At 34.4% G+C, this 72,089-nt stretch overlaps 1 protein-coding gene across 3 annotated transcripts; it reads left to right on the top strand.

The window, feature by feature from the left end:
• Window positions 1–28,463: 28,463 nt before the first annotated feature.
• Window positions 28,464–56,119, top strand: LOC110112052 (30S ribosomal protein S17, chloroplastic). 3 transcript variants are annotated; one of them, XM_020844140.2, is made up of 2 exons: window positions 28,464–29,005; window positions 55,791–56,119. In XM_020844140.2, the coding sequence occupies exon 1, from the start codon at window positions 28,502–28,504 to the stop codon at window positions 28,973–28,975; it is 474 nt and encodes a 157-aa protein (XP_020699799.1). In that variant the 5' UTR covers window positions 28,464–28,501; the 3' UTR covers window positions 28,976–29,005; window positions 55,791–56,119. The 3 variants fall into 3 exon arrangements, with proteins under 3 accessions (XP_020699799.1, XP_020699791.1, XP_028556936.1); XM_020844132.2 differs by having other exon boundaries at window positions 55,813–56,119; XM_028701103.1 differs by lacking the exon at window positions 55,791–56,119 and adding an exon at window positions 51,236–51,511.
• The last annotated feature ends 15,970 nt before the right edge of the window (window positions 56,120–72,089 follow it).

Here is a 72,089-nt window from a genome sequence, read left to right on the forward strand (position 1 = left end):
AAGAAAGAAACCTTCAAATAGTCTAATCATATTAATATTATAAATAGGAAATATCATAATATTACAAGTAAAACATAAAAGAGAAATATTATAGGTACATAAATTCTTAAAAAAAGAAATTTAAAGTTGTTTAGGGTAAAAAAGATTGTTTTATGTTTTACCTTTGAGTAGTGGAGTTCTTAGGTATTTTAGAAGCAACACTTTATGTTGAGGGCTTGTAGCAAAAGTTTTAACTTTTATTTTTCCACTTGATATGCTATTAGTTACAATATAATAATTCTCTTGAATATTGATAATTAGGTTACTTCTGATAAGTGATAACACTTCATGCTGAGTGGTAAAGTGGATAGAAGGATGAACTTTATCTATTTTTAGTTATTTATTTATTATTTTAGATAGTTCTATTAAAAAAGCCATCACTTAAGTTAGTAAAGGCAGTTTGTTTTCCCTTCAGTTTAGCAATGTTAGTAATTTTCTTTAATTACTATAAGATTATTCTCTATAAAGGGAGGAAAAACAAAAATGAAAATTTTAAGCAGTTAAAACAAAAAATTCCAATCTTCCTTTTATAATCTTCTTCTTATTTCTCTCATAAAATTATTTGTATCAATGATATCAGAGCAAATCGAAACATGGAGAAATATGGCAAAACAAATGCTAAATTTCATAATGAAGTCACTGGATCTTAGTGTGACATGGTGTTTAATTGAAAAAAGTTGTTATATTTTGAAAAGAATAATTTTCTTTAGGAGAATTTAATTTTTAAAATTTTACTTTTGAAATTAAACACGTCATTACGAATGATATATCACCTCGGGAGGCGAACATATCATTCGCTGGTGGATTTAGATTACAAAATGTGGAGCTTACCAAGATTATCGTAGTTAAATTCAGGAAAGAACCACATATGACCCCAAAAGATCAAAATTATATTCGTTCTAGTATTTGACTATGATGATCTGGGTAAGTGATCATTAATTTTATAATCAAAATTATGATAATAGAGCAATATCTTTCAGAGGAAAGATGATATCGTCTATTACCAATCATTTGAATATGATGATAATGATCATCAAATTTGATTTTTCCTGAGAGAATTAGTTGAATTTTAAAAAATTGATTTTCAATCTGGGTTTCTAAATCTGCTACGAGCGCAATCTCTCTTAGTTAATTATATCGCAGGAAAATCAAAGTCCCCTATGAATACTCTCGATTAAAAAAATGGTAGAAATTTTATTTTAAATGTTTAAAGATTAATATCAAAGGACTGAGGCTTGAATTTTAATTCGGATTGGATTAAAATTGAACACTTATTTTTAGAGGTCAAAGGAAGAAAGATAGGAGATGTTTGAGATTCTAAAACATTTTAGAAACACCTCAAGCTATCCTATGTGTTGGGCTTGAATTTTGGATTAAATAGAATTTTTAATTTGAATTATTAATTTTATTAGAATGTTGGGATTGTATTCCCAGAAGGTTGAGGTCTTATAGTCTGAACCTATCTTAGAACCTAAATCTAAATTGGGTACTAAAAATAGTAACCCGAATTTAGCTAATGTAGTATAAATCTGGAATTACCCTGGCCTAAATTGGGAAGCCAGTTAAACACCTAAGCGCTTAAAATCCATGAATCCTATCTTTTATGAAAGAGTGGTAGGAACGTTGTTTAGTTAAGTTTGAAGAAATGGGGTTGACATATAGTGTAGATCCTAATTGGTCCCTTGATTAATTTTGGGCAATCTGAAGCTTAAAAGTAAAATACAATTAAATTTTAGACTCATTTAAATTAAATTTTAATTCAATGCATGTTAGTTGACTCGATAAATACTGAAATCAAATATGAAACAGTTTAAAAAATGCTTAAAAATAGATTTTATCCTAGAGATTGCACAACTTTTCCTTGATAAGATTGCACCCTAATAGGTTAGGTGGCTTACCGGAACCCTTAGGTCGGGAGGTGCCTAACGAGGAAGATAAAGTATAATATGATGCATGCAAACTCTCAACAATCCAAGCTTACTTCTTAAATTTGATAGAGTTCCTATGTGAGCATAAGTTTTTTAAATTTTATTAAATTAGAAAACATTTTATTATTCCCCACGCCTCCAATCAAGTTCCAGGCTAAATCAAAATACGACTTGTAATCACCAAAAAAAATGAAAAGCAATCAATCCTAATCATAAGTAGAGTAAATAAATAAATCAAATCAAATTAAATTAATTAAATAAATTTGAAAACAATCGAAGATTCACTGAATTCAAGTTCCCATAAAAATAACCCACCCCTAGACCTAGAGAATCAAGAGCAAATGCTTAAAATTCTTTTTCAACCAACTATGGAAACATAGCACCATAAAAAACCAAGTGTCCTAGGAAAGCTGAAAAATAACTTTATAATATTAATAGATGGCGACAGTACACACAAATTCATTGATCAAGCCTTATTTACCAAGTACAGGATATCTGTACTGCAGGACAAAAAAGTTTTTTGTTATGGTAACAAAAAGAGAAAAAAATGTTTGTGTCAGGCAATGTCAAGTGCTCACAATCAACATCCAAGTATATTTGTAATTGCAAACTATTTTATTCTTATTGTTGTTGCATGCCAACTAGTCTTGGATATGTAATGGCTTGAAACTCTTAGACTCATTGAGACAAATTATAAGAAATTAATAATGAATTTCAAGGTAGTAGAAGCTTTTCACACTTTTTAGGGTTTAAAACATATAGGCATTGTAGCTTTAATCGATAAAGAAATCAATAAATTACAAGGAATTAGATTTCTCTTCCAATTAATTCCTCTATTTCTAGCCCCATTCCTAGTTCATATCCAACAGGCTTGGACCACTTGCTTGCCGACTTTCCCTAGTTATTTGAACCTTTTTTATGCTTACCTACAAATTGAATACATGAACATCGCATTCCATTACTTCCAAAAGTAAGATCAAACACCGTTCATCAATACTGGTACCTTACTATCAAAAGACTAAGATATAAAATGGTACATGGGCTTATGTAGCTTGGATTAATATGGCCTAGTCAAGCCTCTTTCCTTCATATGTTCTGTTGGTTAAGAATACATACGGAGATTAACAATTTTGCATAGATTATCAAGCCTTGAATAATATAACAATCAAAGATAAATATCCAATTCCAATCATCAATGAGCTCCTAGATCAGTTCCATGGAACAGAATTCTTCTTCTAATTAAAATTATTGCTGGTTATCATCAGACCCTATTGCTAGAAGAAGACATTTCAACAATATCCTTTCTAACACACAGAGGGTCATTAAAAATTTGTTATGATGCTATTCAACCACACCAATGCACCAGCAAACTTCTAAAGCCTCTTGAATGACATCTTACATCCTTATCTTCAAAAATTTATTATTTATGATATCTTAGTGTACTCAAAATCTTGAGAAACTCACTTGTCACAACTAAGAATAGTTTTAACCTTTTATCAACTAACAATTTGTTTGCAAAAAAAAAAAATCAAAATGCAAGTTTGGTGCTTTACAAGTTGAATATCTTTACTACATTATTTCAGAATAAGGAGTTGCAGTTGACCCTACCAAAATCCAAACTATCTTTGAATGGCCTACACCATCAACCATAAAGTGAGTACGTGGATTCTTTGGGTTAGCGTGCTACTACCAAAAATTCATCCATCTTTTTGAAGGCAAAGCTGCTCCTCTAACTCAAGTATTGGTCAATGATGGATTTCAATGGACTGAAACAGTTGATATAGCATTCAAACAATTAAAATAGACATTAACTCACCTATTGTTTTGTTTCTTCTTAATTTCTCTCAACATTTTGTGATTGAATGTGATGCTAGTGGAATAGGAATTGGTGTAATCCTTTCTCAACACAATCAGCTTGTAGCTTATTATAGTGAAGCTTTAAAGGGGTCTACCTTGACATTATCTACTTATGAGAATGAAATGTTGGCAATCAACAAATCTATCAGAAAATGGCATATGTATTTACTTAACAAACCATTTACAATCAGGATCAATCAAAAGAGTCTCAAATATTAGCATGAGCAATAAATCACTACCCTATAACAAACTCGATGACTTCAAAAGATACTTAATTATGATTATGATATTGAATATAAAAGGGGTCTGAAAATCAAGGTGCATGTTCTTTTTCCCTTTTGTCATTGAATTCCAATTTCTTTCCATCTCATTGTCACGTGTTGATTGGTGGCCAATCCTACAAACAGAGGTTACACAAGATCCCTTTTATGAAAACATAAGCAAGAGTTAATTCATCCACCAACTAACACAATGAGATGGAGTTTGGTTAAAAACAGTTATGCCCGACCTCAAAATTAATTAAACAAATTATTGTTGAGCCATTTCACCCTCTAGAGGGTATTTTGGGTTTCATAAAACTCTTTCTCGCATGAGGCATAGCTTATTTTGGCTCAACACATGTCAAAAAAAATCAAAGAATTTATACAACAATGTAATACATGTCAACATTACAAATCTTATTGCATGAAGCTTGTCATATTACTTCAGCCACTGCCAATACTTGCTCAATGTTGGACTGATGTTTCAATAAATTTTATTGAGGGATTGCTACAATCTAATGAACATTCGATAATCATTGTAATTTTAGATTGATTAACAAAGTATGCCCATTTCATCGCCTTTAAATACCCTTTCAATATTGTCATGGTTGCCAAGGCGTTTGTTGCAAATATGGTTCGCTCCATGGCATTCAAAATACAAGTCTCTAAGCTTTGCATGAGTTCAAGTTACCGTCTAGAATTTGACGGTCAAATTGAGGTAGTAAATCATACATTGGAGAAATATTTACATTGCTTTACAGGTGACGTACCATGAAAATGGCTCGAATGGATTCCATAGGATGAGTTTAGCTACAATACATCCATTCATTCCTCTACAAAAATAACACATGTCAAAGCTATGTACAACATTCCCCTCCTATCATACTAACTTATATTCTAGGCACCTCATGTCATGCTTGTGGTTCGTCTCCACTACTGCATTGCTAGTAGTTTTCTTTAATTACTGTTAAGACTATTCTGATCTATAAAGGGAGGAAGCATGAAAATGAAGAAGTTCAGCAGTTAAAACAAATAATCCAATCTTACTTTTCTATTCTTCTTCCTTCTGTCACAAAAGTAACCTTATCACTTTCCTTTTCAAATAAGAAAGAAACCTTAAAAAATTCTAACTGCAGTAATATTATCATTCGAAAATATGATAATATTACTAGTAAAATATAAAAGATAAATATTAGAAGTACATAAATTCCTAAAAAATGAAACTTAAAGTTGTCTTGAAATAACTGAATCAATTCATGATAACTAGTTGGTAATAATAATTAAAAGAGCAGGCGAAATAAGATCCCTTAGTTTTAAATCTCTAGAATATTTATTGAAATTTTGGGTCATTCCACTAAGATTTTGTTTGAGATATTTTTTAATGCTTTCTAAAATAATTTTGTAGTACATAAATTTTTTGAACTAGAAATTTTTATATTAAAAAACTATTTTAAAAAACAGTAAGAAAGTTATCACAAATAAAGCCTAAGCCATTCTCAATGTTTCTTTTTTTCCCTTTTGCATCAAAGCATAAGACCAAAAATACTATTTTTTTTTCATCTTTGATTGAAAATAATGACACTTTGATTTGAAGGTGATCGGGGTTAACCGTATGTTTTAACCACAAGTGTTATGTGCTACGTACTACAAGATTTAGAAAAGGGAAAGAAGTAATCAATTATAGATGTTTTAGAATAAGGTTAATTAATCATGTTACTTAGTTAACAATAGTTATCTAATCCTGGTTATTTAACAATGTCATTATTTGAATGTTCAAGTAAACTGGAACTTTTTCTATGAAATTCTTGATCGAAAGATGCTACATTATGGAATGGAAAATTGAGGGCAAGGCCCAATTTAATTAACTGTAAGAGTAAATACAAAGGGACAACATCATTACAAAAAAAAGGGAGCTACCAAAGTTATAACAAAACCGCAAAGCTCACCATTGTCTAGAAAATTCAGCTTACAAAGAAAAGGCAAACACCAAAAGTGAGCCAAAATACCATAAAGAAGGATAAGAGAAAAAAAAAAGCCTGAACTCAGAAAGACCAAAAACGCATTAGAGGATTTGATTGAAGCGCGATAAGAAGAAATCTGCTTGTTACCAAAAGAGACCATCAAAAGGAAGAGGTCTGTATCAAGGGACCTCATTATCGTCAAGGAAAGAAGCCAAAAATCTCGACAGACCAAAAATGTACAGCATATCATAATGGTAGTAGGCATCTATGTTGCACCATACAGATACAGTGACACGGATACGAACGATACAGATATGAGACACATGGTGCGAACACAGCATTATAATTTATAAATCATACATAAAAATTAAGAAAGCAATCAAAACATAATAATTGAAATGACAAAAAAATATGAAAGCAATAGTAATACACCTATCTTATTTTTTATTATTTTTTTATTTTTTATTTTTTTTAGTAATACACCTATCTTATAATATCAAAATAAGATAGAAAAAAGAAAAGAGAAGAGAACAGTTCATTAAATAAAACAAAAATATTATTTTCATTTTTCTTCTACTTAGAAATGAGAAGAGTGCAATTCATTAAATATTGTTCCTCTCTGCATTTTCATGTGGAAGTGAACTAATCTTTGGTTTTCAGAAATGAGAGAGAGATACAAGAAAATAATAGAAAAATATCTACAGTAAAATAAAAAAATTAAAAAACTTTTCTACAGGAAGGATGACAAGGAAGATGAAGAAACGAGCCTTCACGTGAAAATGAAAGGGACAGACTCGTTCGGAAGTTTAGCTGCACTCGAAAATGAAGAAACGAAAATCTTCCCGTAGGCTTCCCTGCTTGCATCATCTTTCTAGCTCGCATCGGCTTCACTGCTCACATCGACGAAGGATGTATCCCGTTGGCTTCACTACTCCGTCGGCATCACTTCTCTGTAGGCTTGCTCGTGTGTTGCTCCTTCGATGACAACGAAGAAGATGCACACGATACACGGAAATGGAAAAACCCTAGCTCTAAGTTCTGGTCGTGGTAATGCTTATGCCGCGAAAATGCATAGGAAAATTTAGTGAGTCGCGGAAATGAATAGGATATACGAGCCGCTCAATCTTTTTTTTTTAACTGGGCACACGTATCTGTCCAATTTAAATATTATTTTAATTGGACACGGCAAAGCTGTGTCCAACACGTATTTGTATCGTATTGGAGGTGTATCCGTATCTAACAAGTGTCTGATACAACATGCCTTCATAAATAAGAGTATCGATACAGCATAGGTAGGAATTCATCCTCTAGGGCCAACATATGACCAAAAAAATCTCCTAGGAAACTATGTATAAATATTGAAGCAACCATCTTAATATAGCCAATTCATGAAAAATGTTCCAAAAGTAATTTCAAAGTTTCACATTTTTTTCCATTTGGAACTTTTAAAGTGAATAGCTTTTTTTTATTTTGCATTATATAAAGCTGCATACTCATGACTCGCTAAGTAGGGCCCAAATAGCAAAAAGGTAATCAGTGGACAAGCTATAGGATTTTAGTATGTTACCAATCACATGACTAAGAAAAAATTACTAGAAGTATTGTGGCTCAACCTCCAATCTCCTAGTGAATGAAACTACATCATGTAGCTCTCTACTCTTTCTATGGTCTGAGCCACCACTTGGGCATAAAGGGTGGTACAGGTGATCTCCAGTTTTTATTCAATTTCAACCATTTAAACTCTCTCTTAGATTTGTAGTTATCTACTATTATGTTTAGTCTTTAGCAAAAGAGAGGTCAATGGTTTTTTGTTAAAAATGGACTTGTTGAATTCAAACTTATTTGTGCATGACACCCAACCTTGCTGGCAGGTTTGGCTTAACAAGCAAGTGAGTATGAACTTGGATGAGGATGAAAATTAAGGAAGGGAATTTGAGAGTGGAAGGGAATCTTAAAGGTGCTAAAATAATTATAGCTTCTAAACTGGCAAGGCTTCCATTATTCAAAGAAGGAAAAAGGGTACACCTGATCATTTCGCATGACCCCTTATTTATAAGGTCAAGGGGATTATAAGAAAGATTGCATAATGCAAAAAATAAAAAATATAAAATTCTAAATAGTTCGCGTATACAATGATACACAATGACTTTAACATGGGTCACCCTCTGATTGAAATAGGGATAGTTGGGGTTGAAGATCTCTTCTATTGGGTAAGTGAGGTGGAGTTGAGTGTACACTTAGTAAATACAGAGGTGGGAGAGATGCATAGCATTGGGTGAGTCCATAGACTAGGGCAAGGTAGTATAAGCCTATGGATATGATGTTGACTGGAAGTTAATAGGGATCTGCAATGAGCTAGCTTTGAATCCTTATGAGGAAAGTGGCATGTGAGCTGACATAGTTGAGGGATTAAATTATGGTAAATATTGATAGCGAAAGTTACGAATCCTAGGTAGGTACTTTCCTATAGTTGAGATTGAATAGAGGGATGGTTTCTTTGAGAGTGAGTGAGTGGCTAATCATGGAATTAGGGCACCTAGAAGATGCTGAGTTGCAAAATTGTCAAGGAACCTTTGAGTTGCCTCATGCAGACTAAGTTGTCTGAGACCCAAGCAAGTGACACCAATCAATCTAGCCATATCATCCTTTTTGTGGTCCCCAAATGAGTATCACCCTCTTTTAGACTACTTAAGCAAGTCCCTCCCTCTTTTGGGAACATTGGGAAAGTTCATTCGTTATGACTTTCTGGATCCTATGAAATACTTATGAAGCATATGTGAATATAAACGACTTCTTATTGTTGATATAAAACTTCTTATATAATTGACAATGATCTTGGTGTTAATAGAATAAAAGCTGCTACTGTAGCTTTTAAATATGTTTTATGCTGCTCTACTTGAAGATCATATTTTCACATTACAATTCTAACCTCATATTCAATCTAAACCATTGGTTTATATCTACACCTGCTATTGTAATGATTTGGTATCACTATCATCTTATATATATCTTCTACCATTTTAATGAGAAATTAATGAAGAGAAATGTGTTGGATTATTCTTACCTCTGTTTTCATTTTCTACAATCCACTTTACATTGTAGGTATGAAGGTTGATTCTTACTACACCAAAGTTCTCATGGTATTAAAGATTACATAAGCCTCACAACATTTAGATTTCAAGTCTTTATTTTCTTGTTCTTTGCACCATGACATCGAAAACCTCTATGAGTAGTAACATTGAGGTGGTTCCCCTAGTTAGTTGTTCCCAATTCCCTCATTACTTACTTTTTTAATGTCTAACTTTAAAAATGTTATCACCATTCAACTAACTCATGACAATCATCTTGCTTAGTTGTTTCATGTTCTCAAGATGTTTCGAGCAAATGAATTTGAAGGCCATTTGGATGGCACTATTTCTCATCCTTCTCAAAAAATGACTATACTTGCTGATGAAGTTATTCTCAATCCTAATTATTCCACTTGGATGATAGTTGATCAAAATCTGGTAGCTGCATTATTTTCTAGTATTTTTGCACCTTTGCTACCTTACATTTTGAACCTTGACACATGTGTTGAAGTTTGTGATACCATTAATAAATAATTGCAATCTATGATTCATCCTTGCATAATATAGTTATAAAATGAGTTCCATCATATTTCAATGAATAAACAAACTGTGCAATAGTATCTTTCAAACATTAAACTAATAATGGATACTATAACTATGGCAAGGTTTTACTATATGCTCTCAGTTGCCATCTTTTTTCTTATGTAGCATTCAAAATGGCAATTAGAACAATTTATTCAACCTCTAAATTTTGATGATTTCTACTCTTGTTATGTAGAGAGGAAACAAATTTGGTGAATGAAACTTCTTGTGAACTTTAGGCGGTTCAAATTTTAAAACTGTAAATTAATCTTGATGCATCTTATGGTCGTGGTGCTACTCGTCCACTTTTCGTCTGCTCAAACAGAGAGGACATCTAAATTATTTTTTATTACTTAATCATTTTGGACGACATCCATCATGCACAACTTCGGGAGACTACCCTTTTCAGGCACATGTTGAATGTCAATTTTGTAAAATTAGGACATTCTAGTCTCAAATGTTGGCGCCTCACAAATTTAAGACATAACAATAATTTTTCTCCAACTTTGATTGCAAATATTTTAGATTCTTGCTCTCTAATTGCCGATTAGTATCTAGATTTTGAGCTACTTCCCATTCGACCAATGACTTGAATAAACTTAAAGCTCTTCAACTTTATCATGGTCATCATCAAATTACTATTGGGAATGGACAGCCTCTTCCCATTTCAATATTGTTCTAGGCCTCTTACTTACACAACATCATAAGTTTTCCTTATTTTGACTTCTACATGTTTCAAATATTTTACATACTATTATATTTGTTATTCCAATTCATGTAATTCTACATGTTATAATATCAAGGACCTAAAGACAAATTAAAGGATTCTCTCAGGATCATGTTATGATGAACTTTATCCCATTTGATTACCATATTTTCCTACTCAACCCGCTAGCCCAGCTACACATCTTTCCACCAAAGCTTCCATAAATATCTGGCATTGCCATTTGGGCCATCACCATTCTCCAATTTTATCCATTATAGCCAACCAACCTACTTATATATGTATTCCATCTAACATAGCTCATTTCCATTGTTATCAAATAACTAAGAGCCATACAAATTCTTTTAATTTTTCTACATTAATGAGATGTACTTTATTTTTCAACTTGTTCATTTTGATAAATGGGGACCTTCCCCAATAATTTATTTTAATGGATATTATATCATGTCTTGTTTCTTGATGATTATTCTCATGTTGCAAGGTGTATGTAATGAAACATAAACCTAAAACCATTTCCAAACTTAAGTTATTCCAAATGATTGTTGAATAATGATTTACTAAGCCAATCAAAACTTTTCGATGTGATGGCTGAGGAGAATATTACAGCTCTATCTTTCAAAAAAATTTACTCAAGTTGGAATATTTCATTAATATTATTGCACTCACACTACAAAGTAGAATGATATTGCTGAACATGAACATCACCATTTAATTGAAATTACAAGTACTCCTCTTCTTTAAGCTCATTTACCACAATCTTTTGGGTTGATGTTATTCTTAATGTCACTTATCTTATCAATAGTCTTCCATCCTCTTCTACAAATTTCATTTGACCCTAACATCTTAAAATTTTTCGGTCTCTTGGTTATCCATGGTGCCAACCCTATTCTTCACACAAATTTTCTCCAAAATCAACTTCTTGTATCTTCATTGGGTATAGCTCTTCTCATAATGGATATTGTTATTATCATCTCATCCAAGATAAATTTCTTATATCTAAACATTGTTAACTTCAAGAACATCAATATCCCTTTGGTTCTATTTCATCTAACTCCTCATCAACACCATCTAATTCCTATATTATTATTTTAGCTCTTCTTCCCTATCCTACCTCCACTTCATAGCTAACTACATCTAAAATAATCCATTATCGATTTCCCCACAAATTTTTTACCAACTATTCCATGAATTCCCTTCTTTCTATTTCCCACTCAATCACAATTCTTCAGCCCATCACCACACCTAAGACTTCTTCTCTACAGCTAAGCTCTAGCCCACTTATGATACTCAATATCATAAACACCATCCAATAGTGACTAGGCTTCAAACTAGAACATTAAAACCCAAATATTAAATCTCCACTTTCAACATCTCATTTCTCCTATACCTAATTCGACTTTCTATTCTACTGTTGTCAAAATTTCTCCTTAACGTACTACTATGTAGGAAGAGTTTCAAGCTCTTTATCTCAAGGTACTTGGGCTCTAGTTTCGCCACTTTTGGACCATAATATTTTAGCCTATAAGTGGAGTTTTAAAACCAAACTTAATTCATATGACTCAATTAGATAATAAGAGGCTCGAATGGTTGCTCAATTATACACTTAAGACTATGGTATCAACTATATAAAAAAACTTTAGTCAAGTTACGAAAGTGCCTGCTATCCACATATTTATCACTATTATTATCCACCATTGGTCTATTAATTAACAAGATATTTATAATGCCTTTTTGCATGAATATTTTTTGAAACAATCTATATCCAACGACCACAATGATTCAAAAATCCTTAATACACACACTATGTATGTTGTCTAAACAATGCTATTTATGGGCTGAAATAAGTGCCTTGATAGTGGTTTGCAAAAATCATATCCCTTTTGTAAGTGCTCAGCTTTCATTAAAGCGCTGCAAATCCTTCTTTGCTCATTTACATTCACAACTCTAATCTTACATAGCTTTTGTTGTATGTATACTTTTCACATGAAACAATATATCTGCCATTACAACATTACTTAAAAAGCATAAAGCAACACTTTTAGCTTCACAATGTTGGTACCGTGCCTTAGTTTTTAAGTATAATGCAACTCAACCTCTATTGAATTGCATTTACATCAAACTCCATATGCCAAAGATCTTTTAAGACGTGAAGAAATGGAATTTTGTATGCCCATTTGTCATAATTTAGATTCCATGTTTATGAATCCTAAACTTTATTGGCAACATGTTGGATCCTTACAATATTTAAATATTATGAAATAAAATATTTCCTTTGCCATCAATAAGTTATGTCAATTCATATATATATATATATATATATATATATATATATAAACCATTTCTCAGCCATTTTAACTCTCTCAAACATTTATTCCATCATGTTCAAGGAACCTAAGATTATGTGTAACACCCCAAGTCCAACAGACGGTACACCCCGACAACACGGGATGTGATGGAGGGGGAGAAGAACCTGTTTTGCATTCACAAGGAGAAACATGCATATACTAGAGATACACTATGGATTATATATACAAGGCACCTCATATTATGTGCCACACCCCAAGTCCAAAAATCGGTAGACCCCGAGAATACAGGATGCAATGGAGGGGGAGAAAAATCTGTTTTACATTCACAAGGAGAAACATGCATATACCAGAGATACAACATGGAATATATATACATTAGAGTGAACAACAGAAGTGAAATAAAAACCAACTTAGTAATAGAAGTTCAAATATCCAAAATATCAAAATAACAGGAATTCTGATACAAGCTAACATAAATATAAATATAGAAAAAGTAGGAAAGAAAACTGCCCAACCCTAAAAACACATAAACATAATAAACTACTATAAAAAAATAAATACAAAAAATAATCTAGTTTGGGTAACCCTGCTCTAGAGGTGGCATTCCACCGAACATGCCTACAAGACCTGCTAATAAAGACAACGTGTGAGTTTGATAAATCAAACTCACCAAGTAACTACTATCTATCAAAGTATAAATGAAAAAGGAATGGGACATGTAATATGGACAATCAAAGGGGAAGTAACAACCTAAATTCACCAAACAAAGGTATTAATGATATATGCCATACTTTCTAAAATAGAAATATAATATGATATTGACATTAATGTATGTGGCAAGTTACTATCAATGCAATTATTTTAATGCCTAAAATGCAATCACACTAAGTATTATCTTACCTCAAAATGACAAATCAGTCATTTCTTTCAATTCAAATCAACTTATATTTTATTATATTTAGCTTATATTTTGATTGTCAGTTCCTCATATACCCATAACGGGAAGGTAAAAACCAACCCAATGTAATCAAGTGATTTCTTGTAGAGCCATGACTCTTGGGGCTCGTCGAGTCGACTAGCCAAAAACCAATAGGGTTATACCGACATACACATACTTATATAGTACAAGTGATGTTACAAATAATCAATAGGTGTTATGTAATTTAATACGATAATTACCATTTATATAGTTAACATGATAACATAATTGATATGGTTTGCCAAGAAGATAGTTATTGCATTCAAATAAGAGCTTGCATGAAGATACCAAATTTTATATAAACGACGTTATACAAAACAATAAATTATGAATATTATTTTTATGAAACTTGCTAATTCATTATGAGCAACACTGAAGATTTTATACATAATGATTTCAATGTGAGCCATAAATAAGATCCCTGACATGCATAAAACTAATAGATATTGGAAACAGAACTAGTAACTTAAATAATTATATAAGAGTTTTATTATAGTTATCATATATTACACCCCAAACAAAGAATGATACATTTACACCAAAATAATCAACAGTTACTTACCTTTAAGGGAGTGACACAAAACTCCAAGCCTAAATAATATCCAACCGACAAAAACAACAACTCGAAGGTCCTACAAGTGAAGCTCTAAACATAATTAAAAGAAATTAATTATAATTGAAAATCTAATACAATTAAAATCCATCATAATGCAAGGAGGAAGAAGAATAAGATGAAGAAGGGAGGAGATGGAAATATCACCACACAAGGAGAGGAGTTTGAGAAGAGTTTGCCGAGAGCTTCTATTTCATGGTTGCACGTAAGAAACCAAGAAAGAGGCTTGGTGGCTACTGCGAGGGAGAAATAGAAGTATCCAATGCCCTAGGTTCCTTACTATGTTTGAATGGAAAGAGCGGGGTGATATTGGCAAAAGAAATCAATCCAAAAGGAAAACAATCTCATGATTTATGTGTTTGGACATAGAGATGAGATGCAAAATGGTGGCTGATGTGCGGCTGGTCATGATCCGGGTGAAGGAGCAAGAGGAGGGTTGGTTCAGCTGCTTGCATGTATGGTGAAATCAGACCAGTTCAGGTGTCCGATTTACGTTATAACATACTACCCTCCTTAAAAGAATTGGTCACCAAATTCATACCTTAGTTCTGAAATAGCTATGGGTACTTTGCGATCATCTCTTCTTAAATCTCTCAAGTGGCTTCTCATTCTAAATGGTTCTTCCAAGTATCTGACAAATGGAATTGATCGATGACAAAATGTTGAACTTCATGCTCCAAAATGCGCTCAGTTACCTCTTCATAGCTCAAATCTTCATGAATTAATAAAGGGACAATTTGAATAATGTGAGAACTATCATGAACGTAGCACTAGAGAAGGGAGACATAAAAGACATCATGTACTTCTGCAAGCCTCAGAGGAAAAGCCAATTTATAAGAAACTCTGCTGATTATCTCAAATGAAATGCGGCTGAAGTTATATACCTTTACCAAATTAGGTAACTCCACGCATGGGAGAAATCTTTAGAAATACTTAATCTCCAACCTGCAATTCAACATTCCTTTGCTTATGATCAAAATATCTTTTCTAACACTCCTGAATTGTTTAAACATTTCTCGAATCTAATGAATCTTCTCAGTAGCTTGATCAACCAATTAAGGTCCTAAGAGATTTCTCTCACCGACCTCAAACAAACATAAAGGAGATCTGCACTTTCTACCATAAAGAGGCACTTAAGGTGCTATGCTGATACTAGCTTGAAAGTTGTTATTGTAAGCAAACTCCACCAGTGGAATGTAGTCATCCTAGCTTCCACCAAAATCAAGAATGCAGACTCTCAATAGATCTTTTAATGTCTGAATAGTGCGCTCTTACTGACCATCTATCTGTGGGTGAAAAGCAGCGCTGAAATCCAACCTCATACGCTAAGGTTCTTACACTTCATTTCAAAGGCTTGAAGTAAATCTCCCATCCCTATCAGACACAATGACAAGACGAATCCCATGTAGTCAAACGATTTCATCCATATAGATCCTTGCTAGCTTTTCTACTGAGTAGTTCTACTTGATTGGTAAAAAATGAGCTATCTTGGTGAGTCTATCAACTATGATCCAAACCACATCGATCATGACCTTACTTTGATCTAGACAAGCCAATCACAAAGTCTATAGCAATCTCCTCTCACTTCCACTTTGGAATAGGAAGCGATTGCAATAAACCATTAGGTTCCTAATGTTCTACCTTGACCATCTAACACGTCAAGCTCTTAGCTACAAACTTTACCACATTATTTTTCATACCATGCCACTAGAATAGCTTCTTAAGATATTTATACAATTTTATGCTCCATAGGTGAACTGAATACTGAGTGATGCATGCCTCCCAAAGTATTTCTTGCCATAGTTCAACGTGGTCTAGAACACATAGTCAATCTTTGAATTTTAAGGCACACATCTATTCAATAGTAAAATTCAATTTCAAACCATTTTAAACTTGATCTTTATTGTTCATCAACTCCATGTCTTCCATCAGAGCTTCATAAATCTAATCCATTAACATCGGCTGAATAGTCATGTGATAAATAACAGAGTTTCCTCCTGCCAACACTATCTTGAGATGAAGTTATTCCATTTCATGCCCTGACTATTTCTCCTGTGTGATCATCCAAGCAACATAAGATGAAGACTTCGAGTTTAAAGCATCTTCCATCACATTAGCTTTGCCCATATGGTATTGGATCTATAAATCATAGTCCTTGATCAACTCAAGCCATCGCCTTTGCCTTATGTTCAACTCCTTATATCTAAAGATGCATTTCTAGATTTTATAATCAATGAAGACCTCACAACAAATGCCATAAAGGTAATGCTTATAAATTTTTAGTGTAAAAATGACTGCAGCTAGCTCCAAGTCGTATGTAGGATAGTTCTCCTCATGCACATTAAGCTGACTGGATGCATAAGTTATCACCTTACCGTACTACACTAATAAATAGTCTAAGCCTTAATGTGAAGCATCACTATAGATCTAAAATCCAACGGTGCTAGAAGGAATGGTGAGAAAAGGAGCAGACACCAAATAACTCTTGAGCTTCTGAAAACTCTATTCATTTGCATTAGACCATATCACCTTGATGAACTTCTGGGTCAGCCTAGTCAGTGGAGCTATAATACTTGAGAAGATTTCTATGAAATGCCTATCATAACCAGCTAAGCCAAGAAAACTATGAATCTCGGTGGAGGTGCTTGGCCTCAACCAATCCATTACTACCTTAACCTTCATAGGATCCATAGAAATTCCAGCTTCATTAATAATGTGACTAATAAATGCCACCACTTGAAGCTTATTCTCTTGAAGAATATTCAATGCTATCCAGAGATGTCTAGAGTGCTCCTCATCATTCTTAGAATAGATCAAGATGTCATCAATGAATGCTATCATAAACCAATATAAACACGATCTAAAAACTTTTTTCATCAGATTCATAAATGAAGGTCGTGTTATCCAGAGAGGTATAGCATGTACCTCATCAAGATCGAAAAGCTATCTTTGGCACATCTTCGTTCCTGATATTCAGCTAATAGTATCCTAAATGAAGGTCAATCCTGGAAAACACAGAAGAGTTTTGTAACTAATCAAATAGATCACCTATGCAAGGTAGAGGATACTTGTTTTTCACAGTGACATTATTTAGCTCTTTATAGTCAATGTAAAGTCTCATGCTTCCACCTTTCTTCTTCATGAATATGACCAGTGCTCCCCAAGGTGAAATGATAGGTCGGATGAATCATTTATTAATCAATTCTTGTAGCTACAATTTGAGTTCTTGAAGCTCACTAGTTGCTATGCGATATGATGCTTTTGAAATTGGAGTAGTACTTGAAACCAGATCCATTGAAAACTCGATCTCACAATTAGGAGGCTAGTAAGCCACACAAATTATCAAGGATTACATCTTCAATATATATATAATGCTTGATACTACAATGTGGAACTCCACTTATATAATGCTTTATACTACTATATATTATCGACGGGCCTTTCAACACCTAGAGTTGGATAACTCCAACTATAAATCTTGTCCAACAACTTCAAAATGGGAGAGACTAGAGGCTATTTCAACTTTCTTTACTCCTTTCTACGATATAATGTGGGTTTTATCTAGCACGAAGTACCCAACAACAAATCCTTACTTTCCATGCCTTTATACAACTTATGCAGCATTGAAACATGAATTGTCAAAGGGCCCTAAGTACATAAAGCAATTGGCTTTACGGATGATTTGAAAATTTGAAAAATAATGGTCGGATTTTAGTATCATTCTCGCAATAACAGTTATTCTTTGGTTTGTGCAAAAGATTGGTTGTATGGAGACCAGGGTTCAATTTCACTCAACTTTTACTTTAGTCAATATCTTTTAAGATTACATTCTTTAATATTTAAGAGCTCAACTCCATATTTTTATTTGTTGTAGTTTTACATGACCCTAAACTTAAAGCTATGACTAAAGATATCCTTGATTTAACAATAAATCAACTTCAAGGAGAAGCTGGGGAAAGTTCTATTATAGATAATTGATTGTTATAAATTATAATGATTAATGGCACTACTATGATAACTATTATTTGATGGCTGCATAACATTTGATGAATTGTTGCAATGATGAACTTATTTTATGCTATTACATCACGTATATGATGTTAGTAATTATTACACATGGTTATTAGGTTATATAAAATGCCAATGATTACATATATTGGTTGTTTCTAATACATTATACTTGCCATGGCACATGATTTGCAGTTGTTGCAGTTTATAATACCCGGTTACATGGTGTTAGCTGATCTTATTTACATCATTACATGCAGTATATTACTCTATTATACATGCAGTTGCAGTTTTGTTATATCTGCTATTGTAGTTTTTTTGTTGTTGCAATTTTACATGGTTATTAGGCTTTGGTTCATGTCTGTTTTTAGTGTCTATTTTGTTTTTTGTTTGCTGTTTTCCTGAAGCCTGTTGGTTGCTATTTTTTGTAAGCCTGTTATGGCTGCTGTGGATTGTGGGTTGCTGACTTTGAACTTTTAAGTTTTAATTCTTCAACAGCATATCATATGTTTGATGAATTAAGGTAAAGGGTAAAGGTATGAAAACTCAATCAATGATGGGAACCCTTCTAAACTGACAATGAGAGCTGTCAAAGATAAATAATATTGTAACTATATGGCATTTATGTTAGCTTAGATCAGGATTCATGAGAAGATACTATATAGTATAGTATGTAATAGATATTAAATTAAGCTTAATGCAAATTGCCGCCTTGGATGGTAATAGAGAATTAGAAATATCAAATATTTATTATTTACTCACTTTTCATTTGTTGTTGAATGAGTTGGAGGGTTTACCTGAGTTACTCATTAAATCTTTCTAGTTATACCATCACAATGTCACTATCACATGATTTGGAATTGTCAATTCTATTTATTTAAGAGTTTTACGTTTTTTGTCTCTAACCATCTTCCTTTTGCAGTTAATTCAACTTGAAGAATAGGCGACTGGTTTATGATATCATCTTGAAGCTAAATGAGTTGGATATGTAATTTGATTATTTCAATTCATTTGTAAATTCTAAATTGCCTATTTGTAATGAATTATGTAGTATATAAAAATGTAAAATTGTAATGTATCATTTGTACAATGCTCGTAAGATTTTAATGTAATTTACCTTTCTAAATGTGTGTACTTTTATTAAATTAAATTATGTAATTTGCATCACTCAATTGCTTACGGGTCGGGTCAGGTTGACCCATTCCCAAACTGTCAGGTTCAGGTTGGGAAAAGTGACCCAATTCCCAAACTGGATTTGGTTCGAATCGGGTCAAAATTTGCCTGGTCAAAATCGGGTTGGACCCAAACCCAAACCCAACCCGTGGACACTTTGACCACTTTAACTTACCTTAGTGAATGATATCTAACAGAGAATTCTCTTAGCTGCTTATACCCATCCGAATATGATGGTAATTGATGTACAAACCAATACTTTTATGAGATATATAATGATTTAAAGTCTTATTCTGGATGTTAGAACATGAGAGAGTTGTGCCTTTGTAATTATATGAGCAATAGAAGAAAGTTTTAAATTAGAAAGAGTTGAATTACAATTCGTTTAGGACAGTTTTTTTTATCGTTTTCTAAAGCAGTTTTTATGGTACAAATTTTTTTCTAACTTTCTAGTACATAAATTCTTTAAACTAAAAATTTTTGTATAAAAAAATTACTTTAGAAAACAGCAAAAAAAGCTTTCTCAAACAAAGCCTTAGATTCAGGCTGAAACTATCTGATTGTGCAGCATTGCTCTTCAGCTAAACGCCTTTGTATAAGAAAAACCCGAATTGTTAATGCATAAAGCACTGATTCTGTGAAAATGCTTTCACAAGTAGGAAGAACAACGATGGGGCCAGCAACTTTTTATCAAATTTCGTAAGTGCATTCATTAATTACTTTAACAAGTTTAATCTTGCTAATCTCAAGCATTATTTCCATATGAGATATTTACATTTTGTTCAAGAAATTTTCTTGCTAAGCCTGAGAATGATTTTGACTACATTGCCTTCCCAATCTTTCAGATTAATTTTCTGGATTTGTTTCTTGCTGATTTTCCCAGTACAAAGATTTTTCCATCATTTTTTTTTTGGGAAAGTTCAATTAGTTATAATTAGAGAGAAAATTCAATTACAAAATGGGTATCATAAGATACCTTACAAATGAAACTCTACAGAGAGAACTACCATAAGGTGCAATTGAATAGTAAAGCTTATAGCAAAGAATTGTGACAGTAAGAAAGTATAACTGAAACAAGCAAAATATTGAGAACAGGTCTGAGGAAAAACTTGGGCTAGTCTCAGAGAAATGAATAAGCATTGTCTGATGCCCTCGGAGAAGGAAAATTATTGTGTGTGGCGTCCGGAATCTGGATTCGTCCGGAGGCGAATCCGGACATGCCACGTCACCCGGGGCCCGGTGCATCCAAGTGACGTGGCGCGTCCGAATTCTCCTCCGGATGGTTCAGACGCCTCGCGCAATAATCTCTCCTCAGAGAAAGGGTGAAGAAGCCCATATATCATAGAAACAATGACACTTCTAAAAACTAAGATCAGTAAACCATCAATAGTTATGTCAGGGGTTTACAATAGGTTTATTTTGGCTTAGCAGCTAAATATATGTAATGGATACTTTAATTGTTTTTGGGGGGTTATTTGAATTTAATTGGTAGTTTTGCATCTTGAGAACATATGCATCTCTATAAATAAACCCTTTTCAAGAGTTCTTCCTCCTCCCTTTTCTCTCAATCATGCATCTTCTTGAAGTTTCCAGTGAGCTCAGAATGGTTGTTTATCATTATGATCCACAAGGGTCATAGCAATTGGTGCTTTTGTTAAATTTCTTCTTTGAACTAGATTAAGGCTTCGTTTGGGACGGCTTTCTTACTGCTTTCTAAAGTGATTTTTTAGTAAAAAAATTTTGTACAAAAAAATTGCTTTTGAAAGCATTAAAAAAATTGTCCCAAATGAAATCTAAGTGTTTGATGGAACTGGTGCAAACACCAAGCTATGGGAGGACTATCTAATTCTCCTGGAAAGTCATGACTAACAACTCCATTCAATTGGCACATTTCTGCATAATATGAATGTCAAGCTAGCTAAGTTAGAGGCCAAAAAAGATTCATAGCCACAGGAAAACACCAAGCTGGATTTGTTTCTTGCTGATTTTCCTTCTGCTTTTAAACCTTTATATAATTCACTAAGTTAAGTTGCTTACTTCAAAAAGTTTTGATGGAAATCCAGAAATCTGGATTTGCAAATTAAAGTAGTTTAGAAGTTTTCACTCTCTGATCAAGTGAAGTCACCCTTGATTTCATTTAACATAAATGGTTCTTGTGGAAAGATAACAATGAACGAATTTTTAAGAGGACAGATTTCTTGTGTTCATTGTTCTCGTTTTGGGCCTTCATAATATCATTATTTCTGTGGTGAATTGAACAAACTAATGCATGTTTTTCTATCTAGCATTTTGAATAATTATCCAATCTGGATTTTGATGTCGACAACAAGTTTTTAGCGAAGTTGCTTTGAATATGGCCTCAAATTGGACATCAACAAAGATGTTTGTTTATCCAAATTATATTCGTTAGTTCAAATGGGTTTTTGAGTCTTCATTAAAAGGAAAAAATGAAGAGGAAATCGGTTACAATTTGCCTAATTGAGATCTCTGGAATATTTACTTCTTCTTTTTTTTTTTCATTCAAAAAGGGCCTTCTTCTATGTTCTATTCTAGATCCAAAGACTCATTTCTTACACACACACACAAAAAAAAAAAAAGAATCATAGGTTCGATACCGTATTCTTGTTAGAGTTATAGGCTCTTATTATATAATTCGCGCTTCATAGAAATCTCATATAGAATCGACGAATGAAACAGTTTCATTAACAATTCACATCATGGATACAGAATGAAAACTGACCTATGAGGTTACAACGAATGATCGATTTGGAAAAATTGTGGAAGAGAAGCTTCGTGATGGCCATTTAACTTATTCCAACAACTTTAATACTATTTTAATGCCAAAAGATATCAAACGGTTTATTACAAAAGCTGTATATATTTTGATTCCAAAGGGAAATGGTTCCTTCCTATTCATGAAACTTAAGATGCTTGAGAACATTAAAAAAATGAGAAAAAGGGATTATGCTATAATTGTGACGAAAAATATCATCACAATCTTATTTATAAGGCCAAAATGATTGTGATGATTATACTAAAATATTCAATTTGGCAACCACCAGTAGACTTTGTATTCATTGAAACTTTTATAGAAGCTATGCCAAGTCTTACCATGATGAATCCAATCACATTCCATCAATTGAAGAGCATGTATGAGCTAGGGGATGAATGGCCACCACATTTACTTCCACGAGCATATCATCAAATGATCTTCTTCCTCTACTCATATCGGGGCTGAGGAAGAGGTCGTGGATGCAACTCCTACAACCCAGGCACAGGTCGTGGTACATCTTCTTCTTCACGACAAATGTCTCAGTCATACACCACTCCAAGCATTAACTGGCAAATCTATGGAATACATAGCCATTCAGCTCACCTGTGTCGGCACCTTCTTAATCTTTAGTATCTGACTCCATCCTCTCAGTCCACTGCTCTGGTTGCAGCGACACCTCAACCCATGTCTGACTGGATATTAGATTCTAGAGCATCGTCACATCTCACCAACAACATCGACAATATCTTTCAACCCTCAAATTACCAAGGATCGGACACAGTCACAGTAGGAGATAGCCATCCCCTTCCCATCGCTCATTCCGATGCGGGTCTTCTACTGACTCCCACACGTAAGTTACTACTTCACAAACTTCTTCATCTCCCTCGGCTTTCCTACAACCTTCTCTCTGTATTTAATCTAGCCAAAGATAATAATCTCTCTATCACCTTTGACAATTTTGGTTTTTAAATTAAGGATTGGATGACAAACTCTACCCTCCTCTTTGGACCCTGCAGTGATGATATCTATCACATTACTCCCTCTACCGTAAGCACTCTGTATGTTACAGCACTCTCAGCTACCGTCCAAACTTCCCTTTGCTGGCACCATCGTTTGGGCCACCCACATCCGAACGTCATGGCAATCATCTCCAAATTTAACAACTCTTTAGTTATTCCTAAATCTTGTTCTTTTATTTGCTCCTCATGTAAGACCTCAAAAGGTTATAAACTATCTTTCTCTAGATCTATCAACCACATATGCAAACCATTGGAAATGGTACACAGATGTATGAGGTCCTTCTCCTTTTCCCTCCACACAAGGTTTTAAATATTATATTTCATTCATAGATGATACTTCTCACTTTACATGGGTATATCCGCCAATGCATAAATATGATGTATTCTCCACTTTAGTAAAATTTTATGCTGCCATCGAAACTCAATTTTCCCTTAGCGACGGGGGTATCGAATATCTAAACCATAATATGCAAAACTATCTCTAGACCCATGTCATCTTGCATCAAATCAGTTGTCTCTATACCCCAGAACAGAACAGTCTCGCCGAACGAAAGCATCGTCACATTCTCTAGACCATAAGAACTCTCCTCCACACAACTCACCTTCCCTAGCATCTGTGGTTGGATACCATCCTAACCACAGTTTATCTCATAAACTTGCTACCTTCCAACACCACCTCCAACAAATCTCCTTACCAGCTTCTCTTCAACAAAGCCCCAAAATATGCTCATCTCAAATTTTATGGTTGTGCCTGCTACCCGCTACTACCGCCTCCAGCTAGACATAAACTCTCTCCAAAAGCTCCTCTATGCATCTTCACTGGTTACGCTCCATCCTATAAAGGATACAAGTGCTTAGATCCAAACACAAAAAAACTCCATATTTCTTGGCACGTCACGTTTGATGAATCACAGTTTCTCCTATTCTAATATCATTCCCACCACAGCCACATAAAAATCCAATCTTCCAAAAAATCCACATCTCCTTCTTCCCACATCTCTTTATCGTCCCACCTATAAGCCACCCAACTGCACACAACCATCTCAACCACCTACTACAGCTTCTCCAGAACAGCTAATTTCCTCCTCTGTATCTGAATGCACATCAGTTCGAAACCAACCTTCTCCAGCTCCTCTACCACATACTCACCTGATGACTACCCGGCCTCAAACTAGCTCCCTAAGACCTAGCCAGATTCTTGACCTCCACTCATCTATCTCATTCGATCCTACCACTTATACCAAAGCCTCTAAACATCCACATTGGAGATCCACTATGGCATCCGACTTTCTTGCTCTCCAAAACCAAGGAATGAGGATCCTAGTTCCTCCACCCAAAAACCAACCAATTCTTAGATGTTGTTGGACATTCAAGACCAAGTGAAACACTAATGGATCCATAACATGGTACAAGGCTCGTCTAGTAGCCCAAGGCAATCACAAAGATTATGATCTCAACTACCGAGAAACCTTCAGTCCCGTTGCAAAATTTCCCTCCATCTGTGTGCTTCTCACAATTTAAGTTACCTACCAATGGCCTCTCTACCAACTTGATGTCACAAATGCCTTTCTCCATGGCTCTCTTAATGACACCATCCATATGCATCAACCCCATGGTTTTGAAGACCATAACTATTTTAACCATGTATGCCTACTCCAAAAGTCCCTTTATGGACTAAAACAAGCACCATATATATGGTTCTAAACATTCCTAGCTCATCTTCTATCCCTTGACTTTCAAAACAGCATGTCCGACCCCTCCCTCTTCATACTTCATCAAAATTCTATTCAAGCATATCTTCTGATCTATGTGGATGATATCCTGCTAACAGGCAATAACTCTCCTTTTCTTCTCAACACAAGTTCATCTCTTAGCAGTCATTTCTCTATTAAGAATCTGAGTCCACCCACCACCTTCCTTGGAATACAGGTTATCTCCCACAACAATCATCTTCACCTTTCTCAATCCAATCATGTTCTCACCAACCTACAACATGCTGGACTAGACAAATGCAACCCATTAGTCAATCCATCTACTACCAAACCACCGTCTAATCATCCAACATATCTTCTGCTCTCCGATCATAAAACTTATAGATACCTTACCGGCTCTCTCCAAGACCTCGCCATTACCCACCCCAATATCTCCTTTGTCATCAATACTTTTTGCCAACACATGCAAAATCCCACACCATCTCATTTTCACCTATTGAAACGTCTCCTTCGCTACCTCAAAGGTACCTTATCCTTCGACCTACCCATATCCACCTCCTCTCTCCAATTAACGACCTTGTCTGATGCTGGCTAGGCTACCGATCAAGACACTAGGCACTCCACATCTAGCTACTACTATTTTTTGGGTGATAACCTCATCTCCTGGAGTGCGAGGAAGCAACAAACGGTCACTCGCTTCTCCACAGAAGCAAAGTATAGATCCTTGGAAGCAGCTACAGTTGATATCATATGGATATGTCGCCTTCTATCAGACTTTTAGATTCCACAACAACTACCCACAAATATTCATTGTGAAAATACATCCCTATAGCTTTGGCAAACAATCCGGTGTTCCATGCTCGGACCAAACACATTGATGTTGGTTTTCATTTTATTCACGACCACATTCAGTCCAATGAAATTAAGATAGTACCTATCAGTACACTCGATCAAATTGCTGACATTTTGACTAAACCTCTACCAACACCAAGATACAACCTATTGTGCAACAAACTAACAGTTCAGACCTCACCGCTAGTTTACGGGGGTGTAAAAGCATCAGCCTCCACTATCACGTAGCATGCCCATGTGGAGGAGTTAACGGAGCACTACATTCATAACTACCTCAACAAACCTAGCCAATGATAGCTCAACACCTGTAAAGCCCACGCACACACCTCTCTATGCATATACATAGCTACAGTAAGAGGTATGTATTTTGAGTTAGCAACATTTACTGAAATGAATCAGTGCTTCCCTATTTATCTTCCTATGTCTTGCTCCTATCTTTGCTATCTGCTCTGAGTTTTCTACAAGCATAAATAATAATCTAACCATAAAATAAGTAAATAGTGCAACAAATATAAATTATATAAGCTTTTACAAACAAATATAGCATGCCTTCCTACATAAAGATAATATCCAAAAGTATGCCCAACTAGAACATTTCAAGTAAATATAAAAAAAAAATAATAGAAACCACAGCTTACAATGATTTTTAAGTTCTTGTATAAAGTGTTTGACAGTGTGAAGAAATTAAGCAAAACATCCATCAAACGTTGAGGGACAAACTCAAAATAAGCTTTTCACTTGATTTCATCATTATTCCAATGAGAGAAAACTCTACAAAAAATTTCACAGGGAGATGAGGTAGCGAGTTTCTCAAGAAAATTAGTATTTTTGGAGAGGGAGCTTAAAATTATAAAAATTGTTGATCGAAAATTAGATATATCTATTTAAAAGTCAAATATACGGCTTCATCTTACTTGGAAAATTAATTAAAAATATAATATCCAAATAATAAAATCATTCTAATACTAAAAAACTGAGTGATGTCATCAGGCTCAAATTAATTTGAAACTGTAGTACAAAAATTCTTAAATTTGATATTTATAGAGACTCACAAAATTTTTAGTGGCCCATAAACTGTTTTGCAAAGGCCTGCAAAGGCTTTATGACGATCCACAAATATTATAGGAGGCCCATTAAGTCCGAAAACTATTTTATTTAAAAAATTATTTTTTATTAAGTATATTTAGACTCTTTATATTAAAATCATAATTTGATTTATTAATAATAGGATCTTAAATTTTATTTTAAAAATAATTTAACTCTAAAACATGATGGTGACCTTACTTTACTCGTTTTCCTTGTGTATCTTCAAGATTTAGTTTTAATTTGCTTTTATATAAAGAAAGACTTACTATTTTTTAAACTAATAGGTTTGCTTTTTTGAGCTTGTAAACTAACAGACTTTGATTTTATTTGGGACAAATTTCTTACTGCTTCTTAAAACAGCTTTTTAATATAAAAATTAAAATTTTTGTGCTAAAAAACTACTTTAAGAAACAGTAAGAAAATGATCTCAAACCAAACTTTAATGTTTCCTACAAGCACTAGCTAGGGGAGGAATGGCCGCCATCTCTATTGTCATAAGCATATCATCTAAAAACATGACTAAGCATTTGCCCACCTCATGTGGATCGCTGATGTCACTTGGGCAAAACATCAAACAGTTGGAGGACAAACAGTCTCAAAAAATCAAGATGAACAAAGTCAATTCTATTGGCATATTTCTTCATAATTTGTATGTCAAGATGGCTAAGCGAGCTGCCAGAAAGATCCCCAGCTACACGAAAACACATACCCTGTTAATGGTAATCCTTTTGCATTGAAAGCTTTGAATAATGCTCTTTGCTCAAATCATTTTCACTTGATTAAGTTGGAAATGCCAAAGCTCTTTGGTGCAGAAATCTGGATTCACAAAATATTGTAGTTTTATGATCTTCATGAACTTTCTTACCGATATAAGTTATTATGGATTTTATTTCAATTGAATAGGAGATTATTAACTCAATCCTAATTAAAGTTGGGACTATTTTTTATTACTTTTTAAAACAATTTTTTAGTTCTATAAATTTTTGTACTAGAATGCTGTCTTAGAAAGCAGTAAGAAAGTCGTTCCAAACAAAGCCTAACACTTCATTTGAAATTTTTTTTTACGGATTTATATAGTAATTTTTTAGTATAGATTATTTTGAAAAATGACAAAAAATAATTAACAAAAAATTATAGCAAGGAATGCTCGAAAAGTTGATAAAAAATGGATCAGTAGGAAACCTAATTCTAATTAATGCTTTGTTTGAGGAAATTTTCTTACTGATTTTTACAAAATCTTAAAAAAAATTGAAAAAATAATAAAAAAATTCTAAGAAATTGATAAATAACAACTAATTATTTTTTTTCAGGATATTTAAATCAATTATATATATATATATAAAAGACTTAAATTTAAAATCTGATCATTGATAGTTAAAATTTCGAAAGCAATAAATTCAGGTTCGGCAGAATTGCTCTCTCCTATTTAATAAAAAAATGTCGTGAATTTTTTTTTTTTAGCATAGCATTTTCTATCCATTATTTTTACAACGCAGCGCATAGTACTGATTAGTGATATATCTCCTACACACTCCTTATCTCTATTTCCCTGTCCGCAGCCATGCTGCTCTCCTCCGGCTCATTCCTGAAAGCCCCTTACTCTCTCACAACCAACCCTTCAAATTTCCTCAATGGCTCCACTCCTCTTCTTCGCAAACTCCACATCACCTCTTTCCCCTCTCCTCCTCCAGCTCCCTCCTCTCTCTCCATTCAGGCCATGAAGAAGCTCCAGGGTAGGGTGGTGTGCGCCACCAGTGACAAGACCGTGGCCGTGGAAGTCATTCGCCTTGCGCCTCACCCCAAGTACAAGCGCCGTGTCCGCAAGAAGAAGAAGTATCAGGCTCATGACCCCGATAACAAGTTCAAGGTCGGGGATTTCGTCCAGCTCGAGCAGTCTCGCCCTATCAGCAAGACTAAAACCTTCATCGCCATTCCTGTTCCCTCCCGCAATGCTCCCAAGACCGAAGAGCCTCTCCCCTCTTCGATCCTCAACCTTCCGCTCCAGTCTCAGGGGAAATCGCCAATTCCAGAATGAGGTTGAGCAGGAGGAAGCGGCGGATGCAGAGTAAGAAGGGAAAGAACCTAGATTTTCTTCTTTTGTCTATTATTTTACTTTTCCGTCCTGGAAGTTTGGAATCGTAGAATGCTTTCCATTTGTTTGATGAAATGCGTGAATGGATTTGTGTCTGTTGTTGGCCATATAAGCGTATTTGATTTTGGGGGTTATGATTTGAACTTTTGAGATCAATTTCTTATTTTTTGCCTTTATGAGAATCAAAACGTATGCAGTTCTCATCATTACATGATATAGAAGGGCTGAAAGGGGTAGATATAAGTAATCTTATTCCTGCTTTGCAAATTGGTTGTTTCACTTGTTCAAATCCATGGCTTATGTAATTATGTCCAACAAGTGATTGCATCTAAGTATATAATGCAAGATAAGGAATTAGACATTCAAGTAAAATATTTGTCTTTTCGCTCAAGCATCTTATTTGTAAGGTTTAAAATTGTGCAATGAGGAATTGAGACATTTTCTTCCTTTGAGGCGAGGTGTAAGCCTCAAGGCATTTTTGAGACATAAGCCTCATAATTAAACTATACATTAATAAAAAAATATAAAATAATAAGTAATATACTAATATCAAAGTAAGACAGATACTAAAGTATGATAATAAAATGTCAAAAATAAGACCATTAAAAATCATACAAGATTATAACCTAGGATGCACGAACACGGCGACACGGACACGAGACACGAGACACGACAATTTTTAAAAATATAGGAGACCTGTGCGGCGTGGACACGACATAATAATTTTTTAATATAATATATAGAAATTACGGTGACATTATAGTAAAAATGACAATCAATAATAAATCAATTTCATGATAACTTGTTTAGCTTATAACATAAAGATGTTTAATACAAAATGTCTAATACAACTACAAAAATATAAGCAAAAAATTATGTAATACAACATGAAGGTCCAACTACTTAATAGAGGGAATGATAGAAATAGATTCAGATGTTGGTCTTTGGCCTTCAATATCATCATCATTGAATATCAATGCTTCCAACTCTGATTCATTTAGAGAAAGATTTGCAACTTCCAATAATCCTATATCATCAAGGCACTCGAACCCATCTCCAGCAATATCCCACATCCTGTTATCACCTGTCATATAAAGCGGGGTTTGTCTTGATAGAAGACGAAGATTTGTATGCACATAAACTAAATCCCCGTGTCTTGAGTCTTCATCATGTGACTTTCTTTCATGTCTGTATATAATTTCTTTCACTTTTGCTAATATAGAGTCCCACATCTCATAAATCAAATGTAGGCATGATTTATCTGTGTCAGCCTCTCTCAACATATCATAAATTAGATCAGTGAAAGCTAAAATGTAGTGTACATTATCCCACCACAAATCATCTAAGATATTTTCTTTAACATATATTGCCTTCCCAACATCATATTCTCGATAGCAAGACCACTTCTCGCTAATCATCATAGATTGAAGAGCATTTTTTATTTGTTTGAATATTCTCAACATGATTATTATAGATGCAAAACGAGTTTCAGCAACAGCTAATATTTTCAAGTAGGAGAAATCATTAAACATTGAAAATCTCATCGAATAGTTCATAATAAAATTTCTGATCAGAATAACATCATTTGCAACCACTGTTATTCAATGACATTCAGCATAGATGATTTCATTAGCCTATGTATTCTTTGCTGCATAAATATTTTTTAGAGCAAGATTTGAAGTGTGCACAACACAGGATGTTCAAAATATATGGGGATAAGTTTGCTCCACCAATAATCTTGCAGCTCTATACACCGGTGCATTATCTGTAATAACCTGCACAACATTTGAAGGCCCAATCATAACTATCACCTTTTTAATCAAATTGGCAATAAAATGTTTATCCTTGTATTCTCCTTCACAATTCACTACTTTAATAAATATTTGATAATTCTCTGTAACGACCATGAAATTAATAAGGGATCTTCTTTTAGGATCTATCCAACCATCACACACCAAACTAACACCTTTTTTTCCACACTCCTTTTATTGGTTCAAGCAATGTCTCAATATATGCTCTTTCTCTTTCCAATAATTTCGATCTTAATGCATTGTAGCAGGTGGAACATATCTTGCGAGGTTGTTGTTACATGCAAAAATGAATGCATTTTTATAATGAGGATTCCTTGCAAGGTTGAAAGGAAGTCCCGCTGAAAAAAATTTCCTTACTATTTCACCATCCATATCTTCTCGTTGCTGCAAATTAAAAGCCTTCTCTAGAGGACTACTGGCTACTCATTTTCTTTTCTTTGTTTCATATCATTCACTTCTAAATGATAAAACTTGATCAACTCTCACAGATAAGGAAGAAGTGTGGGATGAGCCATGAGTAGATGGCAAAGATATCTCTTTAGGGAGTGTACTTTGGATCCTAGATTCAGCTTCATCAACTAGTCTGTTCATTTCAATCAACTGCGATGTAGTAATCTTAGGATACATTTTTATTTCATGGCCAGAAATTTTAAGTAGATGTGCCTTCACCCTAGAATAAAATCCTTTGTAGGTGCCACCACAATAATTGTATTTGAATGACACATTCCCTGCTCCTTCAAATGTTTTTCTAACTTTATAACATGAATCCATAACGGCTTATCAGTTTCTACAGATGACTCTTTTGAACCTTGACCTAATCCACTCCAATCAGCAGCACAACTTATTTTGCTAACAAACCAATCATACATATGAATACATTAAATTAAATTGATATGAAGTGAAATCAAAATATCCTAATAATAAGACAACATGAATACAACAATATACCGGTCTGCCGGGGTTCAAGGGGGCGCAGCCCCTGGTAGGTTTCGACCTTCCCGGTCAGGTCGCAGGGTCAAGGGGGAGCGCTGAGCATGTACTGAGCTGTACCGAGCATATATTGCGCAGTACCGAGCATGTACTGAGTGGTACCGAGCATATATTGAGCAGTACCGAGCATGTACTAAGCAGTACCTAGCATGTACTGAGTAGTTCCGAGCATATATTGAGCAGTACCGAGCATGTACTGAGTGGTACCGAGCATGTACCTAGCAGTACTGAGCATGTACTGAGCGGTACCGAGCATGTACATTAGGCTTTTCAACAATGAAGAGAAGAAATGAAGAAATTCACTTATAGGTCTTGGCTCTCTTGCACGTAGAAGGTGCTCTGTTTGGCCTCGATTGCGAACTTTGCCTCGGATGACTGCAAAAATCAAGAATGATGGAATGGGAAAGACGAGCTCTGCTTGGCCTCGACTCAAGCAGAGATGACGAAGGAACGGGAGGTGAAGGCAACGGGCTCCGTTTGGCGTCGGCTCTCCCGGTCCGCCCTAATAGGGCTTCTAGTTCGTGGAAAAGGCTAAATAGAACGAACAATTTTATCATTTAATAACTGAACATGCGTGTCCGATTTTAATTTTAATTTTTTAAATTGCGACACTCCAATGCTGTGTCGGACACGTGTCCATGTCGTGTCCGACCCGTGTCCATGTCTGACACGTGTCCGACACTGCATACCCTCTTTACGAGGCGTGTCGGTGCATCATAGATTATAACCAATGCTAGATAAATAGTCTCTCCCACTCTCTATTCAATATAAAAAAGTAGTTTAATTTCACATTTTATGAATTTAAAATTCTCTTACTATCATTACTTAAATGATTTCCATTAAAATCATTATTGTAGTTAATTGTTTTCTCTTCTTTCTCATACTAAAACTAATAAATGAGTTTCCAATATCAATAAAGGAGGCCTTAGACGGAGACAAAATAGCAATGGCGATATAGTAGAGCTGGGTATGGGTGTAAGGGTTTTGCGGTTTGTGGTTGAGAGTTTGAGGTTTTGTGATTTTTTTAAATTTTGATTTGATTTATGTATAGTGAATATATTTAATTATATAAAAAAGTTTCTAAATTTAAATTTTAAATATACTTAAACCATAATTTTCAAGTCTTACATCTCTTCAAAATTATGTTAGAGTATGCCTTGAGGTGCGCCTCACCTCAACTGAGTTGTAAGCCTCATCTGGTTAGTGTGAGGTGTACGCTTCATTGTCTTTTTTTTTTTCTAATCACATTGAGATGAGCTTTGAGGCGGGTTTCCAATTCGCAATTTATAAACCATGCATATTTGTCTTTAGCCCAGCACACATTTCAGATTAGAAAGCTTGTGGTTGGCTTTTACATGCAATAGTTGAATAACCTTTGTACTAATGCTAAATGCTTTTATAATGCCAATAAAGGTTCCGGGTTATTCAGAAACCATTCATTTGTATCACCTTCTTAACTATTATGGAGTTTAAAGCATATATACTCTAAAGTTGGGATATGAAGCAGTGAGCTTATATAACAACTTAGATTGAGAAATTAATATTAGTTTGTGTGGATGCATCGACATGGCGTAATGACACCTCATATTAAACTAAGCATCATTACATAGTTCCTATATGTATTTGAAATATATATTTTCAATCAACAAGGAGGCAAACAGTGACAAAGTAACAAAAAATACACACATCAGCACGATGACTAGGTGGTTCCATTTAGATAAAAAACTAGTCGAAATTGACTTGATGTGAACTTGTTCAATTCGATACAAATCATTAATTAGCTCATGCAAGGCCATCCCAAACTTAGTCTGAGATTAAGAGGTCACTTTAGGTCCTTTTTAGCCTTGGCAGTACCGCATCCAACCAACCGATAACCATAACAACTGCCACCTCTAGCAAAGCCTATAGCCTTGGCTTATCAAAGCAGAAGCGCAATCATGGGTTGCTTTGGCAATAAAGGAGCATCTTTTTGCCACCCATATGACTACAAGGTAATGCTAATAAGTGGTCATAGCCTCTAACATGCCTACTTGGGATTGTAACTATTTATTGCTTTTACTATGATAGGCACCATTAGGTTTGGATAGTAATAAAATTTCAAGTTAAACACAATTGAAAATGAGAGAAAAAACACAATAGATATGAAAAACATAAGATATTCAAATTAACGTGCTTCAATGAGACCCACATACCTCAGGATTGCATAAATATCAAATAGTTCTACTAAGTTTCAAAATGGTTTCGTCAAGTATTTATTTTCGTACATAAAGCTGATTTATATTTACCACTTTACGAAATGGCGTCAATTTTCTATACTTAAGAAAGAGGGCATCATGCACCTATCTTTGATGCTTAATAGTCAGGGAACACAATCTTCTATTGTAGGAGGCAAAAACTGGAGCATATAAAGAAGAAGACAATGAACAAAGCTATTGAAAACTTCTTTCATCCCACAAAAAAGACACTCTTCAAACACCAATTATTGTGTTGTTGAATGGAAGTCAACGGAGCCTCCATTTCTCTTTTTTGATGAAGCGAACCTGACTTTTTTCTTATCCACTTTTCTTCCCTTCTCAAAGTCTACTTATAGTCGTAACAAGGCATGAGTGTGAAAATATATAATTAATTACAAGATGCATCCAAATTTTACAAGATCTATTAAATACAACAAAATATATCATAGCTCACAATAGAGGTTTAACTATATATTTGCAATTCTCAATCTAATATTTTACAAAAAGTAAGCAATCTTAATCATATATTTTAGAGATTTAATAAGAAAAGTTTTGACACTTTTCTTAGTGGTCAGTTTCTAAATAACACTTTGTACAACACTTTCAAATTATCTTTCACGGAGTTTAACGGAGACTTGCTTTGCAAAACCTCATCATTAATCCGACACCACTTTTGTGAGCATATTGATGGGGTTTTCTAGCTCCATTGATCTCAACGAGCTATAGGTAGCCTCCTTCATGCTAATTAGATATCTAGTGGTACTTAGTTGTATGTATTTTATTTGGAAGTGAATGACTCTTTGATTTTAAAAAGGAGTGTAGCTTCTCATTATGACATGTCTAGTTATTCCCAAAAACTAAACAATCACTCTAAACAATTTGGATCTATATTGAAAATGGCATGGCATCTAGCCGCCTGATGAGATCAAGTCCTCAAGTCTGGGATATGCCTAACTTTGTATGGCTTCCAAGTGTTTTTCATTTATTTTTATGATTATAATGTTTCTTATCTCTCCTATATTAAAGTGATTGTCATTAATAAAGAATTTTTTGCCATAATTCCATGTGTAATAATTTGTAAGCAAATCTTCATCTAGAGAAGAATGCAAAGGCACACTTTTATCCAATATCTCCATGGGATAATCTGCATGAGTATCAGTGCATCATTAATGTTTTCCATGATTACATTCATTGTTCGTTCTTTACTTTAAGCTTTTTTCAGTCTTCTTTATGTATTCTTTCATTATAGGGTTATGCCAATCTTGGGTCTCCTTGTTGAACTTAATGTTCACGAAGTTCAACTATGTCATGGTTGAGTTGAACTTGATAATATGATGGCAAATTGAAGCTATTTTTGAAATCTTGAGATTAAAAATCTTTTTCCATTATATATATCTTATTGATTGTGGAAGGCTTTTCATATATTGGGAGAGTTCCTCTATGGTGCTTTGGTGCTTGTTGAAATAGATATCATATTGTAAGTAGGTTGCCACATGTCTTACAAATCCTATTGACTATTACTTAGGGATGAGTTAAATCCAATATTACAAGTCAATTGTCATGGTCCAAAAGTCCCCCCACATTATGGCTTTGTAATCAAGCCATATTTTTAAAAGTAAATTTTTTGTTACTTGCAACTAAATTACATTTGCAAGTTCCTTGTCTATATAAAGGTGCTTCTCCATATCCATGATGAACTTGATATCATATTCCTCAACATTTTTATTCCGATTGAAATGATCATTACAACTTAATTGTTATTGTTTGAAATTTCATGTCAAAGCTTGCAAATTATTTATGCATAGATCTTTACTTATTCATTTCCCTTTGATCTTATCATTCTTATAATTCATGAACTTCATTTTTTTTGTTAATCTTTTAGTTCAAGTTTCTTATCAAATCCAATTTAAGTACGAGTTTTGGTCCAAATCAAGTTCATAAGTCTCAGGCTGCAAGTTCTTTTTTGTTCAAGTGTTCAAGTCCTTGTTCATCTCATTTTATATTCAAATCAAATGCAAGTCTATGTCCCCTGTTTTCGCAAAAAAATTTGGCAGCCTCCCAGCATCTTTCCTATTTAGGGGAAAAATGAAGTGACATTCTTCCCCTCCACAGTACATGAGCGCTTCAGATAGATGTCGGGTGATATCGTGGCTGCATTTTTTTCAATCCCTGCTACGCTACATGAGTGCTTAAGGGTCTTTGACATCTTTAAAAAAAAAACAATTATTTCCTCATGTACGGGTATTTAGTTTTCATCCCCCTCATGCTACTTAAGTGCTCCGGGAATTACCAATCTCGCCGCAAGTGTCGCACCGGTTCGCAACCCCCCACCGCGTGATATGTGAACGCATAGGAGGTTTACCGGCTCGTCACAAGCATTGAGAGTAGGATTTTTAAGTTAGAAAATTTTTATACCTGCGCGATGGTACATATGCAATCTTATATATAATTGACTCTTATAACAGAGATAACACAAATGACAAATGATATGAACTCAATTAATTATAATGTCAATAGCTAAAGATGTTAACTTAATTAACTACAATGAAAAATAGTTAAAAAAATATTTGCTTATTAGTTACAGTAAGATACTAACTCAATGACAACATCAATAAATAAAAACATAAGAAACTATAGTAATTAATTAAAACAAAGGAATCTTACTATTTCACTTTTTTTTAAAGTATGTAAAGGGATTCACGGATGGCAAGGAAGTTGGTTTGGCTCTTAGATAGTGAATTTCAATTTGATTTGACAAGATGCTTTTGAGAGAAAGGACATAAAAGAGCTGCTATAGTTTTAAAAGCTATTATGCTTTCCTTTTTCTTTTTTTCTTTTTACACAAAGCCCTATAGATCTCTACGTAAAGCAAGAGGGAAAAGTCAAACAGAAGAAATTGCTGTGGAGTCAGAGGTGTGTTCAATTATTGCCTTTAAATAAAGTCTATAAGCTCAGTTTAGCAGGGAAACAAAGGTGTAAATCAGAAGGAAAGATGCTTAAGGTGGGAACAGACAAAGGAGCAAGTTGACTGGGTCAGGTGTGGGGTTATAATGCTTGCATCTTCGGAATTTTGAGGAGATCAGCAGTGAGGGTGTAAGCGAAAGAGTTGTGATCTTCACAAGAGGGAGGAAGAAGCTACTGGTGGGTTTGATTGGAGCTTTTGGTGAAGAAGGTTTGACGGGATATGTGGAATAGAGTAGAATGACAGATCAGAGAAGGCTGGATCGTGGCTTACTTTTGAGCTCAAGGAAGGTCAGATCTTGCATGAAGATGACATGGGGCTTGCATATATAGAGCAGAGGGATTGAGAGAGGATTTTGCGGATAGGGAATTGAGAGGTGGATGTCTGGGTGTTGGAGGTTTGCTAACTCAGTGAAGATCGGATGGCACCGTCGATGGGATGAAGAATTTTTTTTTCCTTTGAGAATTTGAATGTAAAGGTCGACTGCAACAAGGGTTTGAGGGGAGGGTGGTTTTGAGAGAGAGATTTGTTGACGTTTGGACGGGTCTTAAAGAGGTGGATCACACGTCTGGTTATTGGAGTTCGACAAGATTGAAGGATAGGAGATACGAACGGAACTCTTGGGTGCTCGAAGGTTTTCGTAAACGACTGAAGGAAGTTGGGTTGAGTTTTATGGAGTGAGGCTTTTGAACGAGACAATCAAAGCTAAAAATCCAGCAGCTCACTCTGCTTCTCATTTCAACGAGGAGTGAAAGAGTTCAGTTGAGGCTATCTGTTATCAGCGGGATTTATGGTCCTTGATAGGATTCGTCGCAAGATTTTGAAAGTTGATACGAGGTAAGCATTAATTTGATTGAAATTTTTTGTTTGACTTTGTCTGAGTAATTTTTTTTTAATTCTGCTAGCATAATAATAATAATAACAAAGTTTTGTTATTATTATCCATTAAATTAAAGTGATGACAGTACTTCAATCGAATAGAATTACTTATTAATTTGTGTGTCGATTTTGCCAAATAATTTACTTTGGAAGAATTGATAATGCATTTTAGGCATTGTTGATATTCCGATTGCAACGGCGTAGTGTGATTTGCGATCAGACCTCATTTGGGCATTGTTGAGGTCAATTTTTCTCGGAATGCGTGTTATTACATCTGAACCACCTCGATTTATGTACGTAACTCCAATTGAATAAATATATAATAAATTTAGAGTATTAGCAGCATTCTGGACGCATTGGTGAAGTTCGTTCATTAATTGCACATCATTTGGGTGCCGTCGAGCATTATTTTTCTTGAAATTTATGCTTTATCTCGGGATTTATATCGACCTCTGAACGCAATGGCGAAGTCTGTTTGCCAATCGGACTTTGTTTGGTCCATGTTGAGGCATCTTTTTCTCGATATGCATGTTGTTGTCTTAGGATTCGTGCCACCACCCTGACAAATCCCAATTAACCAAATAAGTGTTTATTTTGAGTGTCAATGACATTCCGGACGCAACGACGAAGTCCGTTCTGCGATCGGATGTAATTTGGGTGACGTTAAGGTCCCTTTTCCTCGATATACATATTATCACTTCGGCCTCAGCTTGCTGTGCGGTGCTCCATTTTTAGAGGAGATCGCCGAGCCTTCTTTTATTGTCGGTCACACTTCTCCAGCGCTACCGAGTGTTTGTGAGGACTTGCTTTTGGCAAGGTTTTTGGCCACCTGGCTTTATACCTTTATACTTTCACTCAGAGCAGGGTTTGTTCGTTACATAGTTCTTTTAGTTACGATTCAGTTGTCGTAGGGGCAACGTCTTTCTCTGGCATCAGCAGTACTTGTCAGGATCTATAAATCTCTACACACCGCTTTTGAGGCCACTTCGCATAAGCTGCGGGACTTGAACTTGCCATAGCATTACCATAGATGGATTCACCTACACATACTTGGAGCATTTTCTTGTTTGGAGTGCCCATCGTATTTTGCAGAGATAAGATACATCACTGTACTTCAGTTATCTCAGACTTTGCTACTTTAGAGTCAGAGATGATTCGTCTCTTTTTTTTCCCCACACCTGGTTGTTGACAGATTTTTCTTGGTCTTCTAGCTAGATGCAATCTGTTTACCACCTCATATGAGAGGAATAATTGTTGTAGATGGGGTCGACCACAAAGGAAAGTGTACATTGTTACAGAGGAGACATAGTTTGTCAGTTGCCGAGTACTTTATCAGCATGCACTCAGGTTGGTTGTGTCACCATTCATGTAGTACGGTGACTTTGGTGGGCTACCATCTCAACAAGATAGCCAGACAGTTCAGGTTCTCCTAGGCCACAACCTACGATGGACGACTACTTGTCCCTGGAGTTATAAATACATATCGCATGGACATCGTTCCGCTAGAGACCCGCCTCTATGCTGTAGCTTTGATTCGGTTACACTTGTTGAGGCTCGGGATAGGTTTCAATTTTTTTCTTGCTTCACTGTCCACTCACACGGGAGTTAATTACACATAGATGTTCTGCGTATGACTGTCTTTCAGATCTGTTTTGGAGCACATCGCAAGGAGGCACGAGCACCGGGTATAGGAGCTTGAGGCTTCGAGGGGACATAGGTCCCGCTGGGTCCTTTCAAAGGCTACTGGTGACAGAGGTACTTCTCTTTCCCTTCTTTAGTACTCGGATCTATGAATGGCGGCGCCACCGAATCTATCGTATTCGATTCTCATAGCTCCTCTCGCTATACTTCAAAGTAGGTCCAAAAGACAACCGTACCCAGGATAGCTGTGTGTAACTAACTCCTGTGTGAGTGGACAGTGGAACAAGAAGAAAACTGGAACCTTTCTCTAGTCTTAGCAAGTGTAACAAAGTCAAAGCTACAACATAGAGGCGGGTTTCTAATGGAACGATGTCCATGCGATGTATATCTATAATTCCAGGGACGAGTGGCCGTCCGTCGTAGGCTATAACCTGGGAGAACCCAAACTGTCTGGACACCCTGTATGTCTGGTCGCCCTCCAAAGTCACCATACTACTTGAACAGTGACACAACCAACCTAGACACATGCTGATAAAGTACTTATCAACTGACAAACTCTGTCTCCTTTGTAATAAAGTACGACTCTCTTTGTGGTCGACCCCATCTACAATCATTCACCTCAGATTGGGTGGTAAACTGGCTGCATCTGGTTGGTAGACCATGGAAAATCTATCATCGACCAGTTGTGGGGCGAAGAAAAAAGAAACAGATCCTCTCTGACTCTAAAATAGTAGAAGCTGCGACAACTGAAGTACAGTGGGATACCCTCTCTCTATGAAGTATGATGGGCACTCAAACAAGAAAAGACTCCAAGTATGTGTAGGTAAATCAATCGATACAGGTAGTGCCATGGCAAGGTCAAGTCCCGTAGTTCAATCGAAGTGTCCTCAAAAGCGGTGCATAGAGATTATACATCCTAGCGAGCACTAATGATGCCAAAGAAAGATGCTGCCCCTGTAACAACTGACTTGCAGCTAAAAGAACACTATAATGAATAAACCTTGCTCTAAGCGAAGGTACAAATGTATAGAGCCAGGTGACCAGTAATCATACCAAAAAAAGTTCTCATTAACACCTGGTAGCGCTGGAGAAGTGTGATTAGCAACAAAAGAAAGCTCGATGGTCTCCTCTGAAAATGGAGCACCGCACTGTAAGTCGAGGTCGAACGGGTCATAAAGTGAATTTCCAACAGTAGTCAAGTAATTGTGTTGAAGAAAACTATGGATCTAGACGTCCACAAGCATGCTGACTCGAGCACATGCTGACAACTCAAAGGCTCTATACACTCGATGGTAGTGCTGAAGAAGTATTGGGTAAACATCTAATAACATCCATCTGCCCCGCCTTTCATCTTCTGCTGAGGGAATCCGACAAAACAACAGCTCGTCTGGAGGAACACACTCCTCAAAAAAATATCCAAAAATTGGTAGCCCAGAGACTATCTACAAGTTTGAAAGTGTAAGTGTGAGCTCCTCTGCTCCGACCCAACAAATGCTATGACCAACATCCCAGAACTCAACTAAATCACGAGCTCAAGAAGTAGGGAGACGTTTGTAGTAAAACAAAGAGGCATAGACAACTTCATAAATTCTTGCCTTCTGAAACGTGTCTTTGTGCATCTAAAGGATGTGATAGGCCCAATAAACATAGCCGCTGACCCGGCTATGAATCCGTCCAACTATAGAACCTCGTAGCCACTCTAAAGATGACGGCCGCAACTAATGGTGGCTAAGTATGCTCCCCTGCCCAACCAGTTCAAGCACATATGTTGCTGGCACTAGAACGTCACAGGTACCCCAGCCAACCTATACCATATAACTCTCCAACATGTGGTACTCCCCGTACTGCAATCAAAGATAAGTAGCCCACTTGTTAGGATTGTTGAACTCTATTAAGCCTACAGTGCACTCTGGAAGCATAGGGGAATGAGTAAAGAATCTGTGGAAGGTATCTCGCCTCTGTAACATATCCTAGTGCTACTCTAATCTATCTCAAACGCTAGCACTGCCCTGAGGGTGTTGTCTGTCAATGGTCTCCCAAATGACGTCCTTGTTAGGCTCGCTCAAAGGCAAATTATCTGGCCACTCCCAACGGAATATTTTCCTTCATATGGGAAAAAGGAAAGTGTTTTTAGTAATCATTTAATAAATCAAATGCACGAAGAATAAAGCTTCTAAAAAGACTGTCAACAAATATGATACACTCTAGTCGCGTACCACATTTGTTGGTGGGCATTTGTTGACCCATATATGATGAAACACGTGCAAGGGGAGCAAAACAAATAAATTTAGCGGCGCGTAATTGGACGAAAAATATTACTTATATGGTTTAATGACCTCCAATTGTCAAACAGACTACACAGTTACGATCAGGACATTGAATTCTTTTAGGTTGAGGCCACTCGCAGTCAAATCAGATAAGATCAATCTAAAGGAATGACCGACACCCAAAATTGATAACGACTGATACCCAAATGACATCCGATCACAAAATAGATCACGCCGTTGTGTTCGGAACGTCGTCAACACTCAAGAATTATATTTTCAACGTTTAATTGTGATCATTTGAATCGGTGGCCCATATCTCAAAGTGATGATACATATATCGAGGTAAAGTGACCTCGACGTCACCCAAACGATGTTCGATCACAGAGCGGACTTTGTCGTTGCATCCTAAATGTCATTGAAACTCAAAATATACATCTTATTTGGTCAATTGGGATCGGCCGGGGTGCTGACGCGAATCACGAGGCAATAGTATGCATATTGAGAAAAAGATGCCTCGACGTGGATCAAACAAAGTTCGATTGGCAAATGGACTTTGTTATTGCATTCAAAACATCCTAAATACCTATGGATGATAACCAATTTGTTCAAATTAAATTGTGCAAAAAGGTCGACACGCATCTCAAGATAAAGCACAAATTTTGAGAAAAATGATGCTTGACGGCACCCAAATGATGTTCGATAAACGAACAGACTTTGCCGTTGCATTTAGAATGCTGCTAATACTTTGAATTGATTGTCAATTTATTCAATTCGAGTTGTGCACGCAAATCAAGGCGGTTCCAATGTAACAACATACATTTCAAGGAAAATTGGACTCAACACTACCCAAATAAGGTCCGATCGCTAAACGGATTGTGTCATTGCGATCAAAATATCAACAATGCCTAAGATGCACTGCCAATTCTTCCAAAGAAAATTACTTGGCAAAATTGACAAGCAAATAAAGACGATTACATACATTTTAAGACCAAATGCACGCATATCAGAGTAATTATATTCGATTGAAATATTGTCATCAATTTAAATTAATGTATAATAATAATAGGACTTTGCTATTATTATTATTATTATTATTATTATGCTAGCAAAATTAAAGAAAATTACTCAACCAAAGTTAAACAAAAAATCCTAATCAAATTAATACTTATCTCGTATCAACTCTCAAAATCCTACGACGAATCCTATCAAGGCCCGTAAATCCTGTTGATAGTAGATTGCTTCGACTGAACTATTCCACTCGTTAAAACGAGAAGCTGAATGAGATGTTGGATTTTTAGCTTTGATTGTCTCGTTCAAAAGCCTCGCTCCGTAAAACTCAACCCAATTTTCTTCAACCATTTGTGAAAACCTTCGAATGCCCAAGAGTTCTGTTCGGATCTCCTATCCTTCACTCTTGCCGAACTCCAGTACCCAGATGTGCGATCCAACTTATGACCTGTCCAAACGGCAACAAACCTCTGTCTCTCAGAACCCCACTCCCCTCAAAACCCTGTTGCAGCCGACCTTCATGTTCAAACTCTCAAAGGAAAAAAAAAAACTTTCTTTCTCCCATCAACAGTGTTGTCCGATCTTCACTGAGTTCACAAACCTTCAGCCCCTATACGTCGACCTCTCAATTCCCTCTTTGTTAAATCCTCTCCCAATCCCTCTCTTCTCTAAATCGAAACTAGACCAACCGTCCTCAACTACCTCACTGTTCCACTACATATACAAGCCCTCTGTCATCTTCATGCAAGATCTGACATTCCTTGAGCTTAAAAGTAAGCCATGATTTAGCCTTCTCTTATCCGTCGTTCTCCTACTCTATTTTGCATATCTGGTCAAACCTTTCTCTCCCAAAGCTATAATCAAACCCACCACCAGCTTCTTCCTCCCTCCTGTGAAAACCACAGCTCTTCTGCCTGCACCCTCACTGTTGATCTCCACAAAAGCCCCAAGCCGCAAGGATTATAATCCCACACCTATCCTAATCAACTTGTTGCTTTGTCAGCTCCCACCTGAAGCCTCTTCACATCTGATTTATAACTCCATTTCTCTGCTAAATCGAGCCCATACTCTTCATTTAAAGGCAATAGCTGAACTCATCTCTGACTCTAAAACAGTTTCTTTTGTTTGTTTTTTCTCTCTTGCTTTACGTGGAGATCTACAAGACTTTTTGTAAAAAAAAGAAGAAGCATAGTAGCTTTCAAAACTATAACAGCTCTCTTTTGTCATTTCTCTCAAGAGCATCTTGTTAAATCAAATTGAAATTTCTTATCTACGAGTCAAACCAACTTCTTGCTATCCATGAATTCATTTACATACTTCACAAAAAAAAAGATAAAAAGTGAAATAGTAAGATTCCTTTGCTTTAATTAATTACTATAATTTCCTATGTTTTTATTTATTGTTGTTGCCATTGAGTTAGTATCTTACTACAGTTAATAAAGTGATATTTTTTAACTTTTACATTGTAGTTAAATTAAGTTAGCATCTTTAGCTATTGACATTATAATTAGTTAAGTTAATATCATTTGTCATTCATGTTATCTCTGTTATAAGAGTCAATTATATATAATCTCGCGTACGTGTCGTTATTTATATATATATGTGTGTGTATTTATTCAAAAAAAAGGAGAAAAAAAGAAAAGAAAAGCTAAAAAAAAAGAGAAAAAAAGAATTCAAAATAAAAGAGGAAAAGAAATATATTTTTGTCTTTCATCGCCGCCGTCGTCGACTCCAACCATCGCGCAGGTATAAAAAATGTCTAAATTAAAAATTCCACTCTCGATGCTTGCGAAAAGCTGACAAATCTCCCTATGCGCTCACATATCACGGGGGAGGGAAACCTATGCGTAGTTTGCGACATGGTTTAAAATTGAGCAATATGAGGCTCGCCTTTGCGCCATTCCAGTAAAAAACGCCTCGATGCTTACGCCTCTGAAGTAGGCTTACGCCTCGCCTCACGAATGAAAAACGCCTCAATACCCGAATATGCAATTTCAAACATTGGTTTGCGACGAGGTGGGTATTCCCCAGAGCGCTCACGTAATGTGAGAGGGATGATAACTAAGTACTTGTACGTGGGGAAACAAGAGTGCTTTTTTTTAATAGTTGCCCCTTAAGTGCTCATGTAGCTTAACGGGGATTGAAGAAAATGCAGCTGCGGTGTCACCCGACATCTACCTGAAATACTCATGTAGATTGGAGGGGAAGGCTATGTTTTGGGATTTCTCTTAAAAGGGGGAGACACCAGGAGGCTGTCGAAATTTTTGGTGAAAATAAGGGACTTAGACTTGCATTTGATTTGAATATCAAATGAGATGAACAAGGACTTGGACATTGGAACAAAAAAGAACTTGCAACAAGAGACTTATGAACTTGATTTGAACAAAAAAATCGAACTTGAATTGGATTTGATAAGAAACTTGAACTAAAAGCTTAATAAAAAAATTAAGTTCATGAATGATAGTATCAAAGGGAAATGAACAAGTAAAGATATATGCTTAAATAATTTGTAAGGTTTGACATGAAATTTCAAACAATATCAATTAAATTGTAATGATCATTTTAATCGGAATAAAAATGTTGAGGAATATGATATCAAGTTTATCATGCATATGAAGAAGCATCTTTAAAGACGAGGAACTTGCAAATATAATTTGTTTGCAAGTAACAAAAAATTTTCTTTTAAAAGTATAGCTTGATTACAAATCCATTATGTGGGGGGGCCTTTGGACCATGACAATTGACTTGTAATATTGGATTTAACTCATCCCTAAGTAATAAGTCAATGGGATTTGTAAGACATGTGGCAACCTACTTACAAGTCATAATGTCAAAGCTTCAATTGACTCATGAAAGCTATGGTAATTGGAACATAGCTTTCCAGTTAACATTAAAGTCCAGTGTTATCACTCATAACATGGGAATACTGTAAATGATGCAATGATGCACCAGCGATCAAAAGCATGAAGCTTCTCAATCAACATTAAGAGATTATCAGATGCACAAGGAGAGGCGGCCGCATGCATATGATTGGGCACATGAATATATGCTCATAAAATTCAACAATTCCCTTATGAAAAAGAGATTTGTAATAAATACACAAATGGGAGACGACATACTGAACTAGCTTGCAAGCATATGCAATAATTCATTATTTAACACATATGAAAGGACTGGTGTTAAATTCTTCAACACTGAATCTCCAACATCAATGTACAGACAACGAAAGTGTACTTGGAAAGTCTAAGGCAAAAGTCATCTTCATACGATCAGTGCCACTTGGTAGTAAGAGAATATACTATTCTACTACCAATAAAGATGTACAACGTGCATCATGTACAAATGTCTACAAGCCGCCATAGGAGAACCGTCTTACACACCATATATCAGTTGTAAGCAGAAACAAGAGAGATGCAGCATGCACAGACAACTGTGGGCCACTATAAGAGATGCTTAATGGATGCAGTATTGTCCGCAAGTGCAACGCAAGAAGAGCTGTGATGAATGTGAACATTTTTCGACAATAATGGAAGATGTGTCGTAGATGCAACAGTGATAAGCAACAGTGAACAATGAATGTTGCAATGTCTTTTTGATTGACGACCACATAATGGAGGGCAAATACGCCGATCCCCTTTGCAACTAAAAGTGAGTTACATGCAGTAGACCTAAACTCCTATGAGCTATTGTAGGAGGCCCGTTGTGCAGCCAATGTGTCATCCACGGGCAAATACATAAAGGGATACAACAAATATGAATCTCTACAAGTTGTCTTAGCAGAAAGAAGACCCGTCAAATGTCCAGAATGTCCTCGCACATGCACTGTAATATGTATGCATATAGATACACAAAAAAGGGATACGTGCAACCACATAACCCGCATGCGCCTCGACGAGTGTGTTATGGGTACACACATGACGTCTAGGAATGCTGCGCAGGTCATTAAATGAACATAGTTTGAGACCGATTCTTTTATATGGATAAATAGGAGTTGACATGACTCGAACTATCAAATAGATATACGGTTAAGGTGTCAACCAAAATATATGTTTTATACGTTCATATAAAACCTTTAATGTCTATGACAAAAGAAATTCATCAGCAAAAACATAAAGCCTATGGGTCCATTTCTCTATCGACCAGTAGATAGAGTCGACAAAGTCTAATCAATAATGTATAATTGCAAATTAACATCCCGATAATGGCCGTATTGAATGCAGATCTCAATTGGAGTGGTTAATTTCAAATATTTCAAAATGCCCAAAAATAAAAAAAAAATCAAATATTTAAAATTGAAATGAATCATCAAAACACTTAAAATAAAATCCATCCATTATCCGCAATAGTTTGCCTAGGTGGACAAATTGGAAACTACTCTAGCTCACGAAGAGCTAATGTTTGGTCGAGAATATGACTAGGATTTATTCTCAAACAGTTTCCTGTTAGTAAGGATGTGGCAGGTGTCCTATAACCGGCGGTTTTGTCATCAAATGACACCGCAGGATAAATGGTTATGACCTGAGGCCCTCTGAACCGAGTAGTTTTGTCGCCAAATGGTACAACTAAATTACGGTTATGGCCAAAGCCAATATTTTTCTTAGCGGCATCAAATCCTTAAGATGTGACTTAATAGGATATGATCGATAGGGCATAAAGCCCTTTGTTAGTTAAGGTGAATTCAAATTTGTCCCCTTAGATAAAAATTCACCCCATGTCTACAAGTTGTCCTTGGATGAAGCAGCCCATGGCTGCTGACCAGGATCCTTCTGTCAGGTTGGGTCAACTGCCTCCTCTGACTAAGTAGACTAGGGACCTAGATGTTTTAGGACGACAAAACCATGGGATCTTGATCGGGTCCATCAACCATTTCCCTACCATCTGCTTTAAGTGCTAGACGATAAAATTTCTATTGTAAATATGCACGTGCTGCTACTATATGCTATATGCGTATTTCTACGTATCCATTTTCTATATGCGTATTTCTATGTATCCGTTTGATGACTAGCCTTAATCGAAAGTTATCTCTCATGATTGGGAGGGGTAATTAACTACAGGGGCTTGCTTCTATAGAAAACCAGAACTCAGATTATAAAGTCCTCGCAAAATGAGGGCGAAATCTCTTGGTAGTGTCTTATCTACAAACTCATATGTCTTCCCAAAATTTACCCAAGAACTTAATTCGATAAAACTCCCCTAAAAGTAGCGGGGGAGACAAGGGCTGAATTTTTAGAGCCCACACATACTAAAGAGTAGGTAAATAATTCTCTAGGATTCTTTATCCAAAAACTTTAACTATTTTTGCTCTATTGATTGTGGCTTAGTCTCTTAATGATTGATCGAGCTTTGTTTCGTATAAATGTCCCTACCTACATCTTTTAGAATCCTAAGTTTTGGCCATCAAATTTGTTAATTTTGATCTTTTTGTCTTCCATGTTTAGATCTGATAGCTTTCTAAATTGAAACTTTGATACTAATTGTTAGGATACTAATACAAATATGAAAAATAAATAAATAAATAAATATGAGAAAAGAAACACTAATAATATCATAAATATAAGTAAATCCCTCTGATGCACTCACACTTCGTTTTAAGAGGGTATGCAGTATCGGACACGGACACGGACACGCATCCGACACAGCGAGGACACGTGTCGGACACGTCACTAGTGTGTCCCATTTAAAAAAAATTAAAATAAAATGGACACGCGTGTCCGACACGCGTGTCCGGCTGTTATATAATTAAATAAATAAAAAACCATAATCCCGCTATTTCATATTAGTCGGTTCACGCCCGAGTCTTCATCTTCTCCTTAACTCCGTATTCCTATTCGTATTCGTGGTCTTCCCGAGCGATTGGGTGAGCAGCGGTCGGTTGGAGATCATACCCTTGGTCTTCCTTTACGATCGTAAGCAGCAAGCCATCCTCCTTAGTTTTTGGGCCCAGCTTAGGGAAGCTAACGCTAAACCGTAGAAAATTTTTTAAACCTGTAAGTTGATTTCATCATTTTTTTCTCTATTCGCTATTTCTCTTCATTTATTAATGATTCTGTATCTTTGTGATCAAAAGAGCATATTTTTTTAAGTATTTTATTTGTTTTGGATTAAAATTATTCGTACGATAAATTTTTTTATTTAATGCCCTTTAATTGCGCTTTTGTTGCACTTTAAGTGCGCTTTAAGTGTGTTTTAAGTGCGCTTTAACTGTGCTTTTGTTGCGTTTAAGTGCACTTTAAAAGCACTTTAGTTGCGCTTTCACAGGTCGAACACCGCCAGGGGGCAGCGCCCCCTTGGACCCCCGGCATAGTTGCAAATTTTTAATTATTTTTAGTCAGATAGTCATAACGCTTGATGCAATAGTTCTTTAATTATTTTTTAACTTTGTTTGGTAATTTTTAATTGTTTTACAATAAGTCTTTATTTCTTCTATTTCACCAGTTATTTTAAAAGCAAAATGAGCACTAGTACTGGTGGGAGTGGTTCAAAAGAGCCATCTGTAAAAATTAATAAGCCATTATGATTCATGTTACAAAGTTAGGAAAAACTTTTGAAGGATGTAATGAATACAGAGGCAGATGAAATCATTATGGATTCATGCTAAAAAATATTTGTGCAGCAAAGAATACAGAGGCAAATGAAATCATCTATGCTGAATGTCATTAGATAACAGTGGTTGAAGATGATGTTGTTTTGATTAGAAATTTCATTATGAACCACTCAATGAGACTTTCAATGTTTAATGATTTCTCACATTTGAGAATGTTAGCTGTTGCTGAAACTCGTTTTGCCTCTATAATAATTATGTTGAGAAGATTCACAAAAAATAAAAAATGCCCTTCAATCTATGGTGATTGGTGAGAAGTGGTCTTGTTATCGAGAAGACGATGTTGGGAAGACAAGATATATGAAAGAAAATGTCTTAGATGATTTGTGGTGGGATGATGTAGATTACATATTGGCTTTCACTAATCCAATTTATGACATGTTGAGAGAGGCTGACACAGATAAATCATGCTTACATTTGATTTATGAGATGTGGGACTCTATGTTGATAAAAGTGAAAGAAATTATATACAGACATGAAAGAAAGTCACATAATAAAGATTCAAGTTTTTAGAGTATTGTCTATACCATTCTTGAGGATAGGTAGACCAAAAGCAACATACCTCTGCATTGTTTGGCCCACTCATTAAATCCAAGGTATATTTGTATTCATCTTTTGAATTAATTTTAAATTTCTTGGTAAATGATTAAATAATTTTATATGCTTTGTATTATTTGAAGGTATTCAAGTAAAGAATGGTTTCAAGAAGACCCTCAACGTGTCTCACCACAAAAAAATTTAGAAGTGTCAAATATGAGAAATGTATGCTTGAAATGATATTTCCCAAATGAGGAGGAGAGAAGAAAAATTAATATAAAACTTGAAAAGTTCTTTGGATATTTAGAGAATTTTGATGATTAAGAATGTTTGGTTGATAGATGGAGGATGGATCCAAAAATTTGGTGGTTGATTCATGGAGCTTCAACATCGCTTCTTCAAACCATAGCAATAAAACTTCTTGGTCAAGTATCATTATCTTCCTGTTGTGAGAGAAATTGGAGCACATACTCATTTATTCAATCAATGAAGAGGAATAAAATAACTCCACAACGGACTGAAGATTTAGTTTATGTGCATACAAATCTTCATCTTCTATCAAGAAAAATCCCACTTTATATGACAGGTGATAACAAGATGTGGGATGTTGCTGGAGATGGGTTCGAGTGCCTTGATAATATGGGGTTATTGGAGGTTGCAAATCTTTCTCTAAATGAGCCAGAGTTGGAAGCAATGATATTCAATTATAATGATATTGAAGGCCAAAGATCAACCTCTAAATCTAATTCTATCATTCTCTCTATTGAGTAGTTGGACCTTCATGTTGTGCTAAATAATTTTTTGCTTATATTTTTGTAGTTGTACTAGACATTTTTGTACTAAACATCTTTATGTTATAAGCTAAACAAGCTATCATGACTTTGATTTAATTTGCTTGCCATTTTTAATATAATGTTCCTTTAATTTCTATATATTATATTAAAAAATTATTATGCTGTGTCCACGCCGCACCCGTGTCCTATATTTTTAAAAAATGCCTTGTCCCGTGTCCCATGTTTGTGTCGCCGTGTCCGTATCGGTGCATCATAGGTAAATTCCTATGCTTTAGTGAGATCCACCTATATATGTAGCTCTACATTTGATAAAATAGATCCATTAAGTTTTAGATGGGGTATAGCAATAAATTTTTATTTATTCTTAGATATGGTTTAGAGTTGACACTGAAATTGCATCCACATGTTATTTTTAATGAGTTCAAAATACACATTATAATTAATGCCAAATTGTGGGAGAATATAACCTCTTGTTTTAGGTGATAAAAATTGAAGAAGGTCAGGTGGAAACCATTGATGAAATATGTGGCAGAATTCTTCTTTCCTATAGTCAAGGCATGAATCGGACTCTTACTGTTGTGTTACTAAATTAAAGCCATCCGGATCCCCCTTTTTCTTTACGGATGAACTGAACCCTCCCTCTCCTTCTCTTTTTCTCCTTTCAATTTTTTTTAGCTTTTGTGGATTGTAAAAGTCTTTTTAAAGCTTTGTTTATATTGCTAGCAAGGCATGAGTTTAGAAATATATTATTAATATATCAAAAGTTTACATTGCCTGCAATAAGGATTTAATCATATATGTACAAATCTTAATCCAATATGCATCAAGTGGGATATATCAATTATATCTTGTTGAGATTTGATTGGAGAAATTTTAACTACATAACTTGAACATAACAAGCTTCATAATATTGTTTAGGAGATCTCCAATTTCATGCTCTCCTCAACACCTATAATGTTTGTGATGTTTAATGGTAATCAAACATATATCATTTAACTTAGAAAGTATTTTAATTCTCTAAATAGGAGTCCATCTAGGCGGCGTATTACCTCTCTAAACCAATCCCATAATGTAATTATTGTAATAACTCAAACTCTTAACTATCGAGATATTATTCACTTTGGCCTAATTGTCTCACATTTTTGTCTCATTAGTGTAACTTTTATTAGGCCACCCATCCTATGATTGCTCCTGCACAAGCACGTTTAGCTTTGGCATTTCTTAATGAAATGCTAACCATTACATCAAAATGCGCTTCGATATTTGATGCAATCAAGAAAATTCCCCAACCAATAGGAAGAAACTCGATATGCAAAATGCCAAAAAACGCACTCCATATAATTTAAGATAAAACACAAAACAAGCTCCAAAAGCAAGTTGGAGAACACCAAAACAACTTTAAGGACAAACTTAAACAATATGACTTTCAAACTTGTAAAATTAAACTAACACAACTTATACTTGGACTAAAACTTGTACATACAAAGACAAAACATACAACTTATACGATATTTAAAAGCTTGGAGAGACTTAACAAAACTAAAATTAAAATGAACATCCCCTCAGAGTAACCAACTAAATGTCACCTCACATGTAACCGATAAAATAGTAAATTAGAGTGCTCTTTACGTACATGCCAACCAGTGGTCCATCACAGCAAACTTGATTTAATGCCAACCAATTGGCCAACAACACCTCAAACCTTTTGTAGAGAGGAAAGATACAAATGGGGTGAAAACTTACGGAGAGAAGAAATAGATAAGAAGTCCGAGACGAAGTTACAGAGAGGAGAAGAGAAAGGAATACATAGCTCGCAAGCTATCTAAAAACCCTCAAGTTTTCTTTCAAAAAGATACTCCATAACACACTCTTTATCAACAGTCATCACCCCATATAAATAGGGAAAGAAGCCCAAAAGACCCCAAAGCAGCCGCCCCTTCTAGCCAACCAAAAAGCAGAGAAAATCCCAAGGAAAAAAAGTTCGGCCAGCCCAGAACCCAAGCAGCCAGCATACCAAAAGCTAGCCCCCCATGTAGAATCCGAACAATCCACTTCAAAAGGAACCATAAATCGGGACAAGAACCGAAGAGCCAAATATCCCAAAGGAAGGAACCAAACAGCCACCAGGAATCAGCCGAACAAGCCCCAACACCAAACAGTAGGAAATAATGGGCCAAGCCCATATATAGAAATGTAAGCCCACTAATAAATACCCAAAAGACCAAGTAAGCTGGCAATCCATATGGTCAACATGACCAAAGAGCCTCCAAACCTATGCATGATCATAGGTAGCCTTATTTGAGGGATTTCACAATCTTCTCCACTTAAGTAACCAACATCCTCTTCAGTATCCTTATCCCAGAATTGTCCATCAGGCATATAAGATTCTAGAGATGGCCCCTACAAGTTCAAGTGATATCTCTTATTCCCATTATGTAGTAGTTTGTCCCATACAAGGTTCAAAAGGTGACCCTCATGTCATAACACTTTGCCCTGTATGACATTTGTTCTCATATTCCAACTGGTTTATTGCTTTGATACCATTTTGTAACAATCTAAATTCTTAACTATCAAGAGTTTGTCCATTTTGACATAATGGCCTCACGAGTTTGTTCCATTAGTGCATCATTCTTTTAGGTCACCCATCCCAAGATTCCTCCTGCACAAACATTCTTAACTTTGAAGTTTCTTAATAAAATTTTAACAATTAGATCAAAAAGTGCCTCGATGTTCAAGAATTTAAGGGGTTTCACAATCAGATTCCGAACCAGACCATCAATCATTGTACAGTCAATCTGCCATTAAAAGGGTAGCTATATACCACCCTACCTCTTGTCATGAGGGTCAAGTGGCTCAATGTTGCCTCCCGTCAGATCTAATAGTAATGATGAAGCTGCTCATCATTTGTGGTTACATGGTCCTTGGGGGCAGGGAGGAGAAATCTACCTAAATTAGGCTCTTTTTGATCGTCGCTGTATGGTTCCCATCTTGATAGACTACCAAGATCAAGTCCACATCAGTGATTGCTTCATAAATAATAGAAATCCTAAATATTTAATTAATCGAATGTATGGTGTAAGATAAGACCAATTACAGGTAAAGAGAGTATAAATTTAGTTATAAATTGACTACATAAAAAGGTTTAGTGAATATTTAGTTAAAAAAGAGTCATATTCCAGACCTAAATTTGTGACCCCTACCTAAGAATCTGGAAGCATACTGTTTGAATTAGAGCTCTTTGCTCACATAAGAGTTTGCTTGTCAATTCTTTTGTAATATGAGTGCCTTACAACATTTTGAATGTGCTGCAGCTAGATCAGTGAAATTGTAAACAAATATATCAAATATCTTCTTTTTTTTCTCTCTTTAGAGAGCATTAACATGATATATTTTTTGATTTCCTGAGAAAAATATCATTCAGTGGAGATATCTAGAGTAGGTAAATCTGAAACTGCTGATCTCAAGGGACATTAATTCTTATGATAAATAATCTGGTGTCATCAAAATCAGTGATGAATAAAGAAAAAAAAAAAACAGATTTATATGACCTTGAACATTTATGATTCATCTTCTAAAGATTGCCTACATAGATTTCCCTTTGCCCTCAATAGAACATTTATGGCTATCCTTTAGCTATTGCCAAGATGGGTTTCATTTTGCCCTCAGTAGCACATTTAAGGTTCATCATTTAAACATCGCCTATAGAGGTTTCCTTTTGCATCATTTTATGCTCATCACTTTCTCCCTCTCAATAACATTTTATATCTAATACATTCTCCTCCTTTTTTGCATGCCAAGAAAGAATTAGGGAACTTAGTGTATTAGGGAAAATGAAATTAACAAAATACTTAAACATACACCCTATTTCAGGTGAATATTTGAAATATATTATCATGCATTGCAGCCCTTTTATATTGTTATCAAACAAAGTAGTATCTATGATTATGTGCTTTGTATGTCAATTTATCATGAAATTCTTCTTCAAAATAAATTGCAGCAAAAAAATAAAAGAGTTGCATTCTATCCGAAGACAATCCTTAACAGTTCACCTAAATTTGCTTTAACTGGATAGATTTAGGCTTCGTTTGGGATTGTTATCTTACTCCTTAAAGCATCTTTTTAATATAAAAATTGTAATTTTTGTACTAGAAAATTATTTTAAGAAACAGTAAGAAAGCCGTCTCAAACAAAGCTCTAGCCAGCCTTTAAAGCTAGGGCACGCCCACTAGTAGGCAATCTCGAATTTGAAATATATTTATATTTTAAACGAGTGGCTCGACAAGCTTATGAGTCGAAGCCTCCAGGCTGAGCTTGAGTATATGCTTGAGCATGAACACGTGGCTCGATAAATTAGCCTCATGAGCTCATTAACGAATCGAGTTCTAGCTAGCTCACTAGCGTACTCAGCTCACTTACACTCCTAGCACCAACCACCTACATTTCTATACCAACTTATTTTATGTATTCCATTGGAGACTAAATTTGAGCATCACTGTCTTTACCTAACTATCATAAATTACTTGGGTTGGTGAAACATAGTAATCCATTAAGGTTTCATTTGGGACCGTTTTTTTATTGCTTCTTAAAGCATCTTTTTATTTCAAATTTTTAATTTTTGTTCTAAAAAGTTGTTTTAAAAAGCAATAAAAAAGTCATCCTAAATGAAGCCTAAAACTCTAATAAAATTGAAAGTTAATAAAATCTCAATAAAATTATAAGGATATACTGTAAATCTAGTAAATTGCTAGGATTAGTGCAACCCTATTAGTCCATCAAATCTAGTAAAAATCATCACATTTCAGGATAAAACCAGTAATTTTACTACAATTTGTTCTAACTCTGATGCATTTACTAGGCTTTTGAAACTATTGAAAAGTGCAAGTACCTTCATTTATTAAAATGTTGAAAACTTGAGAGCAAATTTATACAAAATGAAAATGAAATGAGCCAAACTGTACTGACTTCAATTTACAATTTTTTCCTTTCTTCCATATTTCTTCCCTCTCCTTGCATGTGAATTAATTGGTTCAACAGGAAACTTTTGCTATATTAACAGGTGCATGAGCATTACCAAAAGGAGTGCAGCATGGACAAGCCAAAGCTTTCGCATTTGCAAGACTTTAAACTTTTTTAGCTGTTTTGGGTTTCTATTGCTCTTCTTTTGATATCACATCTACTGCTTGTATGGTAAATGATGTGACATTTTTTAACAATCAACATGTTATTGCATAGCTTATACCTCCTTTATCTTCTTCTACATGCTAAGATGTAAGAGATTTTACTAAAACACAAAGCATTTCATCATGGCTTAGGGTGTTTTATTCAAATATAAATATAATGGCAAAGGAGCCGTATTAAGGTTATGGAGATCACTAAAGCGAGTTTTTAGGGTCAACTAGCGAGGATGCGACCTCGCTTGTATGGTCTTCGTGAAGTTGTGCTTAGCTTCATCATGTGGTGTATTTTATATACATCAAAAAGAAATTGAATGGAGTATTTTAAACTTCTCAATAAATTGTATCTATTTTTCTATTTAATTTAATATATACTTCTAATACATCATAATAAGTATTCAATAGTACATTGTTCAGTAATGCTTATCTTTGTACAAGTAACTGACAGTAATTTGCCTTTGATGAACCATGTTCACATTCTAGGCTTGTTTTAATTGAAACTTAAAAAAAATAAGTTACTTTGTTTGGCATAAGAGATTTGTGCTGAGATTTTCTTGTTTCTGCTGGATGGCTTTAAATGGTGGGCTTAACACAGCTGATATCATACTTTCTAAAGGTATAATTGTGGATGGGAATTGTCCTTTTTGCCATTCCAATGTTGAAATTGTTACCCATCTGTATTTTGAATGTGATTACTCCTTCAACGTGATTTCTATACTGATTCCTAAACTCGGGGGTCTTCTTTTCAGACCAAGTATTTTGCAAGCTTTTGAATATCTGGCAGAGAATCCTGCTCGGGTTAAGGCCTTTTATTATCTTTTAATATGTTGTTCTGTTTATCACAAATGGAGGGAAAGAAATGAGAGGAAATTTGACAATTCTTATCTCTCCTCTACTAGCTTAAGACAAAAAATTAAAAGTACGGCATTCTCCAAAATCCTGAAATGGAAGCATGGACTCTCTCTTCTGGATATGTTGTAGGATCTATGTGTTCTGTGGTGTGGTCAGGTTTTTTTCTTATCTAAATGCTGTTGTGGCTGATGTTGATTTTGGTTATATACAATTACGATGTGGGCAGTCCCCTCTCTGTTCTAGATGTGATATGGTTGATTCCAATGAGGAATTTTTTCGGCGCTTTTTTGAGGGCAAGAATGATCGAATTGCTCAATTTGTCCCTTTGGATGACTGTTCTATTACGATTTGGATCTTTTACAACCAGGTTGATAGAATGTAGCAATTCATGAGCCCGTAGTTGTCCCTTTCCAATCTTTGATTGGCGGTTTTTTTATCAGCACATTTTTGTAGGTATTAATTTTTCTTTGTAACACCTTATTGTCAGGTATTTTTGGTTTGCTTTTTCTTTTTGGGTTATGCCTCTCTCTGGATGTTGTATTCTTTGTGAGGTTACCTTCTTCTTTTCATACATGTAATTGTTTACATTAATGAAAACGGGCTAAGCTCATATTTTTCCCAAAAAAAAAAAAACATCATTTATTTCGATTGAATTATTCTCTAGAGAATTGGGACCTCTTTGCTTTTTAATAAAATAAAATACAGAGAGGTTTTGGTGATAGTATATGATGATGATAAAGGGTTAGCTCTAGAGTTTAAGGAGTAGAGGCAACAATACCTGTAAGCGGTGGATGGAGAGCTCATTGCCTCAAGAGGTCAAATTGGGAAAGAAATGTGAAAGAAAGAAATGAGAAATAAAAGCAATAGTTTGCGTCCAATCTAGACATCTAGTCACAAGCCTTGTCACAAATAAATGATATTCAAGTAGAAAAAGGTTTCTAAATTTTCATAATTACTTATGCATTCATATAAATTAAATTTAATTGTTTTAGGAAAATGTCCATTCTACTAAAGCCTCTTGTTTAAATTTGAAAGATCACCTATGGTCTTTATCATCAAAAACATTTTGCTTTTATATGAATTTTTTGTAATTCATTAGTTGCGAAATTTCAATTGTATGAGAATATTTTATAATATTCATATGATAGAATTTTATAAATTCTTTAAATTTAACATATCATTCTTTTATGATATTTCCATTTAATTAATTAATTAATTAATTTTTATTGATAGAATATAAGAGTAATAATAAATTTTCTTGTCATACTTGTATACTTAATTCCTCCAATCATATTTATTTTTTAAACATTCTTGATAGATGAACACTTAAGTATTTACTTGATTAGTCATAGGTTTCATAATTACAAGTTCATAACTCAACCTCATTCTTATTTTGGGCCCAAAATAACAATGATAGGAGTTGTGAACTTATAATCTTGTAATTTACTATATCATTATATTACACATTCATTAGGACCATATTGAGCTAGGATAAATTTATGTATATTCTTTGAGATAGCTTATGATGTTCATATCAATTTATGATGTAGGTGATGTTCATATCAAGTCCTCACATCATTAAATTTTATGATGTTCATGATCACCTATAATTAATTGCTTTTTTGAAGAGTGTTCCACCAATAAGTACCATTGCCAAAATCTAGCATCAAAGTCAACATTTCTCATGGATTTATTAACCATTACTAATTTTAGTCATCAATAGTGGTTCAAAATGCTTTTAAATTACAATGATTACCATCATTGCAAATAGTGAATCTTGTTATATAAGATATCTTTAGTTGATTTTGTGTTAAAAACTCAAAAGACTTTACGAGAAAAGTTTTATTCTACATAAGAGTTAATGTAGATATAATTTAACCCTATAAATAAACCTACTAGAGTTTGACAATGAAACTATTTTATTTTTTGTTCAATTTCTTTTTTTTTTTCTCAAAGTGATGCATTTGAACTAATTATTTTTGGGATCAACATCGAGATTAATCAAACTTTATTTTTAATAAACTTATAGTCTAAATGAATATGTTTTTTTTGACGGGATGAATCTAATGATATCAAGAGAAACTTGATCTTAGTATAAATGAACCTAATTCAAGTATTGGTAAGTATTGCTAAAAAGATTTTAGGGATTATTTGATAAACACATAATAAGTCCTAAGAGTTGCTGGTTGTAAACTACTCATAAGTATTATTGTATGTATCTATTAAAGAGGAATGTATAATTTATTGACCAATTTTTATTTAATTTTTTTATATTAACATAATACTTAGAGGCTTCATGCAGTGTAGATATTTAAATAAGATTATTAAAAAAAAAAAAAGGTCCATCCAAAAGGCTACATATGTGAAGCATATTTGTCCCAAGAGACAATTGAGTTTTATTCTTACTACTTCGAATCACATGAAGAAAGCATAGAATAAAAGTTAGGCATAACATAGATGTTGATGATGAAGAAATAAGGAAGTCGTCATTATTATTTTTTTATGCTCATAAAGAGGTATCTAGAAAATGCATACTCAGATATCTAAATGATAAAGATATGAAAGTTACTACATTATACATCCTTCTAAATTCTCCAAAGTTGAGCCAGCCATAGAATAAGCTCACCCTATGAAGTTATTGTAATTGTAAACTAGTTAAAAAATTTCTTCATTCTCATAAACTCTATCAAAATTTAGGTTTTTTTTTAGCTCTTTGTCCAACTAACACTATTGGAAAAAATAATTGAAGATGAGTTTCCCATGTGATTATAGTCATATGCATATTTCAAATAACTCTTTTTTTATATTTGTTGATTTATGAATAACTTTAGAAATTTTTCCTAACATTTAATAATATATTTTAGGCTCACGCTACTTGAAATTTTGTTGAAAAAAAAAAAAAAAAGATTTACATGATCTAGCATGGGGAATAGTATAAAGTGGTTAAGACATGGCCTATTTTTTTAGTACCACTATATAAAAATAACCAGTTCCGATGGCCATTTTTGTCAGAAAATAGTCAGTTTCTGTCAAATTTTAAATTTTTCGGCAGCATTTCGACAAAAAATATTCCACCGTTAAAGGCCACGTAGGAAAACTAAATCTATCATATTAAAATTCGTCGCAAATATTGTCGGCGGTCTTCTAATAGATATCTGGGGGACTTACCCTACTAAAATTGTCTTAATTCAATGGCAAAAATTGGGCGAAAAAACCACCAGGAACTTAAAAATTTTCTAGCGGCAGATTTTCTGGTGGTATTAACCACCGGGAATCCTACTTATGTCCAACAACATTATAGGCGGAACATTCCATTGATGTAGCTGTTTGTAATGCCTCCCTATCTTTGATGACTTAGCTAACATAAACTTATGCATGTAATTTCATCGGTAATTATCATTATGTTGCTGTCAAAAATACTGCTAAATTTTTTTAATAATAGATTACCGATGGGCTTTCCATTGAAAAAGTCGCCAAAAACCTATAGCATTTAAAAAAAAAGTAGTAGTTCATTTAAAGTTGTTGATTCACACATGTTTATGATTCATAGAACAATAGTGTATCATTCACAACAGTTTATGAAAATAAAATATAAACATGACAATACAACATTCAAATTTAAAACATAAATTTAAACCAAATATAAATTGTAAGATTACAACATTCGAATTTAAAATGTATATGAATAAAAATGAATTTCAAAAAAGAAAGTTCTAAACATGAAATTTAAACTGTCTATCACAACCAAAAATCAAATATGAAGTTCAAATTATAACATTCAAATATCTAACCATCTTCAAACATAGACTCAAACTCAGGATGTTGCTATTAATCCTTCCCCTTCATATTTTGTTGAATATGTAAGCGCAGTTTCACTTGTATCTCAAATTGTTCCATCATTATCTGAGATTTTTGTGTTAGTATATTAGTCTGTAACTGTCCCATCTTCTCTATCTCTTTGCTGATACCAGCTACCCTTTGGCTTATGATCTCATATATGCTACTATCACTATACGATGATGAATCAGATTCTTTTCCCTCAACTGTATATGCTGAAGAGCCTAAGTTGTAAACCCTACATTTTTGCCTCCCTCTACCTACTATGACCACGCAAGGTACTCAAAGTATTGTGTTGAACCTGAAGATGATCCCTCAATAAGAGAAGATCGACTCTCCCAAATTTGTATGAAATCATCTTATAATAGATTAAATATATTAATTTTAATTTAAATTAACATGTTATTCATGATCAAAGACTACAAAATATTAACTACTAATGTGAGTTTTTTTTCCTTCCCATCAACCCATTGCTTATCAACTTGGCGTTGAAGTATTTGTGTATGAAACTCCAACAATATTGGCTCTCAACCAAGCATGTCATTATACAAGAAAATATTTAAACAATAATAAACATATGTGTTGAATAAAAATGTAATAAGAATCATTTACCATTCATCTTCTATGCTCTGTATGAGGCACTGAACCACTAGTGTGCAGGGAGCTCCTTAAACCCCCATAATCAGATACTCTAATTAGCTTGTTCTGCTCTCTCTTCTTTGAAAATTTAGGAGTGGGCCAAGCTCTTGTAAGTTCATCCCATACACCCTCTCCAATCTATAAAAGGACCTCCTCTAACTTTCTTTAGTCAGTAAATATATCTCTTAGGCCAGTAGAACATCTCTTCTCAAAATTAGTTATGACCTTTGCATTATGTTCGAGAAACCACTTGAACTCTTTCCATTCAACATTCACAAAATGAAATAAGTTTGTATACAAATATATCAAGTACTTGATTAAATTAGTACTTTTAACATGAAACTTAATGATCCACATATCTCTTATATACTGCGATTTTTTTTTTCCAAGATATATAAGGAGCATTATATATATTTTTTATTATATCACAAATCTTATGTGTGGGCTGTCAAGCTGGAATAAACCTATATAAAATACAACCATTTTCTTATCATGCTTCACATTTATTAAATAAACGAAATAAAAAACTAACAAATAACAAAAACTTAAGTATCTCCCTTGGGCTGTATGTATAGTCGTTTATCCTCTGAAGGTCCTCAATCCTTAACCCTAGTGTTTGTTATTTTAGAAGGTCCATCTACTGTAGAAGGTCCACCTGCTTGTGGAGGTTGAATCGACAGTGGATAATAGTATGGATGATGGATTGGTGGACAAGGATATGTAGAGGGAACATTTTTGTGATGGTGCTAGGGTAATATGGGTGGAATAGTGTTTATCAAAGTATAAACTCAATTGACACTTAATCAAATGATTATCTTGATGTTAAGTATGTCACTTATCTTATTATATTTTAATTTATGTGTTATTGACTAATATATTACAAGGTGATTCACTTTTTTTTTATTTGCAAATACATATGGCATCTAGTGACATGCCTCCTCATAGGTCAATCACATCCACTTTTTGTTAGCAAAAAAATCTGACTTCATCCTAATAGGATTAAGTCGTATTAAAAACTTTCCTACATTATAGCCAATAATCTCTAGTTAGATTACAACACCTTCTCCTAGCCATATAGAGCATAACCAACCAAGCCACATATTCTAGCTTTATTTGTAATTTTAATCATATACTGTAAGTGATCCCAATTCACTTCGATTCACATACCATCCCTTGATTTCCTGGGATAAATCTAAATATCTAAATCTTATCTTTGAATGAGGAAAATTTATTCATACATCTTATCACATACCTTTTAAGTTGCAACAACAACATCTTCAAGACTTTGACCCACTATTAGGGGTTAGTTGCATGAATCATTTTTCCCTGTTGTGTCATATTAAGAGTCAAATTCTTATTCAAATTGAATAAAAATATCATTTCTAATACTTTCTAACCAAGTATTTTAGGTCTACCTCTGCCTTTCTTAACATATGACAAATCTAATACATCTACTCTCCTAATAGAGTCAACAAAAGGCCAACATTTTATGTGATCAAACCATCTAAGGTGACTCTCTCTAATCTCTTCTACACTGGTGCTACTTCAACCTTTTCACATATATACTCATTTCACATTTTATCTCTAAGAGTAAATCCACTCATCCACCTGAGCATCCTCATCTCTTCAACACTTAACTAAATTTTATGCTTCTCTTTTAATGGCTAACTATCTATGCCATAATGAATGGCAGGTCTCATCACCATCTTATAGAATTTTCCTTAAGCTTGAGGGGTACTTTTCTATCACACAATAAGCCTGATGCATTCCTCCACTTCAACAATGCAACTTGAATTCTACTAATAATATCCCCATCTATTTCACCGTCACTTTGAATAATAGAACCAAGATATTTAAAACATGTATTCTTTTTAATGACTTGATTGGCCAAATTAAATTACAATCCCCAACTAGATCTATTATTACTAAAATTATACTCCGTGTATTCAGTTTTAGATCTACTAAAATGAAACATTTAGAATTTAAGGATGGCCTCCATAATTCAAGTTTTCCTTCAACTCTCTGACTAGTCTTATCAACAAAAAGACCATCATCAGCAAAAATAATACACTAGGGTACATCCTCTTGTGAATGTATAGCATTCTCTTAAAAATATCACATATATTTTAAGTTGTTAAGCCATATTTCTTCACATAGATTTATATGATTTGGGTGAACTAAAATCGCTTTAATTTCCATACCATTCCTTTTGATTGCTTATACCAAATGTTGGCATTCCATTTTTTATTTGCATGGGCAAAATCATTTAGACATCATATCATGCATTTTCTTTGAATGGTTTGTTTATATTCAACAAGTTGAAGCTCCATAACCTTCAAGTGTGCCAAGTTTACTTTAAGTGTTTAAATCATATCATATATTGACATAATATTTTAATTAAGAAAAGTATGCTTAAGTGATTTTTTTTTAATATTCCATATCAACCAAATTGTTCTAGAATATGTCCAAATTTAATTTAGCAAATCTAATTGATAATATGACCAATATAAACACTAAGTGTTATGATATGCATGACTATAGATGATATTAGCTAAGGTTAGGTGTAGTTAGGATTTATGCAATGCTTACTGTGATTTATTATCCAGATATATTTGGCTTAATGCATAGTAATAAATATGATTATGTGTATTAGATTAGGAATATGATATTTTTGTATGGTTTAGCAATTACTACCCTTGAAAGTACTAAATGGTGCTAGGGCTGTCAAAATTGGGTCAAGGGTTGGGTTGGGGTTTAACCCGGAACTGACCTGGCACAATTCGAGTCAACCCGAACCCGACACATTTTTGAAAATGGGTTAGATTTTTAGATATGAACCCATCCTGCTTAGGGTTCGGGTCAACCCGACCTGACCCATAATTACTATTCAGCCAAATCTCATAAATCTGCGTTGTCTCCTATTGATTCAAAGCAAGAAGGCTAGGGTTTGGACATTAGCGGTGGGACAATGGGACGACAGTGAGGAAGAGGTAGCGATGAAGAGAAGCTGGCCGCGGGATAGCGATATGATGGCATTGGCTTCAGGCGTCATTGATTCGCATTGGCTTCATGTGGAAACTGCCGCGGTTTGGAAGTTTCAATGACAAACGATCAACGAGCGGACCGGTCAACGAGGCAATGATGGCGAACAGATTGGACGGTGGATGTGACTGACATATGAGTGACGACGTATGCGGTGGACGATAGATGCAATTTTACATTGATTTTGGACAGATGAGCGTGATTTCCTGGGTCATCCATGTTGTTTCCCGGTTTTTAGGTCAACCCGAACCTAACCTAGTTTTACAAACAAGTTGAAATTCCCAACCCGAACTTGACCGGTTCAGGTTTATGTTGACCCGAATCCAAAAGTTTTGAGTCAGTTTGGGTCAGATTTTTTGATCGTGTCAAATATTGACACCCCTACATGGTGCTTATCACAATTCTATGTTAGGCTAAAAAGATTAGAGGCAATCTACATGTAGTAACTGACGCTATATATATATATATATATATATATATATACTTCTTAAATTCTATTGTAGTGAATTATATTATAAGCACCAATTTTCAAGTATTGGTGTATAAAAAAAGGAGGTATGAATCAGGACTACAAAGACTCATGGCTTATACCTTAGTTTCATCCCATACGGTATTGGTGTATAAAATTAAGACTATGATATACATAAGCATTGTTCTAGATCCTATCAACATTGATATGCTCAGAGGAGAAGATTGTCTTTCTATAAAAGTTAATCAAAGTGTTGAAATAACTTTAAATTCAATTTAGGATAAAATTTCTCTAACAAAATCTAATGCATGGTTTTTTATTTTCAAGTTCATTACTTATACCCAAAATCACTTTGTGCCTATTTTTTCCAATAAGGTAGCACTCTAGGATGTTTTATCATTTGTGTCGGTTGGGTAATATGGAATGGTTTCTATGGTTTTGACAAGAACTGCAGAAAATGGGAAGAAGAAAAGAAATAAGTGAAAAATCTATGATTTTTCATTTCTAAAAATCAATGACTAGTAGCAAAATTATAGCCTTTTCTCATCATGATTTCCCCCATCATTGCTTAAGGATGAGCATGGCATGTATGTCATTACTCTAACTACCTTAACAATTTAAACATATCAACCCTTAAAAATTCGAAATCACTAACATTTTATCAACCCAAAAACACCCTATTGCTATCCTTTCTCCATGTAGTCATCTTTAAGCCTTTTAGTTGTCCACCAATCCTATTTTAATCATCTGATGACTGATGGGTTCTCTATCGTATTGTCAGTGATTACATCCCTCTGTATAAAAAACAATCAAATAACTCCAAATATTCAAAATACACTGCATTTATTTTACTTTATCGTCCTTAAAATAGACGAGTTCAAAATACTTTCAACCAGACAACCCCCCAAAATATGCAAAGTTTTCACTAAATCTAATCTCTAACTCCTTTCCCACTATACATATAGCAAAATTCAGTATGTTAGTCAGGGAAATTATGAATAATTATCCACATTTGGATGTGGTGGATGCAATCTTAAAGGTCACACTTTGCTAGATTCATTGTTTCTCCATCAATAAATGATTAATTTCTGTTTCCTTTTGAAGAAAAAAGAAACATATATGCAAAGAAGTAAATTGGAAGAAATGCAGCAATGAAGAATACGCTTCATATACAATTGTTTTATTGGCGTTTAATGGCACGCAATGGCCATCAATGTTGCTCAAATAGAATCCTTGGCTTTCAATTGCTATCAATGTCTGTATCTCTTGTCAATACTATCTATATAAATATTAGAATTTATTTAAATAAAATTTGTAATGACAGGAATTTCTTAAAATAAATTGTTTTTAGTGTTGTGGAAAGTACCAATCAATAATTTTTATTGACTGAATTTAATAGAAATATTTTAAAATCAAGTCAAAATAAGAAGTTTTTTCTTGAAACTCTGTATGCATGAGTTTTTTTTTTTTTTTGAATATTTTGTAATAATACTTTTAAATTTATTTTTTTAAGTAGGAGGAATATAAAATTTGTAATTTGTGAAAAAAAAAATATTATGTAAAATATTATTTACATGTGTCTAAAATATTCATTTGTTGAATGACATTTTTTTTGCCAATTTTTAGATCTCTAATCGTCCGAGCATTCGAGCAAAAATCTTTAGATATTGATTTTGAGATCTTGAGAATTATTTTTTTTTTTAAGAAACTAATTATAATTAAGATTACGAGGTTCAGTTAGATTCTTATAGTGATATGTAAATTCCTAAATTTGAGTCCAAATGGGCCAAATCAAGCATCATGAAGAGTGAATAAAAAATTATCAATGCCATTTAAAGAGACAAATGTTATCCAAATTTTGGGTGATTATAAAATCACAATGAGTATGTTATTGAGATGAATGTGACAAGTAAAACATCCATCAATTTTTAGCATGTTAAGGTATTGAGATGTTTAAAAAAATCTATTTATTAAGGGTAAACTTGGGATGTTTGATGAAGTGTTCTATTTTAAGGCATAAGTGACCGAAATCTCGTCCACAAATTTCTACAGAGATCTTATTTTTTCACAATCATGGGAGATCTTTTGAGTGTAAATTACTATGAAACTTTAAAAAATTTTAAAGTTCTACCCACCTTTGTCCAATGTCTTATCAAACAAAATCAACATTGGTCTTCAACCAACATTGACGCCTTTCACTAATTGTTAACCTACTTGACGCCACCATCATTTCTACCATATAAGAACTATTGTTGCTAACATTTGATGTCCAACGACCATTGATGTCTGATGCTTGACTTCTTAATCAATTAGTCTTTCCCTTATAAGGAGGGTGATTGATCTAATCATTAATCATTGGTCAGTTTCTGAGAACCATAATTTATGGCCATTTGATACCTACTAAGAATTGAGGTTCAATATGCTCCAATCACTGACATCCAATGCACTTATTCAAAATCGTAAGGCCTCTCGTTTTATAAGGATAATGGCCAAGTTGAAACCCTCAATATCAATTGATCTTCGAAGTCTTAAATGATTATCATCAGATGCTTCCAAATTATCCAAGTCTGACATATGCCAACCACCAATATTTAATGTTTGCCAGTTATCAACATTCAATATCTATCTTCTTGGTCATTTATTTTTTTCCTCTTATAAGGAGAAAAATCAAGTAGATAGAATGATGTTACTACTTTAAACATTAACAATTGACCATTATGTAATGTCTACCAAGATTGATATATGTTGTATGCCAAACTCTAATGTCCAATGTCAGCCTTCCTTATTTCTCTTCTTGAAAGGAAAATGATCAATCTCTCCTAAATTTTAATGCTTATATTTTACCATTAATGCATAACTTCAAATTTTAAATTATGATACCTATTTATTGTTTGCTTGATCTCGGCCTGTCCTATAGATAGAGTGATCAAGTTGGCTACCTAACCAATAATGAAGTAGACCACCTAACATATGTTGGCCATCACTAGCATTCCTTATCATTCATCTCAAAATTCCTATTTAAAATTGATGTCCAATAGAAACGTACATCTAACACCCAATATCTTGATTACTTAATGAAAATGAGTAATTTGATCACTTAATATTATTTAACCTTACATATTTTCTTATAAATTATCACTTCAAGCCCATCGGCATCCATCGGTCATCAATGTATATCACTCAACTTTTGGCTATTAGGTTTCATTATCTATAAGAATAATGATTATCTCGATTGCAAGTTTTGCCTGATTTTTATGTTACCTATTGATTATCAATTGATTTTACTATAGATTAACTCATTTATATATGTTAGTCACCAACATGTAATATCAACATTCTTGATTACTCAACATCCATTCCCCTAAGGAGAATAAATGAGTTGAATGGCTAATATGGTCATCCTCTAATGTTCATATTTGATCATTGGTTGACATCCATGAACATTCAACATAATATAGTTTTTGCTCATCATTGATGATATCTTAAACTCCCTCTTATAAGCAACCTAGATGATAGTCTAATTATGGCAAACCTTTAGCATTCATCATTAATTACTTCTTGATCCCTACTAACTATTTTTGTTCCATGCTGATCTACAAATTGCTTGTTTTTTTACTATATATAAAATGACGAAGTTAAGTGTCCATCACTTAAAGACAATCCGAATATCTCATGGTTCCTCCTATAATCATCATATGAGAGATCTTCAATATACTCATGTCTACTATATTATTTTCACATCTTCTTTAGTCACAAAGAAGATTGTCATTTATAATCATTATTTTACACTAGTGAAATTATTTTAACTGAACTAAATTGTATATATATTTTTATTTTTTAGATTTGCACATAAAAAATAGCATGTCCTTAAGAGTTACTGTCAATTTATTAATATGTACATGATTTTTCTTCAACACTAATATAAAAAAACTATCCTTTTACCATTAGCATGTAATAATTTTGCATAATTTACAAAAAAAAAAAAAGTTGAGGCATGGAGAGAACCCTAGTTATAGTCTTGAAATGGTGTTTATTATTTTTTTGAGCTTGATTGTAGTTGGGATCACTTTCCCTCTACCATTGATTAATATATCAAGGCAACTCTACTACACATGAAGTAGTGCTAAGAATTTTGACGTGTTGTTCCAACCATTAACGAAGCTTTTTTCTCCATATCATATCTATATCTTAGACTCAAGAAGATGTACACATTAATGTATTGGATGTGAATGAAGTCAAAGGAGCATCTCCCTAAATAACCTTGGAGAAGGGATCCATTATCTAAAAATCCAAGAAGACATACTAATTTGGAAGCCTCAAAGGGCCAACTAGTATTAAAAAGGATCCTCATAAAAAAGTCCCAATGATAGCATATGTTAGATACGATTTATACTTATCTAACAATTAAAAAAAATAATGTTATTTGAAAGATATTCTCTTTTGGATAGGTTATGTATAAAAAAATGAATAAGGGAAAATAAGAGATAAAGTCTTTACTAATTTTAAAATAAAAAATATATAAGCCACACTAATAAGACAGCTTCAAATGATAGTTAGTATTAGATAAGTTCCTCACTAAAAGTTTATATAAGGATAAGTAGCAACCTTCATTTATGTAAATAAAATCTTAAAGGCCATAATGAAGGTACTTAATGTCAAAAAAATCCTCCCTAAAATTCTTAAAGAAGGAAAATTTTCAAATAAATGTTTTTTCATATAATATTCACAATTATGTCTCATCATTACATAATTTCTAAGAAGTCGTGGCAACATATAAAAGTCTCTTTAACTAAAATCTCATAATGGCATACCAACTTAGAAGATTTTGTGGGCACTACATGTTGCAAGAAAATCCTTAATAAATATTCCCTTTGAGGGCTTATTACTATTTTTTCATAGAAATACATAATATAATAAGAAGTAAAAACTACCTATATTTTCAAGTCGAGGGATCAATCCACCGTGCTTCATTTTAGGGTGGATTGGATAAGCAATATTAACATGCTCCAACTTTGGGATTTAACTTCAACTTAAGAAAATTCTAAATTGGTATTTTTCCTAATGGTTCATACCTTAACTCCAAAATATGTTCTTGTGGGTTATATTCTTACTCTTCACATTTTTTGTCCCCTTCTTAGTAAAAAAATTAAGCACGTATTCCATTTAGCTATTATATCAATGGTTTATCCTCTTCATGTTTGGCTCTTATATCAAGACATTGCACTTCTTAGATACTTTTACTAAATTATGTAAGTGTTCTAATTCCCACTTCAAGAAATTTATGGGTTAGGTTTTTATCTATAAAAAGAACACTAATAACAAGAAATTCTATTCTTATATTAATAAATCTTTTATGTTTACAACATTCTAAAACATATTTGGACTTAATATCCTATAATAGTCAAGAACTTAATAGCCCCAATCACTCTTATAAATAACATTTATTAAGTAGGGATTATTGCCTTTAATGATGCAATTGGATAGCCATTCAATAAAATCTTCCTAAAATAGTATTAGATTCATCTTAGAATGCTATGAAGCAACATATATTCTCTTTAAAAATGCATCATTATTTAATGAAATGATAAACTTATGAAATTGATGAACTAATCTCTCCCTAAGTCATATTTTTTAATAACAAAATTGCTTTTTTACAAAAATTATTGTTGACCTCATTTTTGTATGAGGTCACTAGGACTTTTCCTATACTCAAGATCAATCCTGGCCCCAGATAGTCTAGCCTCCAGACCAATCTAAACTCTAGGATCTTTCTAGACCCTCAGACCTTATGATCTATCTAGATCATAGGATTCTTCTAGACCCCATACCCTAGGATCTACTCTAGACCCTAGGATTTTTCTAGACAAGTCTAGACCTTAAAATCTATCTAAACCTTACGATATTTCTAGGCTCTAGATTCTAGACCTTAAGATCCATCTTGAACCTAGAACTCTTCTAGATTCTAGAGCCTATAATTCCTTTAGATTATAGGTCCACTCTAGATTCAAATCAATCCAGACCTTAATGTAATTCAATCCTCAATAAAAATCCAAGGATAAAGGCCCTATCTTGAAACCCTTTTCTAAGGATTTTTCAAACACTTTAGAATTTAATCAAATGACCTATGATTCAGAGTCTGTCAATTGCACAATGATAGGACATGTCTTTAGAGAAAACCCTCTAAATTTGAGCTCATTCTAAGATTTTTAATCCTAGAAACTAAATTGAAATTCAAATGCTGTAAAACCTTCAAATATTTACGACCTATGCCACTAGACCTGCTACCTAGTGGATCCGAACCTTGAAGCTTTCTCCAAAACCCTCCAATCACTTCCAAACCCTTGATTATGACCTATTGAACATTAAATTGCATTTTTTTGGACCCACTTTGACCCCCAGTTGATCAGGGGTCAAAATGACCAAAATGCCCCTTAAGGGCAATTTTGAAATTTTCTCCAAACTTCAACTTGTCCTTCCCAAATAAAGTCTTGAAATATCTTCCATTGCATCCTAATCATCACTAGGAGTGTAATGGACTCAAGCCTTGACCCTGGTCAAGCCTGGTTGACCAGTTTGACCCTTTTGACCAAAATACCCCCTTAGAGACTCAAATACCCATTTCAAACCAAATGACTTCCAAATTGCTTGGAACCTCTTCCAGCAATTTTCAAATATCAAACCAAACCTATTGAGCTTGGGCCCATCCCATGGGTTAACCTGGTTGACATAGTCAACCTAGGTTGACATAATGGGCCCTTAAGAGTTCAAATGGGTCATTTCAACCCACTTAGTCAAATCTAATCCTTTGAGTTCTCAAACCCATTTCAACCTATGATTCAAATATATCCAAACTCATTTGAAGTTAAATCACATTTGATTTGACTAGGTCAAACCCCAATAAGTGGTCAAATCCCATCATATGTCTGCCTCTCCTTCCATGCATTAAATTCAACTTTAATCCTTTAAACTCCATTCAAATCAGTAATCAAATCTTTCTCCCATGCCACCTTAGCTACCATGTGGCATGGGGATCGGACAAATGGTCAAGCCAAGGCCTTAGGTGGGTCAAACTTGGTCAAACCCACCTTAAGCCTAATCCCTTCAATCCTTTTGAACCCAAATCACTCAACCAGCATTCAATACATTCCATCCATGCCACCTTAGCAGCCACATGGCATGGGAACTGGTCAAACAGTCAAATCAAGACTAGGGAGTGGTCAAACCTCATAAAATTGCCTCTTAAGCTTAATCCCTTTTAATTTAAACCATTCCAGCTACTTAAACATCACTCTAGAACATTCCTAGAGTCTCTCTTAACCC

The sequence above is a fragment of the Dendrobium catenatum genome, unplaced genomic scaffold (assembly GCF_001605985.2).
Source record: "Dendrobium catenatum unplaced genomic scaffold, ASM160598v2 fragScaff_scaffold_1638, whole genome shotgun sequence".
Taxonomy (NCBI): Eukaryota; Viridiplantae; Streptophyta; class Magnoliopsida; order Asparagales; family Orchidaceae; genus Dendrobium; species Dendrobium catenatum.

Excerpts from the sequence above, each read along its gene's own strand:
- LOC110112052 (XM_020844140.2), top strand. The coding sequence starts at position 28,502 with ATGCTGCTCTCCTCCGGCTCATTCCTGAAAGCCCCTTACTCTCTCACA.